This window comes from Ruditapes philippinarum, unplaced genomic scaffold (genome assembly GCF_026571515.1).
Source record: "Ruditapes philippinarum isolate M1 unplaced genomic scaffold, ASM2657151v2 ctg270_1_1_1_1, whole genome shotgun sequence".
Lineage (NCBI taxonomy): Eukaryota > Metazoa > Mollusca > Bivalvia > Venerida > Veneridae > Ruditapes > Ruditapes philippinarum.
In genome coordinates this window covers 60,665-131,895 of record NW_026858176.1, presented here as the reverse complement: position 1 = coordinate 131,895, position 71,231 = coordinate 60,665, and the positions used below count along the sequence as shown (strand labels likewise).

Here is a 71,231-nt window from a genome sequence, read left to right as displayed (position 1 = left end):
AATTAGTCACAATTTTCTGAAATCGATCAAAAATTGATAGAATAATTGTTGCTTGCTTATTATTTGGACCACAATACCCTTAACATGTGTTATCAATTTTGATAAGATTTTTTTTTCATTTTAGAAATGAAAATTATAACAACAATGGAAGGAAGTGTATTTTACGTGCATATTTTATGGACATGCTCAAAAAAACAAAATATCTTGTCTTTCGTTTTTTGACCCTGGAATGTCGCAATCTAAGATTCAAAGAAAATGTATTCACAACAAAAGTGGAACATTATTATGAGGTTTTATTTGATGTACTAGAACGGTCATGCTCTCTGCCTTCTATCGGTAACTGAACCTGTCAATGCTAACAGTGCAGACCAAGACCAGTCGCCACCTCCGTTAAATATATATAGCGGTGGCCTAGTGGTTAAGGTGTCTGCCTCTCAGCCCAGAGATCATGGGATCGAGCCCTACTCGGGTCACGACCATGTTTCCCCATAAGACACCAGTACTGGTTGGTTCCAGGAAGTGGACTCGAAAGTGATTAAATTAAATTAAGTTGCAAGAACTTGTTTCGCAATCGAGCTTAAATAAACATTTTTAAACCAATATATATGGCGATGTTTTGTAATATTTTGGCCTAACATTTTATTAGTTGTCCGCGACATTATATTTTATAAGGATACAATTTCTCGCGGTTTTTAATGGCCCCAATCGGCCATTATCGCTAGAGGCATGTAACTTTCTAAAAATAGTTGTCATTGAGTGAGCTTAAACACGTGTATTTTTATCTAATTATTTTGAAAATCACCAGAGTACGTTATGCCCCCTTGACAGACAAAAATGAGCATTTTAGATTTGTGTTGTGTGTACTTGCTATAATAATTTGCACTAGTAATTGTAAAGAAATTTGCGTGACAAAACAGTGAAACGTGGGGTCATCTTCTGTTCATATTTCCACTTCTTAGAATGTTTATATTATCATATTCTTAGATAAATACTCTACATCCAGTTTTCATTCTTCCTTTATAACTGTATGAAAACAAACGTCTTGACACTTTTATTAAATAAATATATTGCAATAATATGAAGTGATGATGATTATATATATACTAAACTCATGGAAGCATTGTTCAAACGGGACTTTGAGGGGACAGGGGAAAAACTTTACCTTATGAAAAGGGATGCAGGAGAAGGGGCAACACAACAGATTGGACAAACCGAAGCACTGGTAGATCTTGAACAAAGAGTCCCTTGGAGAAACGATATTGGAGGTGCAACAAATATATTATTGTTATACGATTGTTCAAAGACTAAATATGCATTAGCTTTTATTGACGACCCTTTGCATAATGATTGTGTGAATGAAGGTGTTGAGGTATTGTGCATTGTATTGAGTAACCAAAATTTAAATTACTATTGAAACTTTTCATCTTAGTGTGCCTTTTTAGTGTTTCGTGTAGAGCTGCGTGCTGTTAACGTAGCATTGCCCTGTCCATATAAACGTTCATGAAGAACTATAGAACTAATAAAAAATAGCCTAATACCCCTGGTCAAACGATATAGTTATTTTAGCTTTTTGTTTTTGTTTTTGTTGTTTTAAATTTTTTTTGTCTTTGGTTTTTATGTTAGTTTATGGCAACATATACAGCTATGTTCAACACGTTTTCGAATTCACCTCCATAACGAACAACAAAAAAGATCGAAAGAAAATTTTAAAAAAAAAAATTTGGGGGGGGGGGGTCACACAAAAATGTGTTTTTGTTTTTTTTTTTCATGATCATTATGAGTGTTCGACAAACAAAGTATAGGACATAAGGCGAATGACCAGCATTACTGGTAAAACTTCTTAAACCTTGTAGAACCACCAACGTTCGTAAGCTACCTTGATAACTTTCTCACTTGAAAGAATGCAAAGCTCGAATCTTTCGCGGTAAGAGGTAAGTGGTTTAAACTTTACCACTCGGCCACTTACACCCCGAGATTTGCAATAATATTTATATAAAATAGAAATAGTGTGCAATATATGCATGCTGTACAAATTGACTGAATGGCAAAACTCAAATTCTTATATCATTTTTTTCAGGTTTTATTCACGACATAAAGGTTTTCATTGGGGGCGAATGCGGTGAATTATTTGCGAAAATAATTTATAATCATGTAGGTATGTAAATTCTGTGTTCCTTCCATTCGTTTTCGATTATCTTATTATTTGTTTTACTAAATGAAAAAAAAACATATCATAAAACATAAACAATGCATATAGAGATGGACATTTTTGTCTTTGCGTAAGGTCACGTAACTCAATTTTTTGCTTTTGTATTCGTGCACGTTCACCTTCAGACAAGTAAAACGTGCCAAAAACGTTAGGTTCACTGTCACATATAGTACTTCATTTATGAAGATACTAATCCAGATTTAGCTCTAGAGGACTGCCGCAAACGTGGTAAGTTTTAGGATATACAGTGTACAGAATTTATTTTATTTCGATTGTGTAGGAAGCTATAAGCTTAAAGACATAATTTTGAATCCGTTCCTGGAACCAACCAGTATCGAGCAATGAGTGTAAAAGTTCTTGCTCAAGGAAACAACGACTGACCCCTTACGGGTTTGAACCCATGAGACTAGGTTTTTTATTGTTGAGTAAAATGAATCTTATAGAGTTCATAAATTAATAGCCCCAATTTACTTAAAAACATTCATAATATAATACAATTAAAAACCAGTTTAAAAGAAGATTTACCGAGGTATTATATTATAATTAAAATTCTAGTGTTTGAATGCCGATATACAATAATCTGAAGCTGTTACAGTTAACCTCATTTTACTTATTCATTAATTCTAGAGGGAAAACATTTTTGTTATCCTTGTATTTTATAGAAGCAGGCTCAAGCAGCAGACACGAAAATAATATTGTGTGCCTTTGAGGTAGCGGCAGCAGATGCACGTAAGTAAAGTAATCTGTTATGCAAATAATTATATTAATACTTAAATAACAAAGGGAACAATACCAAACAAGAGATAGTTAAATTTGAGTAAGAACGAGAGGTTTGTGAAAAAGACTGATAGGATCCGATGAACAATTAAACATGGAAATTGGCAACATAATAAAATTATATACTCTAAATAAACGAGAGCTCATTTAAGTCGTTGCTTTGACTGTGATGGTTTTGTTAAAATCTAAATTGACTCAATTGTTGACTTTCAAGCTTTACTGGTGAAGGAAACAGCCCGCCTGTGTCTAAAATGATCCACGAAGGTGTGCCTAGCCAACATAACTGGCTGTCTGAAATAGCTGAATAGCTAGCGGAAATAATCCAAAGTCCCTGACGTTATTCGAACCCACAACGTTTGGTAGCAAGTAATTTTGAAATTGTGGGCTACCCGATATATATTATTTATTATTAAAACGTTTCTTTATTCAAGATGAATGCTTGCTTGGTCATCAAGAAGCTTTTGTTGGTGACGGAAAGGAAACAGTTAATGATATCGCAACCACTGACACTCCTGACACTGACACTCAGACAGACGCAGTGGCACCTGATGCTGGTGATACAAAACTCCTAGTGGAAGCGTTAGGGAAATAGCAGGACATTTGGAGAGAGAGAGAATTGCTGACAGATCTGCTCATTTCTATGTTGTCAAAGACATCCAAGGATGGCTACATCAGAAGAAAATATGAATAAAAGGTTGACTACTTACATATTCTTTATACCTTAGCAATATGAATTAAAGCTGTCTAATATACATGTACAACCATATACTATTCACATGGTTACTTTGAAAAAGAAATGAAAGGTTTTAACACATATTGTCTGGTCTTCATTTCAAAGTCCATAATTATGTCCATGTTAGAAAAAATGAAAGTAAACACTTTTTTTCATATTTCACAGTGCTTGGAAACATCTTAAACTTTCAAAGGTGTTCGTGGATATTTATTTATTTATTTATTCATCACCTTTATATAATTGGTAATAACTTGTAAAAAATGTATTAATACGTTCACAATTCATCAAAACTAACTGAATAAAGCCAATTGCATAGCGAATCAAGCGAATCAATATGCACTATGTTTGATGAAACAAACCCGGAAATGTATCTTAATCTCTTAATTTGCAGAAGAATCAAAGACGAAGTCAGCGTAGCAGAAAAATGATTTTCGACTTCAGATAGCAAAAATATCATGCTACAAATATTGAATCAATAAACGTATTAACTTTTGAGACTTCGTTAAATATTGTGTTTTTTTCTGCTCGATAACTTGTGTTCATTTTCATCATTTATATATCTTAAAGCGATATCACATCTCTACACTTTGCTAAGTTTCCAGTTTATTGGTTTAGCTATTTGTCCTTATAATATACAAAACATATGTATATGTGCCTGTTTCCACTAATGTTGTCTAAATAAAACTTTTAGGTTAGAATATCTTTTACTTCGATTCTTTGTCAACTAGAAATAAACACATTCTGAAAACATGATACGGCATGTTACGCGAAGGATTCAATGAGAAGGGAAAACAGAATATTTCCTTACTGGTTCTACAGCATTTGATTGTGTTTTTTAGTATTTTCCTTCTTATTTAAAACTGGAATGTAGCAATCTAAGATAAAAAGATAATGCAAACATAACAAAAAGGATCATTGTTGGTGAAAATATATTTGTTTGAAAGAGACGGTCATGCTCTTAGCATGAATCTCAGTTACTGAATCTGTCATTGCGAACAGTGCCGACCAAGATTAACCGCCACCCCCTTTAGATATATATAACATGGGATATAATTAATAGCGTATATTTGAGAAATTATAAATTGCACTGTTAAACCATATATGTTCTATACATGTTTAATTCAAAGTAAGTCACAGGAAACCAGGTTTGACTAGATTTTAGTGTGTTTGTATTGTTATTTTATCAAATTTAGGAGCTTTTGGCATTGCTGTAAGGTAATTGATATTCAACTCAACAGGAAGTTATTTTTAATGCTTTTTTCACCTTTTGTTCGAGTAAACGCGTAGCTAAATAATTCTTTTATGAAGAAAGGAAGACACTTTCTATTTATTGGACTGTCCCTTTGTCAGATAAATAAACTGTTTAATGAATTTAGACAAAAAAATACCCAAGAAGTGATTTAAATTTGTATTTTCTTATTTGCCGCATTTGCAGTGTCAAAACTGTAATATAAACTTATCAAAATAATTAACATTTATTCAAATTATTTGTAAGAAAAACAAACCACATCAAATATGAACCGGAAAAATATAACAAATTATTACAATATAACTCACTCTAGCCTTTGTTTCAAATGGCTCTTTTAATGAGATGTAAACAAACCACATGTGATGTCTTTTTTAATCAATTCATGTATGTTCTCAAATGTAAAATGAAATGGTTCTGTAATCGTTAATTTATTGAGTTAGAATAATCGTAACATGTCCAGTATCAATAAATACTCATTTGCCTGCGTGAAATAACGAAATAAATACAGTTCTATTCATGTAATTGCAAGTAACAGTATGGTTGATTTAATTGATGCATCGCGTCAAAATCTACTACATGTATTCTATGACTCGACTTTGATCGTTCATGCCTGAAATATTGTACGTTGTTAAGCTGAAATGTTTACAGTATTTGATGCGAACTCCGTTTACAAAATATTCTGTTGTCATATTTGGTAACTGTATTGATTCATTAATTAAAGACAGTAAAATAGCTAATTATAAGCATGCTTTAGTAAAAACGGGTGTGTTTTCCAATGCTTTCGATTTTAGCTTTTGTGAGATGTTTTTGTAAAATGACCCTATCATGAACATAAAAATTAATACAAAAATTCATTTAAGTGTCCTACTTTTTACAGTTTTAAACACAATGGATAATAAAGTTTACGAGAGTTTTTTTTTTTTTTTTTTTTTTTTTTTTTAGTGTGAGAATATTTTTATATGATAGAGTATATTTATATATTTGCCAAAACTTCTGGCCTATCAATGGACATTTGTTGCTAATATTAAAAATGTTCTTTCTTTTCTCACCGACCGATATCAGTCATTATGATAAGTTAATGTGGTAGCAAAAGCTGTCAACAGTGTTTAGTCACTTAATAAATTGATAATGAAGAGCAATTCATATCTAAATACCCGTTTGTTTAATTCTGCAGCATTGAATTCCTCAATAAGTACATTAATTGCCTTTAGGTAAAAGGTTAGGTTGAAAGGTATCAAATAAAAATAGAATGTTAATTATACTCTAGAAATGGTCAGCACTATATACATAATATAAAAGGTAAAAAACATAAATACTCGTATCAACAAGGGGTTGTATGATATATTAATATATCAGGATTGTTAGGTACATGTGTTTTATCATTAATTTACTTATCAAAAAGATCTTTGTAATCATGACTAGCTATAGATTCGTACTGGACTATCTCGACCTGATATATATTGCGATAACAAATATCAATTGACTCACAGAGAGCACCTTGAGTATTCTACTAGTAAAATGATATTTACTTAAACATCATAATGTAAAACTTTTTTTACTATGGTCTTCATGTAAATGTTATGACAATATTGAACGTTGCTATAATGCAGTATTACTTCTTGACTTAATAATATCTAATAAGATTTGAATGAAAAGAGGTACATAGAATCTCTTATTAACAATGCAGAGAGTTAGAAATTTAGAAAAATTATTTATTATGTAATGTAAAGGTAACTTTAAATTGATTCCATGTGATGTAATTTGTTCTATTATTTGAATTTTTATCGTATTCGTAAATTAACGATGCACGCCTTCACAATTCACTTATTTTATTTATTTGTGTGTATAATTAATACTTATACCCTTGTCTAGTATATACTAACTATTAACTGTTACTTATTTATGACAAACCATACGACTTGCCTATCATTCTCATCCTTTTCCATTGTGTAAAAATATTTTGTTTGTTATATATACTTTCGGTATAACCAACATATGGTTATTTTGTTTAAGTGTCATCCATACGATGCTATGCCGGTGTATTTATGGGTCGTTTTGCACCAATTGTACGTGTTTTAAACCAAAATTAGGCAAAAATGGCGTCCCCTCGACAAACTGTACAGAAGTGTTTGCATAAATGGCAATGAATTACATCGTGTGAGTGTAATAAATCGGAAGAATACATATGTTGGCTACAGGCTCACTAGGTGTTTTCCGTAAAACTTGAAAACATAAATTTACCGACAACAGAAAACGGCCATATATATCCACCGCTTCTGCGACGAATACTCCATCGCCGCTGCGATGGATCCACCGCGTTTGCGAAAGCTGTGGCCAGTCTGCTGATTATTTACTATTAAACTATATAGTGTGATAAAGCTTTACAACCGTGGATCTTACATGTAACGTGTGTATGTTTATTTGTATAATCAACAATTTCTATATTTGTATTTTAAGTTTCCGTTTCCTTTTTAATCAAGAATGGACATGCTCTTGAACTCAACATACGCATGCGCAAAAAAGAAAATCATGTTTCTTACTTTTGCGACTTATTTATCAAAAAAATGTTCAGGTTGTAGTAAAGGGACACCATGACGCTAGGTTTGCTATTATTACTGTTTTCTTATTATTGTTTGCTGAATACATTTCTGAATATGTCAAGAATAATTTTAATCATTTATCCCTACAGTCAATAAATTATGATATAACATTTTCTTTTCTTATGAATCGTATCTATACTTCACATACTATTTAGTATTATAGATATAGATTTACACTGCAATGTCGAGTGATTGCGCTAAACATTTAAGAAGTTATTTGATAATTACAGTTTTTTGTCACTTATATTTAGATAACTTAAGTCTTTTGTGGAAAGGAATTCACGTAAGTCACATTTGTCTTGTTTTCCAGTCCACGAAATATATCAGTGTGATTGTTTATGCTTACTATATATATTTATGTTGTATAAATTGAATTAAAGTATTGTTTAAACTAACTGAAGTCTAACTTTTCTAATAATGGACAATTTTTTAATTAAAGTGAACTGTATATCCATCATTCACCACATAGTAGTTTCTAGAGTTCCGTTTCGACTTGTACTCTTACTATTAAAACACATAATGCCCCAAAAAACATTATTGTTATTTTTTTTTATTATTTAGAAATGTCAAACTGTGTTTAATGATGTTTAAATAATGAATTAAGAGCATCCTAGATGTTTAAACTGAAAAAGCAGCCTTGGACATGTAGTTATGTATCATAAAGGTAGCAAAATGTAAACAAAGCAGTATTTTGACTTCCATAATTATTCACTATTATAGTTATACCAGTTGCCAGCAGAACTGAAGATGTAAACGATAGTTCATATTTATATAAATAGCATTAAGTATAATGAGTATATATTTTTGTGCATATAGGAGTATAATGAGCAAATGAGTATATGTTATTTGGAATTCTTGTAACAATATACCAAATAAGCAGTTGTTAAGAAATAAAATGATAACATTTCTGAGTAATAATTGGCCATTACAGTGACTCACAAGTATGCTATGTAAAAACTTTACTTATTTGTAGATGGCACGGACTTCTATATATACTTGCTGTTATTGTTTGTTCTTGGAAGAGATTAAAGTAGCTATCTTCTTACCGTAAGACTGGGAGGGTTACTCTGTCATTAATCTCAATATTTCGACTGCTTGACCAACCGAGTTTACACACTGATATTTCATATACATACAATATTTGAAGTTTAAAGAAAATTCCTAAAGAAATAACATACAATGTAACAGTAAAAAAAATAAACATTAACCAAAATCAGAATTCGGACGTCGATGAACAGCTTTTTATTTACTTTGTAAAGTCGAGACACAGTGGCACACTGAAAACCTATTTAAATTTGACAGACTTTTTATACCTCATATCTATATTTATATCACGCCGCAAATCATTAAGTGAATACGTGATTGTGTATAGTGATACAATAGTTCGATAATATTGAGGTCATATTTTTTTTTAAAATACAACAACCTTTTAAAGAATGATAATTGTGAAGCTAAGGAGGAAAACTCCTCAGTGCATAAAACAGTAACTGCTGTGATATGGACTGTGGAGTTGTCTCCCTTAGATGTAAAAAATAAATAGTCTCTTGTAATTCTTTTAGAATGGCTTTCATGTATTTAATGTTTGTGTTTAACGTTTTATGTGTAATTTAATGTATACATGTAAAGATGAGCCTGAAATAAAGAAATATATACATCCTGTTTGAAAAAATAATGTTATCATGTGAAGTACACGATCAGGTCGTTTAAAGCTAAACATGTATTTCGTGGAAGGACTTGTAGTAATGAGCAATAACCGAGACTGAAATTTAAGCTTTATATACACACTGAAATGTTCAGATGGAAAATTATTTTACTTCCTGCAAAATACTTTAAAGGCCCGCCGTACCCTAGGAACGGACCTGTTTTATTTTCATTTGTCTCAAAATCTTTTTATTCTTTGTTGCCAAAATTCAAATAATCTAACCGATATTTGAACTTTGCTGATTTTTGGTAAGCATTCACACTTAACTTATTTTGAAGCACTTAATGGGGTATTGCATGGCATGAACATGCCAATTATAAAAAAATGATTAAACTTGTATGAATAACTTTGCAGTATTTGTACCGACCATGTCAATACACGTAGACCTATTTATCAAATATTTTAAAAAAAAAACTGCACAGTTTTTTTTTAATTTCAGGCTGAATAATATGCTTGTAGAATCTATACGGCAGGCAGCAATACAAACCACATGCTGTGAAAAAGACGGGAAACCCAGAAAAAAAACCTGAAAAAGCAAATCATCGACTCGGAAAACGGTGATGATTTTACAGACTACAAGTAAATAAAGTAATGGACGTAGTTATGGTAAAACATTTTTTTTGCTTGCCGATTTACAAATGTTTCTCAAAAGACAAAAATGTAACTTATAAAATAAATTTCAATCAGATCAGGAAAAGCTTCGATCGACTTTAACGTTTCCGTAAGACAGTGTCCGACACAACAAATACGATGGCAAAAACTGGTCAAATATTAGGAAATATTATTCGATAAGACAGGACACTCCTTGAATTTTGACATTTACTTTTCAATTAATAAAATAATAAATTAAAGTTTGCCTCCATAACATGAATCATATTTTAAAACGCAAACAAAAACAAATATCCGGATATCCAAATATACGGATTTCGGGCCTATATAAGCAATAAAACGGCCGCCGCCCGATTTAACGACTTTTACAACATCTGCGGATTTGACGATTTCGCAAACGCCGGACGATTTTAAATCTAATACTTTGCGTTGTCATGAATCAAATTGTCACCGGGCGATAGTTTGCCGAATTGATGTTATTGATATCCGGACGGTGTCTGTAAGATTTAAAATGGATCGGAAGGTCGCCGCGTGGGCGCAGGGCGGCAAAGGCTTGGCAAGTTATTATGATATCCTTTTAAGAAATGCCAGCAAAGAAGGCAGTTGATAGAGACAAGAGGATGGCCAATGCTCACAATTGTAAATTGCCTTTTCCTTAATAATAATCCGTGTAGATATTCTTGCTCGGGCATAAACTCATGCTAAATCCAAAGGAATCCATATATACATTTGTAGGCAATTACAAAAAAAAACTCAAGCCGCAATTACAAGAATCTTTAGCTAAGCGATCGCCGTACGACAAAACGAGGACGACCTGGTGCCCGTGCATGAAAAGTCCGGGTACTGGGCAATTATCGTTCGTCTACTGGTGCCTATTCAACATCGGGCGCCGGCCGGGGACCGGGCGATGTTTGGTCGGGTGCCCTTAAAATCGGACGGTATTTTGTATCAAAAGCAATCGTCGGGTCCAACAAACATCGCGTGATCAAACGTATAGTGCTCCAATTCGGTCACCTTTAAAACGAATTTGAGAGAACATTGACATAAACGACACAATCAACATTCCTGCGATATCTTAAATTGCTTTTTATGTGAAAAATAGAGCTATACTAACTTTTTGTGTAACACTTAAATGTAAGTCACTTTCTGCTGTAAAAGGATATAATAACAATATAATGAGAAATATATTAGGAAGGTATCGGTTATGATATAAAAATCAGATAACTCTTTACATGTTTAGTTGTACGGTTAATGGGATTACTTCCCTCTACTTGATATTCATTAATGCTATGTTATTTTTATATTGTAGAAAAAAATTAGAAGTAAAACAAGGAACAATATTGTGATAAAGGAAATTAAATTGGATTTGGATTTTACAAGTATTCTTGAAATAATTAAATTGTGCGCATCACAAAAATTTAACTTTCTTCAGAGAAATAAATTATTTCTACAGCTTTATAATGGATTTAAATGGTGTAGCCATACCAACAAAAAACTGCGACAGTCGGAACCCTATGGATGAGTTCAAAAAGTTCAGGCAGCATGCAAAACTTATATTTAGTGGCGTGTTAAAAGAAGAGGAAGAAGATATACAAGTTACCTACCTACTTGTTTGGATTAGTGACAGAGTTTGTCAGATATATAATACTCTGACATTTACTGAGCTTCAAAGAAAATCAATAAAGGCAATTTCTGATGCAATTCAAAAACATCTACAACCGAAATAAAATTCTATATTCAGCAGATAAAAATTTTACAATGTTCGGAAATCGGAAACAGTTCGTGAAAAACACAAAAGGTGAATCGTTGATCGGGATATCACAGTCGCATTAATATGCACAAACACAATTACGTGATATGATGACTAATTCCAATATCATTGATTACATTAATCATAAACGACAATCGGTGTCAAAACATCATGATGAGACAGGAAAGAATCACAATCGCCAACCAAGAACAAAGCAGCAGATAACAAAAAGTGGAAATTGTGGACAGTCACATCAAAGAAAAGATTGATGTCAAGCTGGAAGAAAACAAAGCAAGAACTGCCATAAATTGACAGTGACACTGAATTTTGTATTGGTATAGTCGATTCATCCCCAAAGGGGCAGGTATTTGTTGATTTACAGGTTGGCTCTTAATGTCGTTTTAAACAGTTTAACCTTGACACAGGGGCATGCTGCAATGAAGACAATTTTTTGTGTGTCTCGGAGGTTAAGTATTCTGGTCACATCCTCTCAGTTGATGGATTGAAACCAAACCCCGAAAAATGTAGGGCTGTCCAAGAGATGAAAGCGCCTAAAGACAATTCTGAGCGCTAGACAATATTTGACATGATAACTTATCTATCTAGATATGCCCCAAACTTGTCCGAGATCATTAATCTACTCTCAGAAATATTAAAGAAAGATATCATTTTTCAATGGGATACTCATCAATCTCGAGCATTTCAGAAACTCAAAGACATACTTACTGAGTCCAGGCCCAGTGTTATCTTCGTTTGATCAAAATGAGGCACTAGTGCTTCAGTGCGACAGTTCGCAGAATGACCGTACAGCTACTTATGCAGCTCTTTTAATGCAAGATGGAAAACCTATAGCCTTTGCAAACAAATCCTGACAAACTCAGAAAGGTTATGTGCCATGATTGAGAAAGAACTTCTTGCCATAGTATTTGGCATGACAAAGCTCAGACAATATATTTACGGTTGGCACATAACTGTAGAAACAGAGCACCTACCCTTGATCAGTGTTGTCAAGAAATACCTATGGAGTGCCCCAGCAAGATGACAAAGGCTCTTATCAGCGTTTCATGGTCATCAAATTAGAGCTTAAAATAGAAAAACCTTTAAACATCTACTACAGAACTAAATGATGGATGATCATCAAACTTTTTCTGTTCCGGTTTTTTTTTCAGTCGGTCGACGTGCCTTTAAACTGATAGTCCATGCTAAAAAGATCTACTCGAGTATTCCAATGTGTGACGTCACACTACACAGATAACCTTATTTTGCGTATTATTGATTAATCGCTTGCTTATCTACTGTTACTATCTAAGAAATAGTAATATTATGTAAAGATATGTCTCAAAATGTGATTTGTAAAATAAAGATATCGACTGTAGAGAATGATATCTTTTTTATGACATTACACTTCATCCCATTTGAAACCAAAACAATCACATAATGTTATGAAGAGTATACTTTTTCAATGAAGAAAAATGATATAGTGATGTATTGCGATTGTATTGCGAAACTGTTTTTTTTCTCTAAGAATAAGTGAATATAGAAGTGTTGTGTATGAATGCAAGGTTAAGATTCATAGCCCTAGACAAGACAAAAGTAAAAACAGGCGTAGAAGAGTCATATCCATTTTTAAAGGGACTCCACTGAGGTTTAAAGGTCTAAAAACATAACATTTGAATTTCTTTCATAAATGAGCTGGTGCACTTAATCAGTAATATATGCAAAGAGAGTAAAGAAATATATACTTTGAAATTAATTGAAAATCGTATTTTTATGCTTTTCTTAGCCTAATTTGAGTGAAAAGCGTTAAAACGCTTTTCAGTTTGGGTCAGTTTTTCACAATTTGAATAACTATTCTGGAAAAACGGTTTGCGCGAATGATTTGAAATTGTGCACAAAGATCAGGTCTAAACCTACATCAATTATCTGAAAAAATAGTTTCAGTCCCATCATGTCAAGAAACCTCAGTGGAGTCCCTTTAACGTTCAAATTTAATTTGAGGGATAGAAATATTGCCTGATATTTCAAGAAGATAGCATGTGGTAAAGAAAAGAAATATCATAAGTCTGCTTCGATTACATTTTTAATCTTGAAACTGAAATAATACGAAGGTTGATTGATAAATTGTTTTGACGACTTGGAGGAGTTATAAGTGATGCCCCTTTATTTTATACAGTGAAAAGATGCGTTGCGAACTTAAAACATGGCTGGCTAACGAAATTACGCAGGCATCCAAGTTTGGCCAATGACATTGTTAAGTTACAGAGATATATAAACTTATGTTATAGGACAGACTACAGTCATCTGTGCCTTGCCATTTTTCAGAAGATTGTGGTGTAACTATGGTTGAAACGTCGATCATTTATTTCTCCAAAGAGGCTAAGTAGATGTTGAAAGCACCTTGCCTCAATATCGCAAAGAGGGCAATTTTTTAAAATGGTCCATTTAACTTGTCATTGAGAAAAAATGCAAACTTGTTAGATTTAGAGATATAATTATTTCATTTAATGTAATTAGTTCCGAGCCTTTTTAGGACGCAAGTTAGTGTATTTAAACATACAAGGTAACAATTTACATACATATCCGAAGTATTGGCTCATGAAATTAGTATCATGACTTTATTTTCTGACCAAATGCCGTCTAAAATCTGCTTTACTTCATGTACAGAGACGAACTGAATATGAAAAGATTTTTCATTGAAAATATCGAGAACAAAAGAAAACAAAATAAATAAGAAGTTATCAGGTAGCCTCAGTTCACGATGTTCAATACGTGTCCAATATATTATATGATCCTTGATGTGTTCAATTGCTACATGTATTATGTTTTTTAATGTTCATAATAATTATACATGTTTGCATATTAATCAGGTATTTAAAAATATATTTGCCTACCGTATACACTAGCTCATCTACTTTCAATGAAACCGACTGTGCAACATTTTCTTTCTTCTTTTTTTTTTTCTTTCTTTCTTTTTTGCATTTTCGTTTATTATTGGATGTCATATATTTTACCATTCTACATTGCAATATTCCGTTTTTTAGTCGCAGACATGATTTCTTCTAAATTAATGTTTTAATCGAGAATTTTGTGCTGTAACTTGCAATTTTAAAGTCCATTTACAACTAATAAACACACGTTTAAGCACATTCTATAGCAGACGATTTGATGATATCATGTGACTTTCATTTACCACAATAGCATTTAATTTAAACGGTGGTTGAATTCATTGAATAGGATACCCGCTATATAAGTGCATATGCATTGAATAAAAATGTGTTGTTCATTTGAAATGAATAAATAGATATTCGACCCGAAAAAATGTTTCTTTTAAATATTTCTTTGGTTTATTCATTATTCAAATTATAACTAATTCATTAATTAAAATAATAAAGCCTGCAAAAACGTTTCTATTTTCAGCCTCGTGTATAATATAAATTGTAAGAAAGCAATTTAAAGGAACTTTTTGTGGTTAATAGATTTCAACAAATGAAGTATTAAATCATGTTAAATAAATATAAATGTCGGATAACAAGCGTAACACGTTAAATCAAGTTAATTTTCTGAAGGAAGATCGATAACATACCAGTATATTATTAACAAAAATGATTTAATGATAAAACTTTGCAAATACACTCTTTGAATGATTTTAACAAGACAAACAGAAACATGTTATTCGTCCTCACATTTTTTTCTGATTCATTCGTTAATATTATCTATTCTAACACGACCCGAATTTTTCCCTATTGAACATAGAAGAACCGAAAGTGTGTGTTATTATGCTATAAAATCACTGTTTGACGTTCTATATTTAGACATGTGACGTAATCATTATACACGTGACGTAACCACCAAAAATGTGACGCGCTGACAATAAGTACGGAAACAAATCAGGCGCAATTTAGCTAATTATAATGTACGGCAGCATTAATTTGTTGATGTCGTGTTAGAATCGAAATAATATATCCAAATCGGTGATTTTATTGCTTGATAACATCACTGTTTGTCGTTCGGATGCGCACCATTATATCACTCGGGCTACGCCCTCGTGATATAATTCCCCGCATCCGAACTCCAAACAGTGATGTTATTGAGCAATAAAATCACAGTTTGGGATATATTATTTCTTAAATAATCCATAAATAGACCAGCCGATATTGTTATGAGTTGTTGAATTCTCATTGGCAAATAGGCAAGCGGCTTATTGAACCGAATCGCGAATATAGCAACGTTGAAACTGTCGATACAAACTATTTAAATTCAATCAGGAGAGGCAATATACTGAACTAATTCTTTAGGAGAATAGTGTTACAAGTTTTCCTGGACCAAATGTACCACTTAAAATTCCTTTTAACATTTGAATTGAAAACATTTTAAAGATGAACCTTGTGCATAATTTCATACCACTTGATTTAAAACAATGTAAATGGATTAAAGAAGATACTTAACCGTAAGTAATATTACATTTTAAAACGTATGATAGTAACATAAATCTTTCTCTATCAGTTCAATGATATAGTACATGTACATTTGTAGTGTATTTTCACATTTTTAACCAGGCATAATCTTTTTCATGGAATAACGGATGTCATGTTTTTAATTGGGTTTGTGAATTGGGATATTCAAATACATTTTTACGTTCACTTTCGGTTTCCAATGATATACATATAGAAGTACACACTATTAGGCTAAGTGTAAATGGACTAAAGAAAAGTTATTTCTGTTACTATTTTATGAAGGACCGCGATGTGTTCTGACGGATGCCAAAGTCAAACAGTAGATCAAATTATAAGATTTTTGGTTCAAACCTAGCGATGAAATTTAATAAATGTACTGGAAATATACTTTTTGACTTACGAATATTAAAAAAAAAACACAACCACAGAATTTGTTACCAAAACATGGTACCAGTTTATCTGTAAAACTGAAGAGATAGGGTCCTTTCTTTATCGATATAAAGAAGTCACTTTGCTTTATTAGTATTCAATTTTAATCTATACACGTTACCAGACAATATATAACAAAAAGTCGAACAAAACTTACAAAACAATTACAGATCAGTTTTTTTTCCCAAAAAAAAACATCATTATAGGCCTTGTAAAGCTGAAATGTAAATCGGTCAAATTAAAGGGTGTGTAACACCTTCAATTTTAATGTGTTTCCTGTGGGCGCGGAGCTATTTGTGTTTACTATTTTTTTATTTGTCCTTGAACCCGATTTTTATCAATTAATCCTTTCGATTTATAGCTAAAAATAAATTCGGAAGCACAATATCCTTTCGATTTATATTATGTAAAGTCATTTATTGGTCTCCCCTTCGGTGATTCGCTGCATGTCATATTAATGAATGAGAACGGGAACAAAGTTATAAAAAGATATGACCTTAACATTGAGAAAGTCCGAAAATCTATTTATATAAGTGAGGGGTGTCCGTGGCCGAGTGGTTAAGGTCGTTGACTTCAAACCACTTGCCCCTCACCGCTGTGGGTTCGAATCCCGACAGGGACTTTGGATTCTTTCATGTGAGGAAGCTATCCAGCTAGCTTACGGAACGTCGGTGGTTCTACTCAGGTGCCCGTTCGTGCCTGAAACAATGCATGGAAGGGCACCTGAGGTCTTCCTCCACCAGTAAAGCTGGAACATCGCGATATGACCTATACTGTGTCGATGTGACTTAAAACCCAAAACAAACAAACAAACAAACAAACAAACAAATTTATATAAGTAGTTTAATTAACCGCTATGGTAATTGAACGAACTGGAGAGTTTTGCAGAATGAAATGCAAACATATTCAACCATAAATTGCACCCTTTATAACTTATCGAAAGTAAATTAATAGCTCCCCTGATTATTTTAATCGACCCTGTTGTTCCGAATTTTTGCTATTAGAAGTTGATTCCATTTTGTTTGAAGGCAATCGGTTTTATGGTGGTTTGAGTGGAACGTTGATTTGCCGAATACTGTATTTTAACAACGGAAACTTTCGTCGAATTGTTATGGGTTTATAGGAATGTAAACACACTGGTGGGACAGACGAGGATTTTGAAGCAATTCAACAAAATAGTGGATTCATCTCACAATAAATCAATTAACAATAGCTCTTTATTTATAACCTATGTCAAGTAGTTTTTTATCTTTGACTGGCATGAACACGATGTTAGTGAATTTCCTCATACCCTATGATATCTGTCTGAAATACAGGTAACAGTCTTCCATTGATAAATAATGTTTCAATATATCAACATGCCATGCATGAAAGGTGAGTAGCATTATAGGTGAAAAAGAAAATGCACATGTTTTGATATTTTTATTATCTTACTGACTAAAGTAATGAGAAACAGAACAATGTTGCACTACTGTCATGTCACATAACATTTAAAAGTCTTGCAAGTCTTGTTTGTATTGAAATTAGTTTCCTTACCAAGTAGGCATCAGTGGAAGCATTTTTTTAATTTAATATCTGGCCCCTCTGTCATGGAGAGTGCATACGATAGTATAATTATGCAAATTTAAATGATTTAAAAAACATCGTCAATAATGACTAGTCCTCAATCTAAATAGAAAATGACTTGTGTGCAGAAATGATTTGGTATGGTATCTGTAATGAGCGATTTTTTTGCGCGGAGCTTCTCAATTGCTGCATTGCAACAACATTTGTGCTTGTTTATTTATAGAATAACCTTATAACGAATTCGACCAGACTTCACCTATCCCAGATTCCAAACATTGCGGATTTGCTGCGTCCTATGAAGGTTACACAAAGAATAATCGCGATATTCAAACATGCGTCAGAACAAATAAACATTTTTTTAGAGTAAACTCAGCAATTTTCCTTTTAAAAACTCATCGATTTTAAAGATCTTTTTACGACGCGATATATATTGGCAAATAAAGAATTCAATTTAATTATTGTTGAAATCGTCCATATAAAAGCAATTTTATTATAACATATTATATATAAAATTCTATATAAATTTTATAACATATAAAATCGAGGTTAATTATCAATCTGAAAAAAGTCGGAACACGTACTTAATAATGCACATTTAGATTTCAGTTAATCTAATTTTACCCTTTATTCGACATGACTGTGATGCCAAACATATTTTTTTAAGTCACATAGATATATTTAAATAATTTTTCAAACTGTTGAGAAGTATAGATGATGGTTGAATAACACACATTTTGTCCGGTTCCTTGTAACACATGGAAATGCACGTCACGTACACTATTTGTCACTTCACAAAATCAATAAACATTGATCAGATTGGTATAAATAAAAGTTACTTAAATTACGATTAATCATGTTCATAGTTTTAAGTAATTAACCATGTCATGATACTAAAACGACCCGGTTGAATGATAAACTAGCTGGCAAATAACAACCGGTCATGTGTCAACCTGTTTGACACTTACCGCCTTGTCAATCCATTTTCAAAGGAATACCAATTGTGTAATAATATGTAATACATGGGTAAAAAATGCGATCTTTAACACGCTGTTGTTTTAATTTAAATTACTGAAGAAAACGTCACCTAATGATACCTTGAACAGAGGACTTTTGGTCGTTGAATTATAAGTCCCGCTAATTTTGTATATCTATTATAAATATCAATTCACGTTTTAAGTACTTACCACTTCAATTCATCCCAAAATTTCTTTTTTCTTGGTGGCATAACTTGAAATCACCCCTTTGAAAAGCCTTAAAGTACACTTAAATGTATTCTATCTTTATTGAGCTTTTTGCCCTACGCAGAATGCGCATGCGCGAAATACAACATACGTTGCTATGGAAAATATTATTCTAAAAGGGTCTATAATAAGTTCAATGAAATCTTACACGTAACCTTCAAAGATTATTTTAGGTATATACATTACGACCAGTCACATAGATATAACCACTTATTAAAGGACACTTAAATACGTAACCTTCAAAGATGATTTTAAGTATATACATTACGACCAGTCACATAGATATAACCACTTATTAAAGAACACTTAAATGGCATGGGTCCAAACAATTTCTATGATTCTAAAAAACAATTATTTCAAACTATTCCGCGCGAATTCCATTGTTTTAGTTTAGTTTAGTTTAAACAAGTTTATTCTACTTCGGTTGTGTTGGAAGCTATAAGCTTATTGAAATACTCTCGAATCCATTTCTGGAGCCAGCTTGTACTAAGTAATCAAGGAAACAACGGCTTGTGCCTGACAGGGTTTGAACCCACGCGGTCAGCAATCCTTTGATTACTAGTCCGGCGCGTTAACCACCAGACCAAAAGATATGAAAAACAAGATCAACAAGGAAAGGCGGCGTTCAATGACAGCTATCCCCACACGATTCAGCAACAAGAGCCAGTGGCAAGGAGCCCAGGAGGATCCCAAACCAAACCAGGATACTGCTTGGGAGTTTAAACCGGTTAATGGTGCACCAAACGTCACTCTTAGCCCCACCATGTTCCTATAAACGAGACAGTGTAAATAAAATGAATCCACGCCAAGTGAAACTTTAACATTTGTCATGGTTACAAAAGGTGAAATAAGTAAAACATCGAAATGCTCATGTAGAAACATACAAAAGAAAACACAATGACCATAATAAAAGTACTCAAGGCCTTAAAGAAAGACAGTGCAACAAGAAGATCACCTATAAGGGACCGACGAAGCAAGACAGAAGACGAACATTAAGGCAATTCAGTTCCAAAGGGCTTTAAGAACTGAACGGTCTGCCAATTAAACCACATTTTACAGCTTTGGCAACAATTATTGAAGAAATAAAGTATCATTGTCATACCTTATTATTTCAAAGCTTAAAAACATCAAGTAGTCAATATATACATGTTACATGTCATACATGATGAAGGACTTTGAATCCGTTTTTTTAAAATTTTATGCATAGGTGATTAAGAGTCACCTGTTATGAAAATATATTGCCTCTAACATGCAATTTAAGTTTCATTAACTGTTAAGTTACCATAAATTTTGAAAAGATGTTGTCAGATTCATATTTATTATTTGGTTTAATACAATAACATTAATATTATTTCCAAAATTGAAAAATAATGTCACAAAAGAAGCAATTTGTCACTACATGATTGTAAAATACGTATATTACTCACGTTTTATTAAGTTTTGACCATTTTTCTCATTTAAGGGCACGAGAATTTGTTTACTTTGGAACCATACGAACTTTTCATGGAAGGATACGCGCGTGTAATATCGAGGGTTCTATAACAATTAACGTATGGACACATCTTCGGGTGTTTCTAAATTCAAAATTCCACCATTTTATATCTAAATGTTGGATTCTGATTAAGCCGGTACAAAGTGGAAGAAATCGATAGGTTGAACTTACCAGTAGCGTTTATGGACAAACTTATCAAACAGAGACTGAAACATTTTGAATTTTTCCTCTTCAAAAATCGCCCATTCAATCAAAGATGTTATATTTTCGATTCTTGAGGATAGTTCAGCAAAGCATTACGTTCGTTTGTGTTCGTGGTATTTCATTTAGTTCTTTTTGAAGTTTGGTGATTCTAGTGTACGTCTTTATATATTGTATGGTAATCCTTAGAATATGTTGTCTGTCTTTAAAATTTGTCTTTTCACGGCTTACCAGTGATATGGAAGCTAGAAAATCTACGATCTTTTAAAATTCCATTTAATTTAGTTTTTTCGTTTATCGCTCACATATGTTTACTTGGGGACGACACGCCTTTTTCGTGGAATGGTGAGAATGGGTTACATTGCACGTTACATAATAACCGCAACATATCTGCGGTTGTTTCCTGGCCCAAAAAGTATCACTTTTATATCAAATGGTGTGTTCTGCTTAAGCCAATGCAAGGGGAATTGGGCGGTAGCTTGCACTTAACAGTACTGGTCATGAACAGGCTCAATCCAACTGAGCCTACAAAATTTCAATTCTGCGGTCTTGGGCATTCTATATGAATTTCGTTCTTCTCTATTTAATAAAATATACTTTTTATTACATCCAAGTTGAAAAAGACAAAGTGCGATGGCTATCTTTAATTTTAATTCCACAACTCAATATGGACAATACAATGGGTATATTCAATACTAGTATTCAATTGTATAGCCTTTTATGTACGACTTCTATATCATTCAATCAAAATCGAAGTTAACTCTCCACAAAGGTTAATGTGCGTGAGACTTTGGCGTAACAAATTATTATACAATATTTAAAGGGAAAACCTAATAAAATGTTTCGTTTTCTAGGAGAGTAATATCAAATCTTAGATAATTACTTACAAGTTTCTGCTACGTTAATCAAGGACTAAGAACTATATTAACACAATGTTTTAATTCTTTTACCTGTATACTATCAAAATTGTTGCTACTTAAGACACCGTAGACATGCTTCTTAATAATTGAATACTCTAAAATCCAATAAACATATTTTGAAAAAATGACCATTGTTTGCATGCATTATATAATAGTAAACAACAACATACACTTTCAGTGTTGTTAAGTGTTATTTTCATGACAACGTAACTAAGACCCAGCTGCAACATCACATTTATTTCCAATATAATTTACGATAAATTCTTGTTTATAATTATTAATCATAATTGTCTTAACATAATGTTTTTATAGTGCAAATCTTTGCTTTGAATATAAAATTGAATTTAGTAAAAATTCTTTGTGTATGTAGCGTAATTTTACCAATTTATCGATACGTCTGTTCATATGTCACCTTTTCAAAGACAGCTCTTTTCGACAAGCGTGTTTTTGTACGAAATAGGAGTGAAATCAAAGAATAAAAAAAGTCATATTACAGTATAGTTGAAATATACAGGCCGAATATAACATATGAATAAACATAAAAGACAAAATTGTTGGTATAGTCTGTGGACTTATCTGATGTGTCGATTATGATCTTAGTTAAGCCAAACTAATTATAGATTTTTTTAAACGGAACATTATATGTTTTGAAAACTTACTGTCAGATTACATTAAACGTTTTTTACAAAAATAGATATTATTGACTGTAACGATTTGGGTTCAATTAAAGTGTGGTTAAATATGAAGGGGTACACAGACATTGTGGATATTAAGTTTGGCGCAACGCCTGCTTATTATGAAACACATATTATAATATTTATTTACTCAAGTCTTATTATTTTACTAGTGTATAATGACACATTTTAACCTTCAAACTTCAAATTTTAACCTTCAAAGTCCTTTTAAAACCTATTTGATATTATTAACAGATACCTCAATGTCATTCCTTTGTTATAGTTTTGCTTTTGAATATTCTAAATCGTTTCAATTTGCTGCGTTTAAGAGTTTAAAGGCAGCGACTGAAATAGCAACGGTTTACATACTTACGTGATCTATCATTCACGGTCACCCGAAGACAAAGTGTTATGTACTTATACCAGACAAAATTCAATATTTGTAAATAATTATATAATAGAATCGCATGAGGTATTATTTATTAATGACACGCGTGCGTTTTCTTTTCAAAATCGTTGTCATTGTTTGTTGGCGTTTGTGGTTACCAACAATTTGTTTACCTTATACCATAACTACCAATGAAACATTGACATTGAGAACATAAAATATTATATAAATTGATCACCAACGTTTAAATATCCTTTGATAACGTCTCAACAAATAGATATTGGTTATTTTGGTTTAAACCATTTATTAGCAACAAAGATTTTATTTGATTACAACACTTTAATATTTAAATGTCAAACGTGCAAGACTTATTTTAAGTTTGTACGGAAAACTTTTTTGTGTTTGACGGGGTCCCGTTTTAATAATACATGGCGCTTCCATCTGTTTGTGAGCTTGTCAACAGATATTTGATTTAGTACAACTTGAAATCATAGATTAACGAGGTAATGCGACATTCAGCGAACGCATCCCCAAACAAAACACATATGTTTGAAACAAATGTCGTTCATTTTATTTTTTTTATTTTTTAAGACAAACATTTTAATTTTAAACACTACACTCTCTTATTTTGAAATCAGTAATGCATAATTATGGCATTGTAACACATCTTGATTAAATGATCAATACACTAGGGTCGTCACGATCCATAACTGCATCAATGTCAATGCCATTCTTGTGCATATGATATTGTCCTAGTGGAGTTACACATCCTTAGTAACGTTTCCGCGGTGTTTGAGTTCAATTATTTCACCGTCTTCGAAAATATATGTTTTAGGTGTATAAGTATAAACCATACATTATGCGTACCTTTCGAAGATGATCTTCCATTATAATATCAAAAACTTCCAAGAAAACCAAGACCATCATTTATCAAGCTGCCAGAACATTCTATGCCTTCACGATACGGATGGCCCGAATGGGCAAGATTGCGATCACAAACTAAAATGCTTCCGTTGTAAAGACATTTTTTTAGTTTAGCCCCTTTGGTAAAATGATCGACTGTCTATTGACATATTGTTAAACCCAGAAAAATGGTCGGATCTTTCGTAAAAAAATCAGATAGAAAAACCACACATTCCGCCTGATATGCTTCTTATCAACTATCGAAGTCTTGTAATTGAAACATGTTCTAAAATAATAGTGTGTAGTCAATCCAGTTAAGGTATAAGGGTTTCTGTTCTGGCTGTATATCTTTATGCATCAATCATGGAAGCCATAATAAAATTATGGACAATACACGGGTGGTAAAAGTGACAGTCTTTCAAATTAACCATTCCTAATACTTAGCTTTCCATGCTGTAAGTACACAGCTTTTTTCCCTGTAGAATGTGATGGGGCATAAATCAAATGTGTTGCTATCATACCACAGTAAGAATATCCTTCCGCCCTTTACCTTTTCATGCAGACAATAAATCGCAGCTATTTTATCAACATCGTCAATTTTACAATTTGAAATATATATGCTTTGTCTACTGAATAGTGCCCCCCTATAATAGTTGTCCAAATATAAGCATTCTTTGGGAATTAAATTATTTATAGTCATTGAATTCAAGTCGAAGGACTGCAAAATGTGTAGCTATCTTACTTGTTCAAAACAAGGCTCTTATCTTATCAAATAGCCAATGAATTATTGCGATTTCAACAATAAAAAATGAAGGCTGACTCATGATTATTCGTTTCAAAAGCATATTCCTTGCAAAAAAATGTGATATTTCATGTTATATTTGTGTCGCTTGAATTAAACACGAACATTTAACGAATATCAAAATGACTAGTCTTAGTCTCTTGTCTTTTGCTAAGTCTTTAGACAATACATCCTTATTCATTTTTTCGATTTGCATAAAATTAGACAATAGAGACATATTTTCAAAACTGTTCTTTACAACATTATATCATTTTTCAACATTTGTTAAATTTAAAAAATACTACATTTGAAAATAGCATCCTGCACTTCAATTATGTGTATGTGATATAATAATATCTTATATCTAACATTACAAAAAAATGTAATTCTCAGTTAAGTTTTTGTATTGTAAATTGATAATAAAGACATTTAACATAAAGTGTCCGGGATATGATTGTACGGCGTGTATAGATATAAATACCTTTCAACTTATTTGGTGCAGAGTACATTGATTAACTTTTATACTACATGTACTACAAGCATACACACGTGATAAATGTCTCATATTTACGAGTACTTGCACTTATTTTCAATTTAAATGTAGACTTTTGGAGGGTTTGTTCATCCATCTTTAATTTTAATTTTAAATTATTACTAGTTTGTTATTAGAAAGTGTGTCTTTGTATAGCTAAGCAAAACAGAAATTAAATTTTAGCTTAAATCTTTTTCCTTCATTTGTTAATTCTTTGTATGAATACAAGATACATACCGAGGAAATTTACATGTTTTCTGTAATTTGGTTCGTTATAACCAAAATTCGTTATAAGCGAGTATGTATCAAGCGATGTGATTTAATATAAAATTAAAAAGGAATCGGCCAGGGATGTCATATTTAGTTCGCTATTAACGATAATTCGTTATAAGCAACTTCGTTATAAGTTGAGTCGACTGTATACCCTTTACCCGGTTTGCTTACAGCTAATAATGTAATATATGTACTAAAACATAATTTATAGAAATTACGTTAGTAAATACCTCATTATAGATATCGCATTTCTGTTTTGCTTCACTAAAAATGTATTTTATGAACATAACGGCTGTTAGTTCAGTCATTTCTTTTGAGTTACTGTAAAGATAAACACGGTATAAAAAGTAGTTGTATTCTAATTTGCAATGTTTTTTTTTTTCTCAAAAAATATGTCTATTGAAAAGACGTCGTGCAGAATCTTTCATTGTTTAATTATTTCTTACTGGCAGTTTGAAGGACATCTAATGTCTTCCTCACTAAGTTTAATTGAAATGAATTATATCTATAAAAATGCTTTTATTCAATTTGGATTCCTGTAAGCAACCTGTAGAGGAGATCACGAGAACTGATAAATAGGTAAAAAAAACGCTTAACCTTCACCTATATACAATTTGAGTTTTCTACTTATTCATTTTGACATTCAAAAAAACTATGCTAACATAATAATGCTAAATTATTGTAAACAAGAATTTGACTTAAAATATATAAGAAATACAATACTTTATAAGCCTTTTTAGTTACCACTGGGAAGAAAGCATAGCAAAACTAAAAATAAGAAAGGTTGTATACTTGCTTTTAATATTTTATGATAATTTTTTACAATTATCTCTGATTAAAGATATTAAGTCAATGCTTTCAGCGGTTTTCCGTCATTATTTTGACAAGCACGCCGACGTTTTCGTCAAAAGCAACAAGTAGATTGTAAACAGAAAAAGCGATTCAAAAGCATGAATAAAAAATGTGCCTTCAAAAGTATTTTGTCTGTAATTGACATGGCAGACATGAAAATTGTAAGCAAATAATTTAAAGTTTTATATTTCTATCCTTGAATACGAACCAAATTAGCCCCTCCTCAAAATAAAGATAGCGATCACACTATTTATGTTTCATGTTGGTTGTAATGAAAGAAAGTATGAAATGGAGAAAGGCGTAATTCGCCATGAACACAGAAACAGCAAAATTGAAATCAAATGTTCTGGTTCAGTTTAATTGGACCTGTTCATGAATAGTACTGGTAATTGTATAATTAATAAACGACCACAGATGTGTTCATGTGGCGATTACCATGGAACATACAATCTTGCCCATTCGGGCCATCCCATGTAAAATGGCGTAACGTTTCCATGTCAAATATGCTTATGTCTGAAGAAAAACACAATAAGCACAACGATATACAAAAGCTGTCAAAGGAGACAGCGAAGCCCGAATGAAAGTAAAGAAATAAGGAAGTAAGAGTAAACATAATATTTTAAGGAAAATTCTTAGTTTAGTTCAAGGAGACATAATAATTATTCCATAAATATATGAACCTTGTCACATAAGAGATGATTGATGATAAGGAACATATATTTGTATTTTATTGTATTCAATTCAATTCAATTTGTTTATTGTATAATAAGGCCTCCGGCCCATACACAAGTATAATAATACACATGACATTTTCATAAAGTGCATTAATGTATAGGTAAGTAAATACAACAATGTGAACAATTAACAGAGGTTCATATATCGCCATTTTGTCTATAGTACAACATAGTATACATGAAATTATTGAAAAACTGATAAGTACTGATCCCTTTCTTGTAATGCATAATATATATACATAGCAACATTGCGTATAATATGTTCATTTTCAGAAGACATTAGATTATTGAACATGTAAAATGATGTATGTTCTATATATGTATTAGGAATATATTTACATCGAATATTACTATATAACGGACACAAAAGCATAAAGTGGTATTCATCTTCAACACAACCTTCACAATATGGACAGTCTCTAAATTCCCTTTGAATACCAAAATGTCTACCCTTTTCTATCATAAGGGTATGACTAGAACTTCTAAATGCTGCAATGCACGTTCTAAATTTGTTTATATCAACAACATTTACAAACTTTTCAACTTTATATACTGTTTTATACTTAGCATAATAAAAAAGTTTTGCGTTTTGGTAACACCTATCCCTCTATTCCTGGATATACTGGTCCTTTAATCGTTGTACATATTGTAATAGAAACAAGTCAGGGTTGTCAACATTCTGGGCTTCCCACACATAACCATAGCCGTTTACATACAAGTGAGTTCGTAAATCAGTTACCCAGTTTTTATAACCAAAATGGTCATAATACATTAGCATATTATAGCACATTCGTACATATCTGTCTTCAGGTAACTTTAACAAACGAAGCCAATATTTAACTACACGCTTTGCAGCATAAATGTACAATGGAAATCTACCTAAATCACCTAAAAAATTGCATAATTACGTGCACCTTTGTTTACTTTCATAAACATTTTACAAGCAAAAATGTGTACATTTTCAATACAATTTGGTTTCTTAAGACCCCAAATTTCAGACCCGTACAATGCAATAGATGCAACCTTTGAATCAAATATTTTAAAAAACGTTGTATATGGAAGACATGGATAATTGTATAATGAACTGAGTAAATGCAACAATACTTTTTTTGCCTTGAGTGACATGGCCTCTGCCATTTTATACATAGAAAGCTTACTTGAAAAATATATTCCAACATAAGTAAAACCATTGACTACTTCTATGTCTACATCATTGTATTTCCATCGTTCTCTTACACTTGATCTACCTCCTCTTTTAAAAATGAAAACTTTTGTTTTAGCTATATTAACAACAAGTTTACTAACTAAACAAAAATGTTTCAATATATTCAATTGCTTTTGTAGTCCGATCACTGTGTCAGAAATAAGAGCTATGTCGTCTGCAAACATGAGCAAAAATATTTCTACAAGATGAGGAAACAATTGTATACCCCTTGTTCTGTTCTTACATAACAGTGAATAGAGTTCATCAATAAACAATGCAAACATAATAGGACTCAAATTACAGCCCTGACGCAAACCGATTGGGCATTCAAAGCTATTTGTTACACCATTGTTAGTTTTAACACACGCTTTTACAGAAATATATATAGACTGTATTGCATTATACAAGTTACCTTTTATGCCACCTTTTCTTAAAATATCATACAATATGTTGTGATCTACAGAATCGAACGCTTTTTGAAAATCAATAAAAGCTACGTACAATGTTTTCCTTTTCATACATAAATACTTACTTACAATGGCTTGAAGAATAAATGCATTAGCTACAGTACAATATCCTGATCGGAAGCCCGCTTGGGCTTCACAAATTTTACAATAAGCATTCAGATAAAATGTTAAACGCTTTGTGATGATTGCAATATAAACTTTGCTCAAAACATCTAGTTAAGCTATACCTCGGTAATTAGTTGGGTTATTTACACTACCCTTTTTGTAAAGGGGTATCACAACTGTTTTTGTCCACTGCTTTGGAAATTCGCCTTTGAGAAACAATCTATTAAATATCTTTCGAATGAAAGGTAAAAGTACATTTACGCCATAAACTAAATGCTGCGGTATAATCACACCACCAACAGCTTTATTCAATTTCAAAGACTTTATACTATCATTTATCTCCTCGTCTGTGATACCGGAATTGAAAATTAATTGTTCAATATCATCAAAATCGTCATTTTCATTTTCAGCATTAATTCGTTCTTCATTCCCTGAATCAACATTGTTTACAACTGAAAAAAGATTGCTAAAATGATTACACCAGTCGTCCAATGAAATGTTTGGCTCCGTTCTTGGTTTATTAGTTAGTTTTTTAACTTCGCCCCAAAACCTTTTCGTGTTAACAGTTGTACTTTCTAGTTTCGATAATGCATTTTTATCAAATACAAATTTTTTGCGTTAACATATATTCTTATAAGCATGTTTACTATTTACATATAGCAATAAATTTTGTTCACTTCGGCTTAACCGAAAACGATTCAAATGTTTTCTTGCATCAGTCTTTGCTCGTTTACAGTCAGTGTCAAACCATGGCTTATAGTTCCTAGGTTTACCACCATAACGTTTCAATTTCTTAAATGCATTACTGCTGTTTAGAATGGCATCTTCAAATGAACTTAAAACCAAATTTATGTCGCTGGTGTTATCATTTAATAGTGTTTCTACACTATGAAAACTTCCATTTATTACATTTTCTGCTAAGTATCTTTTATATTCCCTGCAATTGTCATCTGTCAGATTATATCTAATACATGTATTGCTACCGGTGCCGTTTCTTTTAACACTATGAACAACATCTGGCACTTTCAGAGATAGCGCTAACGGAAAATGACAACTTTCGCTATTCTCTAAAATTTCAAAATTGCTGATAATATCAAACAAATTTCTTGACACTATGAAATAGTCAATAGTACTACTACCGTTTGATTTAAGAATGTACATCCACTACTATGGGGACCGAACCGCCCATAAACTATGAAACACGAAAATGTTTGACAAAATGATATAAGTTGGCGCCCATTATCATTTACTATATTATCTGTTGCAAATATATCTTTATGTACGTTGCAATCTAAGATATCGTGAAATTCATACAATTCTGGTATAAATACACTGGATGTAGTAAAATCAGGGATACTGCCAGTACGTGCATTAAAGTCGCCATTTAACAGAAGCTCCGTATCTATATATTCTCTGCTAATAATTTCTTCTAATTGCTCAAAGCCTGACCGTAAGACGTCATCATAAAACGGGGACTTGGGAGGTGGAATATAAATAGCAACGTATAAAACATTTCGAGGTGTATCAAATAACAGCTTGTCAAAAAGAAGTATTACACCATACTTAAAATTCTCACATACGCGTTTTACATACTTTGACAGTTTACTTTTAATTACTACAGTGACACCTCCCATTGGTCTTCCGCCAGTTTTAGATCGTTGAGCTTTACAAGAATATGAAACATGATCTGTAAAATATTCATCAAAAACGTCAGCGTTCATATCCCATGTTTCTTGAAAACTTATTAAGTCATAAGATAAAAGCATTTCGGATAATTCAAAACCAGTTAATTTGGACTTTAATCCTTCATTATTCCAACTCAGTAACTTTATGTTCGCACATATACTACAAAATGATTGTGCTGGACCTTGACCGTTGTCCTATTTTCGAAAAGGGCTACCCCCATTTTCAGTTATAGAAGGTGTTGCCTCCATGCTCTCTTCGATTAGCGAATCAGCTGTGTGATTATCTGATTGACGAGTACCGCGCCGAAATACACGAGGTCTAGGTTCAGATCCAGGGTTAACTTTTGCATATGTCACCAACTTGTTGCCTTTAAAGTAGCCATTTAAGCCCTTTAATTTTGCTTGTTTAAGTTCTTGGCGCTGTAGAAATGAAAGATCGTTTGAAATTCGTAAACCCTTAATGCGCAACTTGTCTCTAAATTTGAATAGTCTTAATTTGTCGTCGCTATTTGCAAACTGAACAATAAACATTCTATCATTACCCTGATTAGTATCAACTACACCAACACGCTTTGCTTTTATTAAAGTATTACTATCAAATTTGGCTTCGATCGTATCAGCTTCTTTTAATACTTCATCTTCACATAGTTTTTTTAAACTGTAATCATCAGATTCTTTCTCTTTCAAACCAAAAATTCTCATCGAACTCTTTAGTCTCTCGGATTCTGAAATAAGCAACTGTTATTCAATATTCCGTAACCAAGAATCTCTTTTATCTTCACCATATGACACAGCTTCCATATCGCCAGCTAGTATTTCTTGGTCATACCGCAAAACATCAACTTTCTCTTCGATAAATCGCATTCTGCCATCAATTTCCTTCTGATTAACTTCAACCTCGTCGACCTTTTTGCGCATTAAATTCAACTCTGACTTCATTAGAATAATCTCCACTACCTTCATGTTTTACTTCACTTATTTCATTCCGAGTCTCTCTAATAGCATCCAAGATAGCTTGTGTATTTTTATCTGTTATATCACTTCCGGGTCCAAGATTCAACTCTATGTCTGCTGCTAAAATTAATAGTCTTTTACCATATGCATAGTACGCACCATAGATCAATTGCATACAGTCGCTAGATGTACTGCGAGAAGTAGAAGGCATATTAACACTATCACATAAACTGATGTCCGGTCTTACAAAGTTGTCGATACAGAGCTTATTGCCCCACGCAACCCCGTACAATGTAAGAAAACAAAGAAGGAAGAATACATTGACCACAAAACTTCTCAGATGTATGTCAGTATTAGAATGTGTCCGCTTATATTTCCTATACTTCCTTTGCCTCGTACATGTTCTGTAACACAACACAACATATATGTACCGATTCTAACCCTATATGCCATTAAGTCAACCCCCATCGTTATTTTCGAGGTTACTGCAATACTCGAATTTGTGGTCCTTTTACGCTTCCGTAGAAAAATAAACCAATACTATACTGTCACAGGTATGATAGTTTATAATAATCTATCTACTGGACAATAGGATTTTGTTACGGGCGACTGCTCCACACTGTTAGTCAATATATATATATGATATTTACCAATATTTACCAATTCACTTCAATAATTATCCTTCCATTATTTTATTATATCCAATCAAAACTCTAAAACAAAATAACCACAATAATGTCAATCGAATAAATAACACACAGATGTCAGATTTATACTATTCAACGCTGTATAACCATCAAAAATTAAGGAAATTCCTTGACCTCAAAAATAAACGTCCGACCTATACTTGCACTACATAACAAAAAAAAAAACAAAAACAAAAAAAACAAAAAAAAAACTGAACTTTAATCTGAACGCGGACGCCGACGCCGGGGCGAGTAGGACAGCTCTCCATATACTTCGTATAGTCGAGCTAAAAAGGAATTCTGACAGGTGATCATAGGTTAAAAAACCTTTATAATATGGATAAGACGTCAGTAGACAACGTTAGATTAGGCAACATATCCTAACATTTATCATAAAGTATCCAATGAAAATAGTAGAAAATGAGCACCAAAGCGACGGACTACGTGTTTGCAACTGTTTTTATAGATCTCCAAAATCATAGATGAGCAAGTAGATAAAACCAATGAAAACATCAAAATTACAAGGAAATGATAGACTCTGTTGGATTAGGTATTGTTCTGACGGATAGGTTCTCCGCATGACCATCGACTTAAGTAGTATTCAAACCTTAACCCAAAATGTGATCCCGATTAATAGAATCGATACTTTTTACATATATGAATGAACATGATTTTTTGCACTTTCAGGATTTAATTTGACCCTTAGTTTGCGATAACATTTAATATTTGGTTAGACTAAAACAAATTATTGTACGTTCACGTAACATCATGTATCATCACAAATAATTGTGTTGCAGACACTGTTTGGCAACGTTGTCAGAGAATGGTTTAAATAATTACAAATAAAAAACTTAGTTTTAACTTCATAATGATGTTTATTTTAGGAGATCTACTTAATTTTAGTTTGAATAATCCAATTCTCAGTTCACACTTATAAACAAGCGTATTTTATTTGTATCTATTACACACGTTTGGCTTAACCTTTTACCATCAAATTACAAGAAAAGCATTGATGCCAATCATCAAAGGGTGTCCAAGCAAGAAATGCAGCAAGTGAAGATGAACTAGTAGATATCTGATTACCATATATTTTATAAACTTTACAATGGTTAATTGGTTTTAACTAGTATTGTATATTATCTATGAATAAGCGGACGAAAGACATTATTCATCATGAACTTTGGTAAGCATGCTAGATATTTGAATATTAAATGTTTTTTTTCCACATGAACTTTAATTCTATCATGTTAACGATAATATCCAAATTATATAGGTCTTTAATATCCAAAATATACCCCTATATGGTATAAGTTTATTTATACTATATAGGGAGGGGTATTTTTGGATATTATTAATATTGGTTATTTGATAGAATTTCAAGTTCATGTGGTATTTTCTTTGGAACATACACATAATAGTCAAAATGAACAAAGTCTGTGAATTGATTTATTTGAGAGGTCAATCTACTATTTTAATGATCTAGTTTCACCCATCAGTGTGTTTACATGCCTATCAATAAACCCATAACAACTCATGTTAAAATTGCAGACGAAGAATGATTATACTATGATAAAACAATTTGTAAAAATTGCCTACTTAATGATTGAAATTAATTGTTTTAATATGTTTGCATTTCATTTCCTGCAATATTATCCAGTTCGTTGCGACACGAATGACCGTTTCGGTACACTAAATCTACTTCTATAAATAGATGTTCGGACTTTCACATATTCCGTCATGATTCTATTTATAGGTACAGCAATAACACACATAATAACTTACTGTGTAATACAAAATGATTAATAAAAAATACCGAAGAGTGCGATTAATTGACGGACAAGATAATTTCATTTGAATATGTTTACATTGCGAAATTATCCAGTTCGCTATTTATTTTACATATGGCGACATTTCATTTTTGATAATCAAACACTCATACCAATCGGAATGTTCTGCTATTATGGCCGACGAAAAGGCTCGAAAAGTTGCAATTCCCTTTCAGAAAAAATCTGATTTAATTCAATAAGGGCATCGCGCTTCGGCGCGAACGCCAATCAAAACTACCACTCGTCAATATAAGAAAACATTACATATTCTGGTTTCTCGCAGTTCACCATAATCAATGTTATTTCGTTTTGTCTAGCATTACCATTATCCTATTGATTGAAGTCCAAATCAGTTTTCCTATTTATGACAGGTATCGATCGATACTGGCGTCTTTCTCGTGAACTTTTAAAAACTTTTGAGTAATATCAAAGATAAAGATATTCTAGGAACAATGTAATATGGCTAGCAAGAAATAAACCGCTCTCGCTGACATATTGAACCTTTTCAACATCCAACAAGCCTAGTATCTTATAGTATCGGTTTATATAAAATAATGCATGACATTTGTACTATCATGAAAAATTAAAACAAAGATAGACAAAAAGTAAAAATTAGTTAGAACGAGCCTTTTTATGAGATGAAATAGAATGTGTTACAACTATCTCGCTCCTAAGACCAACTGCGTGACTGAGTCATTGCCAAGCTTTTATCAGACAAAAAAAATTAATGGGGTTCCAAAAAAATAATAATAATAATACACGTACATTCGAATAATAAATGAATGTATGTTATGGTAGAATTATCAATCGTTGTTCTATTTAAATTCTAAGTACAACTAAAATATTTATTCAATGAATTAAAGTTTTATTTTGTCAAAATGTTAATACCGTTTAAAGCGACATTATGCAATTATGATATTAATTATACTAACTAACAAAAATGCAAAGTCTTATGTAGGTCTCTCCAATTAGTTAGCCTAAATGTTTAAAGAACACTAACAACTGTCGAAAATTCTAAAGCCGAAGTTACAAAATAAGGATTTAATGAAATTTTTATCACGGTTCAATTGTTACAAATATTTTGAAAGACCGGCTATTCAAAGATATACGATTATAATCATATATGCTCGCGTCATTTCGGATAATTAAGTAATTTCAATTTTTCGTTTACCTTGTATAAAAGTCATATATCTTCTTGACATTGAACACGGTACACATTAAGACGATATTTACATTAAATACCTTTCAATTTGATCAGATAATCTATATTTACCTTTTGTATTTGGTCGCTTTTGGCAAATCGTTAAACTTGTAATTTTCTTTTCATTATAACTTAATATTTAGTTTTAACATTTATAATTGTGCGTGTCGAATGATATTTGTTTTTTTTTTTTAATTTCTGCTGTTAAATTATAAAAAAAAGTAAGATGTATTGTCTTTATCTAAAAAATTTTATCATTATGTTATCGTTCATTCTCTTCATATTTTTAACATTTGTTGGACAAAAGCCGTGACTTCTATTTTACAGTGTTTGCAATTTCTTTTTCATTTAAACAAAATCGAAAGAATGATTGCTATGTCCATAAAAGGGAAATGCAAACAATAATCTTAGACATATAATTACGAATAAATATTGTTTCTGAATCTTTGTTGTGAATTTACTATGTTGCATAACGAGTCATTTTACCATAAAATAACGACAGTCACTGCAGAATTATATATATATACTAGTACATGTTTGCAACTGCAAGACCCTATTAGTATGTTAAATGCATTTACATATAATTCAATCAAAACTATTACTTTGTAAAAGAGATATCTGTACACATATTTGGTTTTATCATATTATTGTATTCACTTGTTGTTATTAAGATTATGTGTTACGTTTATATTGTAATGCATATGTATTTTTAGCATTTTGTAAATACTATTATGCTCGTCATTCTTGGAGGAACAAAATATCTATTTTTCTGATTTACTAAATTAGATGGACGATGATTCCTTAATTCGAAAATTATATTATCTTACAGTAATAACCAAAACATAAAAAATGAAAAACATTTTATTTCACTTGATAAATCTCATCTGAAAATGAAATATATTTTGAATATTACTACATTATAGGCTATGTAGCAAAATAGCAAATGACGTAACAAAAAATCAACAAAACATGTTTTAACATCATAATGCAAAACAGTATAGAAGAAACTAAATAGAAATAATTGAATGCTTATTATTAACGAGAGTATGCTTTTGTGTGTTCTTAAATGTCTTTATTGTAGAAACGTTGAAGTTTTCAGAAAATTTATAACCCTTTGCAGACAATATTTTCCCGCTTGAAAATGATATGATCCTGAAACTGACATCAAACAGATGCAAAATTTATACGGATCCATTTAAATACAATAAGTGTTAATAACAATTATATTAGTTAAGAGGCTTATGTAGTTTATACATAAACTTAATTTACCATTTATTTCTAAAATAAAACGGCGAATCGTCCTCAGGTAAATCAAATTTGTTTCGTAAGCAAAACACAATAAGCAAAATAAAATAATATGAGATTTGGAAAGTTACAAATCCGTCAATTCATAATTAAGTCGTTAACAGACAACAGGCATCATATCCTAACATATATCAAACAGTACCCAAGGAGAAATACTGGAACAACCTGACTACAAAAAGAACAAACAAATAACACTAACGTGTTGATACTAGCGATACTGTCTTGCTGAACGATCTTCAGAAATAAAAGTATGATGTCTTTGATTGAATATAACCAGCGACTTTTTATTGCCTCCACACGCCGAGGTCTATGCTTGTTTGACAATAAAGTAGACACAAAAACAGGATCCGTAAAAAAAAACCAAACAGGGCAAAGGTGAAAATGCTGCAGTCTCGGTTTGATTATTTTGTATGTAAACAGTACTGGTACACATCATGCCTATTAGGCACCAAATTAAGCAGAATTCAAAATTCAAATACAAAATAGTGAAATTTGAATTTCAAAAACACCCACATACGAGTTTGTATTCATACATGGTTATTATTGTATCTTAAATGTGACATTGTTCATGCCATTCCATGAAAAGCGGCGTATTGTTCCCGATAATGGAAAAAACGATTATCATAACTGAATAAACACTTCAATAATATATGGTGTTTTTCATAACTATGTACTTAAAGAGATTGCATTTAAGATTTCTTCAAGTTCTACATTAAGGTTTCATTGTTAAATTGATATTTGTAATTATGTATTCTAGCAAATTGCTTATCTAAAGAAATATTAAAGTATGAATCTGATAATTTTTGTTGAAGTATTTACAATCAATTGTAATTAGTTGTGATATTGATACTTAAGCCCTCAGATGTTGTCATAGCTGTGAAATTGTGGTTTGACGGTAAGATCGTTCAGAAACATATCCAAGATGTCCTCTAAATGGTGGTTAAATCTCGTACATGTTTAAAAAAAAACGAAGAACGAGACAACTGTTATTCTACTGATACAGAAACATATATTCGATAAATAACAATATATTACTTACGGTAAGGTGTCTTTTTTAATCCATTCACGGTGTTTTGAATCAAGTTTTATCGAAATTGTACATAAAGTTCATCTTTAAAATGTTTTCATTCTAAAAGTTTATATGAACTCACAGTAGCGCATATTATCACCGAAAACTGATACCATTATTTTTCTTAAGAAGCCAGTACTATATATATTAATGCTGTCTTTGCTTGATTTTAATATTTTAAATCTGAATTGTCAACGCAATTATATTTGCGTTTCGGTGGAAAAAGCCGCTTGCCTGTAAGCCAATGAAAATTTAACAACTTATACCTTAAAGCAATACAATATCAACTGTTCTATATATAGATTATAAACTTAAATAAAGGAAGGAAAGTAGCTACTTAATGACGAATATCATGTTTCTGTTAGGCTTATTAAAACGTCCAAAGGGTGTATGCACACGGTTGTTTAAATAAATCGATTTAGTTAATATACTGGAATGTGATCAATCTTCCTTAAGAAGAAAAGAAAATATAGCGAGTTATGCTTCCTGTTCGACATATGCATTTTCTAAACATAATTTAAAAATATATCGAATTTAGTCATTGTTCAAAGATATCAATCATGATAATTTTTATTTTCTTCTGTTTGTTCTGTAAAAATCTTATCTTAAAAACACACGATGAAGAAAATAAACCCTTGAATCGTAGTGCATAATCGTTTAAATTAAAAGTTTGGTTATAAACTAGACTGTGATTCTGCAATTACAGTGAACTTAAGAAATATTTACAAAGGAACTTTTGTGGATAGCATACGTATTTACTTAATCATCGATTTCTGCCAATTTATTCACATCTATAGCACACATATAGCTCGTCATCAAATGGTTCACGCAGGGACAATAATGTATGGATTTATAAGAGGCATTATTATACATTGTATAAATAACACATGGGTTCGTGGGTAACAGTAAAAATATCATCCCGAGGAAAATATTTTTACGAGGGATGATATTTTTACTTTTACACACAAACCCATGTGTTATTTATTTTATTAACCCGAACAAACATACTGTGATGATCTGAAATCTAACTGTAACAAAAATAAACCAAGATTATCAATAACTAAACTGTCCATACCTTTTAAGTTTAAAGTGAACTTAGGCCTACTTGAGAAGTTTTCTTTTTCTTTTATTCTTTAAGCAAGTGATGATATCTATAAATTATAAACATACAATAAGCTAGGTTTTATTTAGAAAACAAAACACTAACCCATTTACACGGTAATGATCTGTGAAATCTGATCCTTCTGTTTCCAGAATATTCTTAGCATGGTTTTTGACAAAATAACGATGATATCCTTTATCTGTCTACCATATCAATAACGTTTCACTGAAAACGGATGTTCACTTTTTGACTAATCAACAAAAAGATATTTTATACGCGAAAGGCACACCAGGGTGCGAACAACTAAATTTTATGAGTGTCATAGTTACTCCAGAGAAGAAATTGATGTCCTATCGGGGTCTAACGTCGAAAATAAGAATGAATCGAGAAAAAATGGCGGCCATTTTATTTCATTTTATTTAGAAAATAGACCACGTGACCAGATTTTATACTGTTAAAAAATACTGTTACCTATGTAACAGTACAAAATTCTTAGTCACGTGGTACACTTGCATTAACAGTAAAAAATAACTCCCAGAGGCCTATGGGAAATTAGCAAGGGGTAATAATATAAAATATTCAAAGAAAATTCGAATAAATGTTCTACCTTCTTAAATCTGCAATATTAAGTTATTTCTATTAGGCTGAAACATATGTAGCTCTCGACATATATAGGTCTGGAGCTTTATCCTTTGAGTTGGAACGAATATATCCTTATTCGAAAATAAAATGTATCGACTTCAAAAGTAATGCCTCGACAAATTAAGCTTCCGGTCAGGAAATAGGTAAAATAAAAACCAACATCGTCAAAGTGTCAAAATGTTAGCTTGAATCATCATCACTATCGTAATAACCATAAATTTTTAACTTTTGTCGACATCAACATCATCATTATTAAACTCAACGTGATCATCATCTGAGCCAACATCGTTGTCACCATTTATTTTCTTCACCTTTATCATTAAATGTATATTAGACACATCTAATTTATAATGATGTCTTAATCGATATCATCAGTACCATCATTAATAATCATAATCTCTTTGGAGAGCTATATTTTGAGAGGTGTATGCGGCGTGCATGTAACACTGCTATATTAAACAATTTTTAGTTCGCGCTGCAGTTTATAATTTTTTTGCCTGACTTAAATCCTGTCCTACCACAAACTAAATCGATGCTAGTGAATATATATTTGAAATAAAATATAAAATGGCAATGAACAGAATTAGGCAACCGCATATTTCTGTATCAAAAAGTATGCAGCTGTCGAGCTGTCAAAAATAAACCGAAAAACAACAAAAAACAGGCAATTATTCATGAATATAATTATATTGTAACATTTTGATATAGCAAGGGGTTTAGAACTAGATTATAACATTTTCATACAAATAGATAACGTTAAAGTTTGTTTCCTTTCGGCCAAAAGGAAAAGATAAAATCGAAATAAGGGCACATATAATAGTATAACTTCAAACGATTAGTAGAGAAATCAGTGAAACAACGTATAAAAACTATTATCATAATTTCGTCGAACTTGTATGCATTTTTTACGTTTTTTGTATTATAAATATTAAATTATTATCGGATGAATAATAGAATATGTTTCGGCAAAATATAACCTACACAGTACACTTTACTGTAATTGATCACGTTATGCTCGTGTTGAAGCTCGCACCGTAGTTCTTTTCACGAACATGCGAATTTTAATCTGGTACATTTGCATGTTTTTAAGTCCTTTAAGTTATTATGCTATTGCTTATATATCTTCATTATTATTTAACTTAAACCGACCCCACAATTTGCATTTAAAGCAGCGGGCCTCCAGAATATAACAGAAAAACTAACGTCTCATTTATATATCAAAACCCTTCCACAGAAATTGAAATATCACTCCTAAATGTACTGTATAATTCTTGCTCTGAAAACTTTTTTTCGCTAACGGGTTATTCGTTCTTTTAATTATACTACGGAATTCCTTGGTCCGGGTTTTTACAAGTACAACGTGATTGTACAGGACAACAAGTGATCCAGATCGCTCGTATTGAACCTATGGGGAAACGAATAAACTGCTTTGGTTTTGATATTAAGACTTATTTGTGGCACTATAAATTACAATTGATTATTTTGTATCATATATATGATGGTAAATATATCGATTTAAACTTTATCTTGAAATATGATTAGGGCCTACGCATTGACGAAAATTTAAAAACGACCCCGGACTTAACAGATAATGGGATTTTTCCGTTGTGACACGTGACCATGGTGAATAAAATATCTTAACCTACTTATATTGGCTACAGCGTTAGTAACAGAGTAGATTACGCAAAGAAGATACACAATATATTGACAACTTGTGAACATTCTTTCTTGTATTAACCCCTTCCCCCATGAGCATATTGTGAAAAATGGCCGTTTTCACTGAAAAGCCTCCTGTTACAAGTTCAAACTGCTATGAAACTATGAAAAATGCTTCAATACTTATCAAACTTGGCACAAGTGTTGACTGGACCATTGCCTTTGTAACGACATGCTCAGTCTTAGATTTCTTGTTACCATGGCAACGAGGGGACATCTCAAAATTGCCAAAAATCACTATTTTGCCTCGATTTTTTCCATCAAAATTCATTTCAAAGTGCTGTAACTGCTCAAGGGATTGAGATAGAGTCAAAGGCTTTTCAGAGTTGGTTAAACGTTACATTATGATTGACCTGGGGTCATTTTTAGCCTCTCACAAGTCCAAAATTTTCTTGGCGATGAGGGGGACTCCGCCCCCCTTCAAACCCCCCCTAACAAAAGGGGGCACATCCCCCTTCTGGCAACCCCCTGATGTATCTTTTGGATGGGGGGCGGCGCCGAAAAAGTGCTCAACTTTTTTAGCAACATTACTCAAACGAAAACTTATGTTGGGGCCCAAATAGGACATTTTTTCACTATTTGAGGCCTAAAAAAGGGGGGGGGGGTCGAAAGTGCGTTGTTTCGCGTATATATGTGGTAAAGGGTTAACAAAAAACGATGAAAAACTTTGGAATCACCTAAAAACTAGTTTTTCCATGTTCACATGTGGTCTTTCACCTAATTTTGTTGAAAAATTGTTGTTTTGTAACATTTATAATTTTTTTAGTTAACCCTTTCCCCCATGAGCATATTGTGAAAAATGGCCGTTTTCACTGAAAAGCCTCCTGTTACAAGTTCAAACTGCTATGAAACTATGAAAAATGCTTCAATACTTATCAAACTTGGCACAAATGTTGACTGGACAATTGCCTTTGTAACGACATGCTCAGTCTTAAATTTCTTGTTACCATGGCAACGAGGGGACATCTCAAAATTGCCAAAAATCACTATTTTGCCTCAATTTTTTCCATCAAAATTTATTTCAAAGTGCTGTAACTGCTCAAGGGATTGAGATAGAGTCAAAGGCTTTTCAGCGTTGGTTAAACGTTACATTATGATCGACCTGGGGTCATTTTTAGCCTCTCACAAGTCCAAAATTTTCTTGGCGATGAGGGGGACTCCGCCCCCCCTTCAAACCCCCCCCCCCTAACAGAAGGGGGCACATCCCCCTTCTGGCAACCCCCTGATGTATCTTTTGGATGGGGGGCGGCGCCAAAAAGTGCTCAATTTTTTTAGCAACATTTCTCAAACGAAAACTTATGTTGGGGCCCAAATAGGACATTTTTTCACTATTTGAGGCCTAAAAAAGTGGGGGTCAAAAGTGCGTTGTTTCGCGTATATATGTGGTAAAGTGTTAATAAGTCAGTTATAATGAATTTACACATTAAGCCTAACTAGATCAGTATGTACCGTTTACTTGAAATTTTATGTCATTTTTTATTATTTTACCATCTCGGAGGCTAATGACTTTAATATCTTTACCAATTATGTATGCGCTCAAATTCTTAGTTAATGGTTGTTCGATGTTAGTTTTATCAAACAAATGTTTCAGTAACGTTTATTGCTTTTATTTACATCAAAATGGCACAGTAACCTGAACAAGTATAAGCTAAATGTAAATGTGTTAACGGAATAAGAATTTTTACATTGATCCTTTTATATAAAGCTGCTTATACTTAAAATTGTTAACGCTTTAAATCTCACGATTCCTTCTATATATTCTTTCAGGAATGAAAATTGAATAAAGATTGATTTTTACAGATATCATTCATGTCAATAGAATGTAGTGTATTGAATGGAACTTAGGTAATCTAAGTGTGGTATAAATGTACAGGACAAATCTGTACATGTCCTGTAAAATATCATTGAGACATGAAAACAAAATGATTCAAGGACATTTTTTGTGTAAATTGAAATATCCATATGGGAGAAGACGCATTGCCATAATACTACAATTATTTTTTATGTTATTTCATAACATGTTAATATAAAAATTAAATTGTTTTATTATCTCAATTTGAATGACCAACTTTGAAATCATTTTAATTATTTTAAAGTACTTGTAGCGAATCCAAACAGAAATAAGGTATCTGTACTGGCGTGTCTACTCGTGTAATTTCTATAAATAAAGTTTGAATAACAGCAGTATTACTTGTAGTTAAAAAAAACAGACATATGATACGTTTTGGTTTGTATGCTTTATCTTACAAGTCCTGACATGCATAAATTTCAGTATTGTATACTTAAACAACTTTTGACGACTGTATAAACAGAAGCAATTGAATTAAACCACAATTGTAGGTCGCATTGCAAGGTCAATAACTAATAGCCCAAAGACCCAAGTTGTAACCAAAATAATATCTACGTGAACGAAATCATTCCAAAAGTCCACATTTAAATTGAAAATAAGTACATGTATTTGGTATTGTAATATAATTATCTTATCATATTTGTATACATTAGTAAATCTGTAACTCGTTAAGTTGAATGATTATATCTATATTTATAAACGACGAATAATCATAACCCAGAGATATTTCTTTCTGCTCACCTTGTAACATGATAATGTAATGAATGTTATGTACAAGCATCTTTTTTAATGAGATTACACTTCATCCCACCTTAAACCAAACCAAAAACATAAAGTTATGCAGAGTATACAATGAACAAAAATGATCTAATTGTGTATTTCCATTGTATTGCCAAATTGTTTTTTTTTACCTCTATTACTATGTTTATTAAAGTAAGTGAATATAGATAGGTTGTGTATGAATGCAAAGTTAGGATTCATAGCCCCAGACAAGACAAAAGTTAAAAACAGGCGTAAAAAAGTCATATTAATTTTTAACGTTCACGTTTAATTAGAGGGGTAGAATTATCGCCTGATATTTCACGTAAATGTCACGTTTGAAGAAAAAAAGTATCTTAAGCCAGCTTCGATTACTAGAATTTTGAAACTGAAATACTGCGAGGGCTGATTGATAAATTGTTTTGACGACTTGATGCAGTTTTTAGTTATACCCCTTTATATTCTACAATGAAATAAAATGCCTTGAAGACTTAAAACATAGCTGGCTAATGAAATAACGTAGACCCGTTACTGCTGCAACCCAGTTTGGCCCATGACATTGTTATGGTTGAGTTATTGGAGTTACAGAGATATATAAACTAATGTCACAGGATAGACTTCGGTCCATTCTTTTGGATGATCTTGCACTAAGTAAGTTAATCCTGTTTGTATCCAAGACATCAACAGTTGATAAGAAGCAGATGAGGCGTTATTATCTGTGCCTTGCCTTTTTTCAGAAGATCATGCTAGGTTTAACAATGGTTGAAACGTCGATCATTTCTTTCTCCAAAGAGGCTAGGTAGATGTAGAAAGCACCTTGTCTCAATATCGCAAAGAGGGCAATTTTCAAAATGGGCCATTTAACATGAGAAAAAATACAAACTGGTTAGATTTAGAGATATATCTACATGTATATCATTTTATAGAGTTCCGAGGCTTTTGAGTACGTATGTTAGTGTATTTAATGATACAAGGTAACAGTTTGCATACATATCCAAAGTATTAGCTCATGAAAATGGTATTGTGACTTTATTGCCCTGTCCTGTTTTTTGTTTGGGGCCTTCCTGGACTCCTTGCCGCTGGTTCTTGTTGCTGGGTCGGGTGGGGGTTGCGTTCATTGAACGCCGCTTTTCCTGATGATCTTGTTTATCATATTTTATATTCTGGCCGAACGCCGTCTTGAGTTAGTTTGACTTCCTGTAAAATTTACCGAGAAGAACTGAGTATCAAAATAGTTTTCATTTAAAATATCGAAAAAAGACAAAATTCCAAAGTTATTAGGTAGCCACAGTTAACGATTTTCAATAAATGACCAATACATTATACATGTATGATCATTGATGTGTTCAATTTCTATAATGTTCATAATAACAATATCTTTATATATGCTTGCATACTAAAAAAGTATTTATAAATATATTTGCCTACCGAATGCGTAGATGTTGGTGTAAGAAATTGAGTTCACGGCATGTTCATTTAGGTGACAGTAAATTATCACATTGGTTATTCTTCCAATTTAAACATAAGTATTTTTATATAAGCAATGTTACTTTTTTTTCGGATGTTCAGTGTTTCTCAGTATTTCTATACGTGTTGCAATTCCGTAGAATTATAACACTAATTATTTCATTAATACTTCCTTCTCAAATTTCATTTCGATAAAACTAATTAATTGTAAAATGAAATTCAGTAAATACAAAATTAACAATTATTATTGGCAGTAAAAATCAGCTGTAAACAAAATAAACTGTTCCATTTGTATGTGGAGTTAAAATTTGGCTTTAGACCTCCAAACTTTAACACAATAAATGTGGTTGGTGGTGTTATGAACCACATTTAGGCCTATCTCAAAGTATCACAATTGCTTTTGTTTTGTGAAACCAAAGCGGTTTGAAAAAAGGTTTTACAGCGGCTAATAGGTCTCTTTACTCTACGATATTCCCATAGTAACGGAAATAGCATCTCACGCATGCGTATTCTGCGTAGGGCAAAAGGAATATAACGAAATAATACATTTTATCAGTATTTAATAACTTCATTTACAATTTGATATAATCGAAATATTTAACAATAAATTCAGAATAGTATATTTTAATAAATTACCAATGCAATGATTGATCTAAGTAATTACCTAGAACATTTCTGTATGAGGGTATTTCATGTTTGAAAGACCCATAATAATGCATTTGATTCCGGCAAAAGAACCTTCGTATAAAAGCATAAGAATTTAATCATCTCTTGCATTTAAGTGTGCTGAGATGCGTCACTTGGAAATATCGTCCTATAAAATACTCGGTGTCATTAATATATCCAAGACTAATTCAATGATCCAAAAGGGCATACAAAACTCCTCTATTTAAGTATCATTGGACGACCTTTTCACCACTTATTTAAATTGAAAGAAGATAAAGTATTATTACCACAATTGTTACGGTGTAGTTCCCGTGATTGAGTGGACTGGTAAGGTTTTAAGTGTCAAAAAGATGAACTTCAATATCATAATTATGTTACATTTGTACGTAAATATCTTTAGTTTTTACATGTTTAACTTTCTCAAGAAGAATCAAGCAGATCTTTTTTCTTGACAAAACAATCTATTTTCACATTTTTACAACAATTATCTAAATGATTTTCAAGTCGGACGTGCTCGCAAAGAGCTGAAAAAATCATCATTTCCACATCCTTGTATAGCAATATTTATTATATTTTAACCGAGAACTGATGAACTTCTACTGCGTTTCTATGTAGGGTGATGGTCTTCTGCCCTACGCAGGTTGCGCATGCGCGATAAAAAAACTACATCCGGTCGAGTTTTTTATATTTTTCTATTTTTATTTTCATCATGGTTGTTTACATTGAATTATAAAAATAAAATACAACGTCTATAAGTAGTTTGCTGATTTAATAATATCCATTATCCATTCTATTTTGATATTTCATAATGCGATTCTGTAATACTGTCAATATTGATTCTGATTATAAAATTTCTAAAATCAAAATTGGAAAAATAACATTTTAACATTATCATAAAAACATACAGAAAAGAAACTTTGACAATTTTACGTTTTGAGCAAATGTAGCAGGCAAACAACCCGCATTATGTATTGATGTTTGTTCTTGGGCCTCTACCATTAAAGTTGATACAGAACATATAAATTATTTAACTTAACTTATTCTATTGTTCGTATTTGTAAAAGTTATTTTAATATCTCAATTATAAATTTAATATTATAAACACTTAACTCTGTTCATTGATGTTATGAACAGATATGCACTTACTTAAATTGATCTTGAAATAGAAAGAAAAATTCCCTGTAAAAATGTGGACATTTCAAAATGGAAATGACATTCACCTCTCAAAATATTGATAACATAATACTTAATGAGGGTAAATAAACAAAACTAATGCATGCGCCGTTTTTTAAATGAAGAACATGAATGATTGATAAATTACCAGTTAGAATTAGACGAAGTGTAGCACGAAAGACTCTGGTCCCACGGGGACCTGAGTAAAACCACCGACGTTCCATAAGCCAGCTTTTTAAATTTTGTTCAGACTACTCCTCTTATACCACTAATGCAATTTCAATAAATCTTTACAGGATTGATTGGTAGGTCAAGTACTTGCGCATAGTACTCGGTTTTCTGCTTGTATGATTTTTGGCCCAGTTATGCCCTTGGATGAAAAGGATATTAATAAAGATTGTCCGGACTACTCCTCTTACACCTATGATGCAATTTCAATGAAACTTTATAGGATTGATCTGTAACTCAAGTCCTTGCGCATGTTGCGTGTGTTTTTCGGTTGAATGATATTTTGGCCGAGTTATGGCCCTTGAATAAAAAAAGGTTTGTTTTTTGTGTTGCCAGATAAACATAAGCTTGTCCGGACTACTCAAAAACTATTGGTGCAATTTCATCCAAACTTAAAACGAATTTTCAGCACCAAGTCTTGTTGTGCATATCATCGGATTTTTATGGTTTAATGCTTTTTAGTCAGCGTTTTGGCTCTTTCGTAATTTTATATATGAAATTTGTCGGACTACTCCTGTTATATCACTAATGCAATTTTAATGATATTATCGATAGCTCAAACTCTTGTGCATACGCAGTTGAATCATTTTTTGCCAAGGTATGGACACATGTCATCACTGATGGCCCTTGTAGAAGTGTTTGGAAATAGCGTTCATATTTATTAGATTCACCTGTCTGATAAGGTTTTTTCCTTTTCATTGCTATCTGTGTATCTCTTCCATATTTCCGTTTGTCTGCCGCTATTTTTTGTGCCATGGTGTGCAATGTTGTTAACCCTTGATGATCTTTATTTTCATAATACATGCTATATAATCGCTAAAAAATTATAAAAGAATCCACGAAAAAATACTAAAGATAAGCTAGTATCAATGCTCACCACGTTTTCCGATATTTTATAATGACACCATGTATAGGTTACGGATAACAAAGGATTCTACCTTGAAAACACACAAATTAAAATATGCATATGGCTATTTCTCTATCAATACCAATATCATTTAAATATCAATATCTAAATATTTGTTTTATTATTTTCATCAAACGATCCAACAAATAAATATCACTATAAACAAGAATAATTTTGAAAACATGTTGACTTCTTGTTTTATTTTTAAAATATCAATAAATAAATTGTACACTATTCCAAAATAATTATCATGTTTGTTTGTTAACAGATGATGCGATAACAAAAACTGGTAAGAAAATGGCACAGAAGCCAGACAACCGTGTTCATCTATTCCGTTTACAAATTATCATCATAGATGGAGGCCTACTTGTTCTAAGAAATTTAATTGACCAGATCCTGACTGCTAAAGGCATAACTTTAAGTGCATGTTTAAATAACGAGAAGGCGATAATTACACGTTTGAAAAGTAGCGGCGTTATAACACAGGTACAATATGACACATTGTTTCCAACGGGTCGCCAAGCCCCAACTACGTCAGAGATGGACTTTACGCTTATTATATGTCTTCTAAGATGCTTAAAGTGTTTTGGATTAAATAAGAAATTTGACTGGAAAACAAAACCCATTTCAACCGATTTAACAGTTGAAGCAGATATATGTCGATTAAAAGCTTATCGAAATGAAGTAAGTATGTTGTAGAAAAGTCATTACAACTTGAAAACTTTCAATGTGACTGAAGAATGACATATAATTTCTGAAATAAAAGTCTTATGTTTTAAGTGAACTTTTCATGATTTTCCTGTGTTGTGCACATTGAATTATTTTCTATGACTGTCTGGCGTACCTTCCGGTCTCACGTTAAGGAACTCCGTCATTTTATTAATAGGTCTCGTTTCCATGACATGCAATGCGCTAAAAATGTCAAACATGTTTCTGATTAAACGTTTACTTTAATATTTTCATTACACAGACGAATGCAGGGATATATCTGCTATTACATTTGTTACGCGAATAATCATTTCAGATATGCCATTTACCTACAACAACTGGAATACAACCTAATGATTTTGTAACTTGGTGGAATGACATTGAGCAGGTGAGCACAATGGTTTGAAAACATTGTGTACTAATCCGTAAGTGCCTCGAATTCATATCTCCAAGAGAGTTATGTAATAGCAATTGAAATGAAAGTTATCTAAGTCGATATTTCAAATAAAGTATATATTTACATTTTAACTAGTTTGCTTTTAAATGACTTTAAAAATGCTTATGCGCTTTTTTTAAATTAAATTTAAAATCATGGATAAAATTCATTTCTGGAGAATAATGGGCCTTTGTAATGATATGAAATTTGCCAATGAATTAAGAATTGAATCTACATTTTCCCGTTGAAATTTTTCTAAATCACCGCCATCTTGGTGAATAAAATTAACGGTTTTCTGATAGGTCAATTAAATTCCCGAAAATATACCTGTAAATTTCCAAAAAAAGAAAACGACCAATCAGAGGAAGGTTGTTTATATTTGCCAAGATAGCAGTGTTTTTCTAGAAATTTTAACGGGGAAGTACTCTTTACTTTTATGTAGTTTTGATTGTCCTGCATAATAAATGCTGTGATATTATCTCTAACGATTGTAACAGAAGTGTAACTTTGTGTTTCCTGCGTAGCCAAGATCGATGTCGACCTCGCGTAAATTAATACTTTTTGTTATTTCGGCGGCCAGTCCTTTATAAGTATAAGAGAGATAAAAAAAATTACATGAGTTCGAAAGATAAATTATTTGACTACATATTGCATAATTTCTTTTTTATTTATGCTGTATCGTTCGAAAAATGCGATGCGAAAACTCCGTTTGGGCATAGACATAAGCTTATTGAGTTGTTACCCTTGACTTAGTATTAGTATATTTTGTAATGGGAATTGACATGGAATTCATTTATGACTTAGCTAAGATAAATGTTTTTTCTGCTATCAAACACATATTTAGTAAACATTCAATGGGCCGTACCCCTTTGGTCACTACCATGTTTCTTCATATGACACCAGCCAGTACTGGTTGGTTCAAAGAAGCAGATTCGAAAGTGATTAATATATGTTGCAAGAACTTGTTTCACAAACGAGTTTATTACTAAATAAACATGTTTAAACGTTGCTCTTCGTCGGTTACATCTGCTTTTATATTGACCTTATTTATTTCATTAGTTATTTGTTTCTACAAACTAACTAGCATTCCAAAGGACAAATGGGTTTCCATAATATATATACTTGCTGTTTCTTCAATATTATTAATAGCCTTTTTTAACGTCGTGTTAAAGATGATGCACCTGTTAAATTGATTTTCAAGAAAATCAGCCATACTTGAACAATGCGTTTATTTGTTTTATTTTATCCTAATATATTTTATTCAATGATCTTCTAGCATTCGTATAGTAAATTTTTAAAATTATTGAATAAACGAACGCAGAAACCTATTTCTGGAAAATAAATTAATTATCTCATGCTAAGCTTCTTAGTCCAATCGGATTCCTTTCAGATACTTGTTCGACGAAGTCCTGCAGCTCTGAACATCCAGCAAGAAATTGCCGATTTCAAAGCCTGCCCTTTGGATCCGGAGGAAGAAAAAAGATTACAAGAAGAAGTAAAAAGGTGGAAGGACTATGAAGCCGTTGTTGACCGATTGGACGAGGAGATGAAACAAGTGCAAACAGATGTTATTGGAGTGAAGAAAGAAGTAGAAGCAAAGTTTACTGGAGTGGAGGGAAAAATCGGTGCGATTGAAAAACGACAAGATGCAGGTATGTTTTATTTTTTCTTATTTAGTTTTGTATTATTTGTGTTTGTTTATCGTTATAAATATTAATTGCACAACATTAGAATTTATTAAATAAGAATGCTGAATAACAATAAATATATGTTTGAATACAAGATCAAACAAATGTTATTGGAGTGAAGAAAGAAGTAGAAGAAAAGTTTATTGGAGTGAAAAAACAACTCGAGGCGATAGAAAAACGACAAGAGTCAGTTATGTTTTATTTTGTATTATTCTGTTTAAATTATTTGTGATTGTTTATCATTATGAATATTGATTGCACAACAATAACATCTACGAATTGATAATGCTTAATAACAATAAATACATGTTTGAATACAAGATCAAACAGATGTTATTGGAATGAAGAAAGAAGTACAAGAAAAGTTTATTGGAGTGGAAAAACAACTCGGGGAAATAGAAAAACGACAAGAGTCAGGTATGTTTTATTTTGTATTATTAAGTTTTAATTATTTGTGATTGTTTATCATTATAAATATTGATTACACAACATAAACATCTATTAAATGATAATGCTTAATAACAATAAATATATGTTTGAATACAAGTGCAAACAGATGTTATTGGAGTGAAGAAGGAAGTACAAGAAAAGTTTATTGGAGTGGAAAAACAAATCAAGGCGATAGAAAAACGACAAGAGTCAGTTATGATTTATTTTGTATTATTAAGTTTTAATTATTTGTGATTGTTTATCATTATAAATATTGATTGCACAACATAAACATCTATAAAATGATAATGCTTGATAACAATAAATATATGTTTGAATATCTGACAGATTAGTGTTGTAAAAAAGACCTTACTTATCAAACCGTGATAAGTGTTGATTTTATGAAAAATACTGACAAGAATAAGTGTAAATTACAAAGAACTTATATTGATTATGTCTCTATACATAATTGCTACTGAAAACGTAAGGTCAAACATGATTTTATTTATTCATAATGTATTTAGAAAACTGTTCGTAAAATCGTCAACAGCTTTTAATACCTTGAGGAGAAATATATATACATGTATGTGAATGGAATAAACTGCAATGTTTGAAAGTTTACTTGTTAATTGACAATATTACGTTTTATAGGACTTGGAAAAGGAGCGTATTTAGAAAATTTATCAAGAAATATAACGATTAAATGTGTATCTATTTGGTAACAGAGAAAAGTAGCGAAGGTGTCTCACCAATACAGACAGAGGAGGAAAAATATCAAATTCGCAAGAAGGGTAAGTAAAAATTACTATATTTCTTTAACAATCAAACAAAGGGTAAGTAAAAAAGATATACTTTTATAGAAAAAAAACAGAATGGCAAGTGAATATTGATGTACAAATAATAATCAAGCAAAGCGGTAAAACCCCTGTCACACTAGGGTGGCGTTCTCACGGCATCCACAGAAAATTCAGAACGCCGAAGAAAGCGCAGTAAGATCGCAAACATCACCGCAGCATCGCCGCATCGTGGTATCGCATAGAACGCCGACAGACGGCGTGCATTTTTAGCATGCTCAAAACAAACACCGTCACTCGGCGTTCTGATAAGAGCGCCGCGGGATCGCAATAAGGACGCCGCAGAACTCAGTAACATCTCCAACAACGCAACAGGAACGCCGTGAAAGCGCAAAAGGATCGCCGAAAAACGCGCGTGGCTTACCACGGCGCTTGTACGGAGATTGTGCGGCGTCTCGATCGCGCTTATACTGCGTGTGTACGGCGCTTTAACGGAGCTTTAATTTTCTAAAACGCTCTAAATGCAACTTCACGGCACTGCCACGGCGTCCATTGCGCTCTCAAAATAGATAAATACAGAATCCCTAAAGAAAGCCCAACACGGCAAAATTGAAAATGTTGCAGGCTCGGTTTGATTGAGCATGTTCATGGACGGTACTGGAAAGTGCAAGTTACCGTCCACGCCCCCTAGCACCGGCTTAAGCAGAATTCAACATTTAAACATGAAATAGTAAAATTTTGAATTTAGAAACATCCGCAGATGTGCTCATACGGCGGTTATCATGGAACCTTCAATGTGACACTTTCGTGCCATTCCATGAAAAGCGGCGTATGGTCCCCAAGTAATAAAAAGCGTTTGCCCTAAACGAGAAAACAATGGGCGGAACTAAACAAAATGGAATTTTGAAAGTGGATCAGAGGTTATGAAGCCTGCGTATCACAGATAAGACGTCAAAAGACAAATTTAAAAAGCAGGCAACATATCCTAAGGGTGATTCAACATTATTCAAGTAGGAATATTGGAACCACCCAACTAGAAAATGCCGAAAAGTTGAAACTAAAAATACTACAAGCACAACAATAATGTCGTGCTGAACGATCTTCAAGGATCGAAAATATAACATCATTGATTAAATGTACGGGGAGACTTTTTACAGCCGCCACACGGCGATTTCACTGGGTTCACCTGAAATTGAAAATACAGTACAATAGAATCCCTACTTAAGACCACCCCCGAATTAAGACCAACTCTCTATTAAGACTAATTTCTAAAATACTGGAATTTTCTGTTCGGTATGTTAATGGTTACATGATCAATAATACAGACCACCCCATTTATCCACTTTTAAAACCACCAGTTTCAGTTCCAATTCATTGTTTTATTTATGTAACCCAATTATTTGGACCATTGATATGCCAGTCAATACCTATTCATATCACAAGTTTGTTGTTATTCATTTGCTTGTTGAAACAATGTCTTAAAACTGTTATGATTGGAAAATTGTGTAAAGGTGAGAAAATAAAATAAATGTTACTTTCTGCACATTTATTTGTGAGAATTGATTTCTTAATTAATAGGTGAATTGTGTATATGAAACAAGACCTACTTTGATATCAAATATCGTCAGACTTATGCTAATTATGATTAAATATTATAAAATAATTTTATAATAATATTTGAGGGTTATAATATAATTGTTTAAACATGTTTATACATAATAATTCAATTAGCGTGATCATGAAATATATATGCCTTAATTATTATATCCACATTTAAGAACATCCGCAATTTAGACCACTTTAGTCCAGTCCATTTGATGGTCTTAATAGAGGGCTTTCATATAAAACGTGTTTGCAAGTAAATGTCCTTTGCACCATGGATGATGAACGGCAGCAAGCTGGAATATTGCTTGCTTGCATGCAGATGCAACAGGTATAGCACTATTCGAAATCGGTGGTATATGAAGCACGATTCAGTGTGAGCGCCGTGTATACGCCGTGAGAAGTAGAAGGACAGTCCGAACGCAGCCAATCGTCAATTAAAATGCCGTAAGAACCCATACTAATGCCCTGGAAGCTCCGTAGCAACGTCATGATTGCCATGCGGACGCCGTGAAGTCTCCATGCCATCAAAAATATCAGATTTGTCTTGCGATCTCTCGGCGCTTTGTTCAATTTAACAACGCCGTGCACACGCAGTAAAAGCGCTGACTAGTGTGACAGGGCCTTGAGTAAATATTGATGTACTTTTAAATCCAGCAAAAAAGGTCAAGTCAAAAACATGCTTTTGCTGATTTCATACGAAAACTATTGTGGTAATGTTTCAGTTCCTGACTATATGTTTTCATTTCGTAGTTTGCAGTATATATAGGATATTCATTTTTCACTATTATTGCAGAATAATCATCGGGTGATATGAAAATGAATTGTTCATGACTGGGGGTAGCCAGAAGTGTAATATGATAATTTTCATAACTCAAGATGGAACCAATTCTGTATTTAAAGAAAAAAACTTGAATTTTCTGTATATTACATGTTAATGCATTTTTCTCTTGACATTACAATTTGAAAGACTTTTCCTTAAATGAATTGAGAAGTAAGGAGTCCGCCAAGGCACCAGTAAACATTCAGAAAATATGTTTCACAACAGGGAAAAATAATGTTTTACATATTGAATTGTTTACGTTATAATTTTAAGACAATGTAAATTGTGCTGTTTAGTATTGTACATTTTAACCTATCTATATAAAAAAGAAAATTTGAATTTGTATATAAAATTATCGCCGCGGAATTGCACCTGCGAAACAGATCTTTTTTCTTGTGTTCCTGTTCCATTGCAATGTTCTTGTCGGTGATTTTGGTACAGATAAATTCTTATTGGTTTCAAGTGGGATATAACATCTGTATAGCTTGTGTCGGCAAGTTTTTAAACAACAGTTTGAATATTTTCTGCCCGAAATTTTGATGTATCGATATGCATAACCTCTGTCAGCAAGTAGGATATAACATTATTAATAGCCTCTATCTACAAGTTGAATATAACGGTATTTATAGCCTCTGTCTGTAAGCTTGATAAAGCAGTATGTATAGCTTCTGTTGACAAGTTGGATGCAACAATATGTAACGCCTCTGTCAGCAAGCTGGATATAACTTTATACATTATATGTATATAGCTTTCGTCGACAAGTTGAATATTACCGTATTTATAGCTTCTGTCAGCAAGATGTATTTATAAGTATTTATAGCTTCTGTCAGCAAGTTGTTTATAAGAATATATAAAGCTCTTGTCTGCAAGTGAGATATAACAGTACGTATAGCCACTTTAGATAAGTGGTATAATTATAATGGTATATATAGCTTATGTCGTCAATTTGGTTATTGTAGTACGTATAGCCTCTGTCGACAAGTTGAATATATCAGTACGTATAGCTTCTGTTGGCAAGTTGTATATAACAGTATGTATAGTTTCTGTCGACAAGTTGAATAAAACAGTACGTATAGCCTCTGTTTGCAAGTCGGATATAACAGTACGAATTATCACGGTCGTCAAGTTGGATATAACACAACATATAGCCACTGTCGATTAATTGGATATAACAGTATGTATAGCCTCTTTCGGCAAGTTGGATGTAACATTACGTATAGCATCCGTCGGCAAGTTTGTCATTACAATACATATAGCATCTGTCTCCAAGTTGGATATGACGATATTTATTGCTTCTGTAGTCGGATATAACATAATATGTATAGCTTTCTGACGGGAAGCTGGATAAAACAGTACATATAACTTGTAGGCAAGTTGGATATAACGGTATATATTACTTGTGTGGTTGAGTTGGATATTACAGTACGTTTAGTTTGATATAACAATGTTTTCATTTTGGGTTCATTACAAAATACCACAAGAAAAGCATTGATGCAAAGCATCAAAATGCGTCCAAGCAAGAAATGCAGCAAGTAAGTATGAACTAGTGCACATCTGATGACCAGATATTCTTATAAACCTTTCAATGGTTAATTGGTTTCAAGTGTCCAGTATTGTATATCATTTATAAATGGGCGGATGAAAGTCATTGTTCATCATGAACTTTGGTAGGCATGCTAGAGATTTGAATATTAAATGTTTTTTTCCACAGGAACTTTAATTCTATCAATATTAATGATAATTTCCAAAATATACAGTTCTATAATATCCAAAATATACCCCCCCCCCCTATATAGTGTAAGTTTATTTATACTAATAGTATATAGAGTGTATTTTTTGATATTATCATTAATATTGGTTATTTGATAGAATTTCAGGTTCATGTGGTATTTTCTTTGGAACATACAAAATGATAGTGGAAATTAACAAAGTCTGTTGATTGATTTATTTAGGTCAATCTACTGTTTTAATAAATTACTTCAAAACCCTCATCTGACCATCAGTGTGTTTACATTCCTATCAATAAACCCATAACAAATCATGTTTAAAATTGCAGACGAAAAATGATAATCCTATGATATAACAATTCGTTAAAATTGCCTACTTAAAGAGTGCAATTAATTGTTTTAATATGTTCGCAAAATTCTCCAATTCGTTATTTATTACCATAGCGTGACACGAATGACCGTTTCGTTAAACTAAAACTACTTCTATATATAAATAGAGTTTTGGACTTTCACAATGTTAAGGTCATCATACTATTTATAGGTAAAGCAATAACACACATAATAACCCTCTGTGTACTACAAAATGATTAATAAAATACCGAAGAGCGCGATTAATTGACGGATAATATAATATTATTTAAATATGTTTACATTGCGAAATTACCCAGTTCGCTATTCAATGTACATATGGCGACATTTCATTTTTGATAATCAAACACCCTCATACCAATCAAAATGTTCGGCTATTATGCCCGACGAAAAGGCCCGAGAAGTTGCAATTGCCCTTTCACAAAATCTGATTTCATTCCATAAGGGGCGTCGCGCTTCGGCGCGGCGCAAAAAATGTATTCGATTTTGTTTATTAAATCTGTAATTTAGTTCTGGTCTTGTGGCCTCAAGATATTATCTTCTGGTCAAAATTTATTCTCTTGTGGCCTCAATAAATTATCTGTTGGCCACAACATATTACCTTGTGGCCTCAAGATATTATCTCATGGCCACAACTTATTATTTTGTGGCCTCAATATATTGTGGCCTCAAGATATTATCTTCTGGTCACAACTTTTTATCTTGTGTCCTCAATATATTATATTCTTGCCACAACTGATTATCTTGTGGCCTCAAGACATTATCTTCTGGCCACAACTTTTAATCTTGTGGCCAGAAGATATTATATTCTGGTCACAACTTATTCTCTTGTGGGCTCAAGATATTATCTTCTTGCCACAACTTATTATCTTGTGGCCTCAAGATATGATATTTTTGTTGCCTTAAGATATTATATTCTGGCCACAACTTATTATCTTGTGGCCTCAAGATATTATATTCTGGCCATAAGTTATTATCCTGTGGCCTCAATTTATTCTGGTCACAATTTATTATCTTCTGATCACAACATATTCTCTTGTGGCCTCAAGATATTATCTTCTGGCTACATTATCTTATGACCTCAAGATATTATCTTCTTGCCACAAATTATTATCTTGTGGCCTTAATATATTATCTTCTTGCCAAAACTTAATCTCTTGTGGCCTCAATATATTATCCTCTGGCCAGAACGTATTATCTTGTGGCCTCAAGATATTATATTATGGCCACAACTTATTATTTGTGGCCTCAATATATTATATTCTGGCCATATCTTGTGGCCTCAAGGTATCATATTTTTGTGGCCTTAAGATTTTATATACTGGCTACAACTTATAATCTTGTGGCCTCAAGATATTATATTCTTGCCACAACTTATAATCGTGTGGCCTCAATATATTATCTTCTGGACAAAACTTAATCTCTTGTGGTCTCAATATATTATTATCTGGCCAGAACTTATTATCTTGTTGCATCAATATATTATATTCTGGCCATAACTTATTATCCTTTTGCCTCAAGATATTATATTTTTACCACAACTGATTATCTTGTGGCCTCAAGATATCATTATCTTGTGGCATCAAGATATTATCTTTTGGCCACAACTTATTATCTTGTGGCCTCAAAATATTATATTCTGGCCACAAATTTTTATCTTGTGGCCTCAAGATGTTATTTTCTGATCACAACTTATTATCTTACGGCCAGAAGATATTTATCATCTTGCGGTATAGGTATATAAGTTATTATCTTATACCTAAAAATTCAGAAACATTTAGATGTCCTTGTTCTAAAAATGTCTCTAAACATACTAAACCACGAGTATAGAGCTAATGTTGTTGTTTTTTCTTTTATTTGACACAAGTACTGGGTAATAAGCTCCAGCCTTTCATCATAGTCAAGTCGACGGTCTAGTGCATAAAAAGTACCTGGAAGCTATGATCTATTTCATGATAGAATTTTTAACACACTTCGAAAAAGTATATCCGACTTATAAATGTGGAGCTATGGTCACATTACAACTATTCATTATTTCTATAAAATTCATTATATGCTTTTGTAATATTTTCATTACATATACATTATGATTTTAAAGGGTAAGTACCAGTTACGACCTTATAAAGCGCATAGCTCGGACTTTAATAAAAAGAGCGCAAATCTGTCGTAATCTTCACTTTTCAATAAGAAGCATAGCATCTTAAAATATAAAATTATATAAATCATAATAAATGACGATTTTTTTTAAAAAAAATAACTTCCTTTTTTCGCTGGATTATTCGATAAGAATAAGTAGAGCTGTTGTAGTCACCCGGGCGTCGGCGTCGGCGTAACCAGTTATGATAAAGTTTTTGTTATACCTCGAATATTTTCAAAATCCATTGACATATGGCTTTGAAACTTTGCACACTTGTTTACCATCATGACCCAAACCTGTAGACAGGGGGAGGTAACTGTATCAAGCATTTTGACAGAATTATGCCCCTTTTACAACTTTGAATTTATGTTAAAGTGTTTGTTATACCGCAAATATGTTCAAAGTCCATTGACATATGGCTTTAAAACTTTGCACACTTGTTCACCACCATAACCTCAGTTTGTTGACAGTGAGAGGTAATTGTATCAAGCATTTTGACAGAATTTAGCCCCTTTTTCGACTTAGAATTTATGTTAAAGTTTTTGTAAAACCTCAAATACTTTCAAAGTCCATTGACATATGGCTTTGAAACTTTGCACACTTGTTCACCACCATAACCCCAGTCTGTAGAAAGGAAGAGGTAACTCAATGAAGCATTTTGACAGAATTATGCCCCTTTTGCAACTTAGAATTTACATTTAAGTTTGCATACCACCTCAGATATTTTAATATTCTATTGACATCTAGATTCGAACAAGTTGAAATTTTATATTCTTCTTTGAGAGCATAATAGAACTCCCTCCAAGGGTCTAAAACTGTAACATGGATATAAAGAAAACATTTGCTCTTTTGTTAACTCAGAAAATATTACATTATCAAAGCTCTTTTATTTATTATCAAGCACTAAGAAAAGTTGAGCGTTGCTGTGATACCGACAGCTCTTGTTCTATAATATGCAGAGGTAAATGGCGGATATATGAAAAACTCGATCTTCTCTCTTTCATACATGTACGACAGGCTTGATAATTAATGAATTGCTTATGGTATGTGAGTTTTTATCTTTCTTAAATGAAAGACAGTATCGAGTTTTCAATGTGCTGTCTCTTGTGGTATTTCCTGGTTGTTCCTGTTTAAGTATTTTTCATGTACAGCGTGTGGTTCAAGTCTTTAAAAAAGGCTGTGCTTACAAATGTCTTAGCGGAAAACTGAACTAATACGATTTCAAATAAATCTAATATTGTTGTCAAAGCCATTGCGTCGGTTATAACAGCAGCGCTGTTATGTACTGGTAAAGGAAATAAGAAATATTTTACAAAAATATTACAAAAGATATTTTTAACCAGGGACAGGTAATTAGATTTAGGTATGTCAGCGGCGGGTCGGCGGGCGTAAACAGTTTCCTCTATGCGCAACTCCTCCTTCATTTCTCAAGAGATTTTGATGAAACTTTCACAGAAGCTTTGTCATCAAGTCTCCTGGCACATATTGTCAGGGTTTTGAGATTCGATAGTTTTTATCTAATAATGGCCGTTTTTTCCTTATAAAGACTATATGGTGAACAATTTCTTCTGTGCGCAACTCCTCCTACATTCCTTAAGGGATTTTGACAGCTTTATTATCAAGCGCCCTGGTTAATATAGTAGGGGTTTTATGATTCAAAAATTGTTTACCTTATTATGGCAATTTGATTTTTTCGTTACCTGGAATATATAGTCAACAATTCATTCTGTGCGCAACTTCTCTTTAAATTCTCAATGGAATAAGATATTTCAATTAAACGTTGTGTAAAGCAAGCATATGAAAAGACCTTACTTTGGATGGCTTTTGGGCACCTAAGGGTCAAGGTCATTGTAACTAAAAATAGGAAATCAGTTTCTGTTCAATAACTAGAGTTTGAAATGAAATGTTTCATTGAAACTTGGTGTATAGCAAGGTTATGTAAAGACCTCACTTACGATTGCGTTTGGGCCTCCTAGGTCAATGTCACTGTTACTAAAAATAGAAAATAAGTTTCTGGCCTATAACTTGAGTTTGGAATAAGATATTTCAGTTCAGGTATATAACTTAATTTAGGAATGAGATTTTAATTAAACTTGTATATTATTTCTACCGTGTTTAAAGCTTCATTTGGGATTGGTTTTGAGCCCCATAGAATCATTGTCATTGTTTTAATGCAGAAAGGTTTACGGTGCATTGCTTGTATTTATATTCCAATGACAACAAAACTTTCAAAAGTCGTGATAATTGAAAAACTGGTTTCGTGGCATTGCCATGTTTCTTGTTAACATAATGTAACAATTTCTAAACATTTAGAGTCTATCTTAGCTTATAACTTATTTTTATTTTAGAACAATTATAAAATGTTGCATAAACTATAATAAAAAAAAACACAAAACGAAGAAATACATGAGTCAATAGAGAAAAAGTGATGAATTGATAATTTTTTAAATAAAATATTTGATGCAGAATAAAATAATTGTTTAATGTACAAACGATGCGCAGTAAACAAATATTACCAAAATTGTAGGAAAGTATGAAACATTATTGACTAAATTTAAAGTATCTAGGAAAAATATATTTCGGGAATATTTCTTGGCATTAATTTATACATGGATGTGTTATTATTTCGTGGTGCATGTCGTCGACTGGTTTACGGTCGTTTCATCCGCTTGGTCCTCACAACTGATGTTACTTACGTACATGTTACCTAAAGTTATTCTTGTAACATATTAGAAGGGTTTCATTAAGTTGCGCCCATTTTGTAACTTCTCACATCTTCAAGTGATGAAAATCCTGTAGCATGTGGAAGCTTCACCCCAAGCTCGGGCCCTACCATGGCTCTGTTTTCTGGATCTGTTTGGGTTCCTAACGTGTCAGTCTAAACAACCACAATGTATTGGAGTTTATTGTGTGTGTTTGAAGGGGCGTGCGTGTGTGTGTGTGTGTGTGTGTGTGTGTGTGTGTGTGTGTGTGTGTGTGTGTGTGTGTGTGTGTGTGTGTGTGCGTGTGTAAAGTTAAATTTTCTGCCTCAACTGAAACCAGTTTTATAAGTGGTAAAAAACGGACCATTTCCACGAGAATGCACCATATTCAATATAAGATTGCTCTGACCACTGTGTGCCTGCGCACCCTCTTACCTTAAATCATGGATCCTTTCCTAATTTGAACTGTCAAGAAAAAATCAACCACTATTTATAGATATGTTATGTTTGTTTTAGTAGTCCACGCAAATTCACCAGTGATGGCACATTTAAAATTGTTTTTCGTTCTTCTTTTTCTGCTTTACATTAGAATTATTTAATACAAGTGGTAACAATGGTAAGATTTTTATTTATTGAAATTTGAATTATTCCACTTTAATGTCTTATGTTATAATGTTTTAAAGATATGTTAAGGCTGCAGGTAAATTTTTATGTATAATTAAGTTTGATGTTCCGCGTTTGAAATCATTATTTATCATACATTTTATTTTGAACAACTACATTATAGTTCTTTTGTTATTTATAAAGCACATGTTTATCATATGAGGTAAATTTGTTAAGTTTGTGTATGTATTACTTTGATTCATCGGCTGTTCATTCAGAAAAGTCTTACTCTGAACCAGAATGGGTGGGATAATGCCACCCGTGAACTTACTATTAATGTTTTGTTATCGTAAATAATTTATATTTTCACCTGAAATTGTTGGTAATATACAACTTAAACTCCTTATTTAACAATTTCACTTGAAATGTGGAAGGTGGAAATAAACTATGATAATAGATAAGAGACTGATAGTTTATATACTATAATTTCAGGACTAATTTAAATATTCGATCCAATTTCGGTTACATCCATGTAGTTTACGATCGATAATTAATATTGAATATATGAATAATGTTTTAAAGCCAGGAGTATATAAGGCCGCACCTACACCTAGTCAAGTTTCTTACATGTCACATTTAGATAAGGCAAATAAATGGCTCTTTCAACATATAATCAGGCACAAGTTTTACTGAAATGTCTTATTAAGATTACCCAGGATTTATACCTTTGCCTTTGCAATACTATCATGTTTCTGTAAAATGAGTGAATAGAAAAGCGGGAAAATGATTCAATTATGTAAAAACAATAGAGTAAATGAAATGTGTACATTCTTTTACAATGAATGAAAAAAATATTTTGAGCTTATAAATTGATGCAAATTCTTTATTTGATGAAAGTTATTAACTAAATGAACTAGATCATTTAAAATACCTATTGATTATACTTTTGAAAAACATATCATGTTTTTGTTGTTTTTGTTGGGGGGTTGCTGTTCTGTGTATCAGTGTGTCGATTTGTTCCTTTGACCAAGACATTGTAAACATTTACTGAAATTCATAGAATCAGTAACAAGAAAGTCAGAAAATAATAGTAAAATACAACACTATTACACATTCGGTGCACATGTTTTGTGTCGAACCGGTGTTATCAGTGTCTTGATAGCTAAACACTTTAATTTTAATTTTCAAGCATGCAATGTACTTAAAATACGGTGGAAATACTTCATTTTGGTATATGAATTTATGCAATTGTTAAAACAGGGTTTAGCTATAATTATGCATTGTTAAAAGTTAAACATGTCATGTAAATATAGTGTTATATATCCACATTTTATTTCACATATGTATTTTCTGATCCTAACCATGCAAAATTGAAGTTAAAACAAGGTAAACACCTCAGCATTTCATATTTTATATAGAAAGACTGTCACTGATTAAAACTTTTTTTCTCTCTTTTCAGAACTTCAAGGCGACCTGATTAAATTCTACAGAAAAAGGTGTAGTTCAATACCTCTCTCACCGTTTGTTGAAGAAACAGAGACACCACTAGCTGGGTTCTACGTGATGCCAGATATAGTTGCTGTTGAACAAAAGCCCCTAACTTGTCATGAAGTGGTGAGAACACCGATCAAATTGAGAGACTTGTTTTCAACCGAAAGTGAAGATCAGCAAGAAATTTATCTATCAGCTGATGCAGGCTTTGGAAAAACTTCTTTCTCAAAATATCTTGCAGTCACGTGGTGTCAAGCTCATTGTCACGATAAAAACTACGCCTGTTTTAAAGACGATGATATAAAATTGTTAGTTGACTTTCAGTTCTTGTTTTTGGTTTTATTAAGAGATTGTACCTCTGTTTGTAGCATTGACGATATGATTGAACAGCAACTTACTAAAAGACTTCCGTCCTCTGCACCACTACATGAAGTTTTACGTAGAGAAAAATGCTTGATTATATTGGACGGTCTTGATGAATGGACTCACCCTGATAATAGCTGTAACGAAGTAACAGAAAAAATCCCACATCGGTACGTTCGTGATAATTGTGTTGTCCTAACGACAACTCGACAATGGAAGCTTGGAGTGGCACATCTCAAAACAAGTCAAATAAACAAAAAAGTAGAATTGGTTCAGTTAAGTGCAGATTCTACGAGGCAACTAGAAGAAAATGCTATAAGAAAAATGACCGGTGTCCGTGACGATAGAGTACTGAAGAGTAAAATAGAGGAATTTAATAACGTGATACGTAAATGTGGCCTAGAGCACATGCAAGTGATTCCACTCCTCCTCATGTATATAGTTTGCCTATGGTGCAACAACATTCCAATAGGAAATTCAAAACATGAAATTTACACCAATATCATTGAATTTCTATTATTGAGAACGTCACAGAAAAACCCAGAAGTTCAACCTTCTCGGGAATCCTCTACCAGTGAAATTCCAGAATACTTCAAAAGTCGTAAATTTTGTAAAAAGTTTTACAGTCTTATAACATCATTAGCAGAACTAGCATTCCAAACATTATTTAACGAAAACAAAGAAAATACGCTGGTATTTGATAGAACGGTTGCTGAAAAATATCTCAAGGACGACATGAAATTAAGTCTTCTCTCAGGAATATTATCAGAAAGTAGAAACAATACTTTAATCAAAGAAATTATCAAAGTATCGTTTTCTCACAAATCAGTGCAAGAATTTTTTGCTGCAATATTTATAAGTTCTCAAAGTGACGCTCAGAAAACAGTTCTAGAAAACTGTAGAAATGTTCAAGACATTCTGGACTTGTCAATTTTTTTTGAATTTATAAGTAAAATGAATGCTGACCTGATGTGTGCAATATCATATGATTTGATGTCTGTGATAAATGAAAACGAGAACACACGCGTTTACAGAACTTGGATAGGTGGCGGGCTCTACGTGTACAATAATCCATTGCTTGACATTCAGAAAATGTTTTTGTCGTGTTTACAAGAAATGACTGAAAGTGAAAATATTCAATTATGTTTACAAGATTTCTTTATTGACTCGGAAACCGAGAAAAGTGAGCAGTTACAACGTTTGTTTAAACAAAATAAAACTAACATAAAATCACTTTATATAGACATCAGCGATACTTCCAGCGGTTTACGTGGAATTATAGATATATTCTCTCTCACAGATCTCAGGCATATACAGAAACTTTACTGCTATGGTGGCAGCGAGCACGAGGCTGAGATAAATCTGATTTTGTTTCCCAGTTTACAGACTTTAACTTTATTTTCAGGTAAATGGACAAATTATGAAGAAAATATGTATGAAAGCTTGGAGCGATACCACAACTTACAATATTTATTTATTGAACTCTTCACGTTATCACACAAAATACTGGAAACAATTTTCAATTTTATCTCCGGTCAAAAATCAATGAAAAAGTTAACATTGAGTTTGTTAGACTGTAAAGATAATGGCGGGCATGATTGTAAGAGATTGAACTTGGACTTGTCTAAGCATTCAACTCTATCAGAGTTATACCTTAAGAAGTTACCTTGCAGGCTACAATTAAATAAATTAACACCGTCATTAGTTAAATTTTCGTTGCTGGGAATCAATCTAGATGAAAGTTTATTGTTACTGTCACGTAACATGTTGAATATTGAACGTGTGGATTTGGAGGAGATAGAAATGCCTGCAGGAAGTTTTCAGAACTTTATTACCGTGCTGAAAAATCTGCCGCAGTCAGTTACAGTAAAGATGCATGCCATTACACCGTACACAGAATATCAACGTGTTAGAGAAAATATTCGGAGATCAAAAGCGTTTCATATGATAGATGACGGCGACAACTTGTGGGGAATTAAGTTCAAAACAATAAAACTAAGCAAAGAATAGACAAGACAAAACTTGTAAAATAAAATAAAGACATTAATTCAATGATTTTAAATAAATGGACATTTAGAAACAAAATGACGATTACTAACTACACTATATAGTCTATTATAGATCTAGTCTTTTAATTAGGGCATTCATGTTCTTACATTTTCAGTTAAGAGATTAAGTGACAATTGATAATAAATACAAACATTTAAATGAAACAAATAATTCAAGTTAAATGTATATAAAAGTTGGATTGGGATATGGAAATATTTCACAGGTAAGTGATTTTATTTTGAATGTTTTATCTTTATTTTATATTATACATGCATATGTAAGAACTGAAATATATAATTAATAGTGAACAATCATTTTTCTTATACTTACTTTTTATTGAATAAAATATTTATATATTAAATAAGGCAACTTTCGATTGATATTTTCCATGAAATTTTGATTCCTGAAATATATTTTTTAAATCAAAGTAAAGTATTTTTTAAACATAGGTTGTTTATACGTGAACAACGGTTATTAGATCTAATTACCTTTTCATTCTCTCTCTCTTATACATTTAAGTTTTGTTAACTAAGATTGTTTTTCTTTTATTATTTCTGTAAGATTTTTATTTTTTGTTACATTAATTGCCAGACTTTTTAAATAATACGTTGTCTCCTTTAATAACAAGAATGTCATATAATTAGATTTTTTCTTACCTGTCAACTAGTCTCACTGAAACCATACAGGCTTAATCACTTCAATTCACTTTTGCAAGAAACCGTGTCTTGTGTACCCCTTACAAGTAAAGTTTCTTAGGTTCAAAATTCCCCTGGTTTCGGGGGGAAGGGGTCATAGATTTCCCTATATGAATATAGTAAAATAAAAAAAAATCCAATTCTTTTCAATCATAAAGGCTAAATCTTAGATATTTTGCTTGAAATATTGACTTGTCTTGTGGACCTTTTTAAAGTTTGATTTAATTATACCTCTGGGGTCTCAATTGAACCAGCCCCAGGGGTCTTAGATTTTTCAAAATGTTTATTAACTTTTCCAATTGACTATTAATATTTACTTAGCATCCTTTAAATTCTATAGCAACCATTACTTCAATATTAACCATTTACTTCACATAGCAACCACTGGCGTCCAAAGCAACCAATAACTTTCCATTATCAACAAGAGAACATCAATGTCGCCATTGACATTCCAAAACAACCATTGACTTTTCATAGAAATCATTGATTTCTATAGCAAATTCTGACTTTACATGCTTTACTAGGCAACCAGTGATTTCCTGTGACTTCCATGGCACATATTGACTTTCCATTGCAACCATTGGAACTATTTACTTAACATAGTCACTGTTATAGTGCATAGCATTTTTTTCTATAACAGCCCATGAATTACTTAAGCAAATAGGGACATTCAAAGCAACCATGACTTTTTAAAGGCAACCATAGAATTACAAAGCATTCATTTGGATTAACTTTTCAACCTGTGATTTTACAAGTCTTGGCTATCCGTAGGAACCAGTTGAATCTATGGCAACAAGTGACTTCTCTTAGAATCCAATGACTTCCATAGCAACCACTAAATTCCATTAAAGCACTGACTTCAATAGCAACCATTTATTCTCCTCAGCAACCTGTAATTTCCATGGCAATCATAGATATTCAATAGCAGCTTTTGTCTTTCAATAGCGACCGTTGACTTTCCATAGCAACCTACGACTTCCAAAGTATGCGTTGACTTTTTGCCTAGCAACTATAAATTCCAAAGGAAAGTTTGACTTTCAATTGCAACCTGTGAATCTACCATTGACTTTCATAGCAATTTCTGACTTCCATAGCAACTATTGATATTGTATTGCACCCAGTGATTTCCAAACCAACCAACCTTAAATTTCCATAGCAATTAATTACTTTTCATAGCAACCAGTGATTTTCACAGTTACCCTTCACTTTCTGTAGCTAGAATTGTATAACATAGCAACAGTTATTTTTTCATAACAACCATTGACTTTCCATAGCAGCAACCAGTGATTTCTGTAGCAAGCATTGACTTATTACCTAGTCATAGAAAACATTTACTTTCCATAGCAAGCAAATAATCTACTAATGACTTTCATAGTAAACAATGACTGCCATAGCAACTGTTTATTTTGGTGAGCAACCGATGACTTCTGTAATCTATTTATGGTTCTGATTTATACTAGGGTAAAAGAACACTAAGGTAACAGAACTGGCATGAAAGGTAATTTAAATATGACAGTGACTTTCTCGGTCAAATATTGAGTTTAGCTTAATAGCTAACTCTGTTTATTTACGGATTTGATTTATATTAAGACAAAAGTATATGACCTTGACTTTTAATTGACCTTCAAGATCAAATTATTGAAATTTACTTTAATGACATAAGTTTTATTTATTCATGGATTTTGTTCTTTTTTCATAAAAGAAAACTTATTACAAAACTGGCAAACTGGCAATGAATTTGTAAAATATAATTGACACTGTAATAAATTACTTTCTCACTAACTTACTTAGTTATTTTCTATGATTAAAATTACCTTGCTTACAGAAGTTTATGATTTGGATTTATTCTGGCAATCAGCTCATGTCTGAAATATTATGGGTACGCAAAACATCTTAGGGTTTCTACCATATAGGTAAAACTAAACTGTTGACGAATCACCTTAAATGTGTGTGTTTCATAGAACACATATAATATATTATTAGAACTGGATAAATGTTGTTATCTATACTGTTACATAATTTTATATTTTCATTTTCTCATTTATTTATTTTTCTTTTCTTTCAGAAAATGAACTCCAGTATATTTACAGTGCATCACCAATTTCTTGTACAAGCTTCTGGTTCCTGGCTGAAACAAAAACAGGGTAGCAAACTTTTGCATTGTTTGTACCTTAAACTGTTATCTTCGAGAAGGATTTACATCTAAACAGAAAGTTCTTACCAATTCTGCTGTCAAATATTTTTAATATCCTTCAGAAAATTTTGTTTGTAAATTAGATACATACATTGAGAAAACACAAATAAAACTTGTAAAAAAACGCTTGTAATTAAAGTGGATAGGTCTACAATGTGCACATTTTCTATAAGTATTGATAACAACGTAAGAGATGTTTCTTTTGGATATTCTTATAATATATTACTGAACAAAAATATGTTGATAAGAGTTTAAAAGAGATTTACTATGAGCATAATATATGATAAATATAATATTTTGTTTTAAACACTGTATTATAATTATGCTTTTTATTAATATGTCACATCGGATCGTGTCGTGTATTTAACACTCAACAGCATCCATAAACAGTGCTTTTGTGGTTTGTTTTAACATATTTATGGCATTACATATCTTCCATTACAGACCAATTCACTTTAAAGGCCCATTATGCCTAAGAAATGCTATGATTTTTATTTCACCAAAAAATATTTGTTTGGGTATCTTGTTGCAGTTCCAAAACATTTCTCATTTGCCTTGTAGATGAACTACAATGTATCGTTTTGCTTTGTTGGCAATTTGTGTAATAATACGGAATTAGTTTCTTGTATGAAAGTAAAAATACATCTTTGTTTACATTTTGCTACCTTTATGACACATTACTGCATATTAAGAGCTACTTACCTCAGCTGTTAAAAAAAATTTAACATGATCTAAATCCTTTATTAAAACATTATCAAACACCTTTGACATTTTTAAAGATTTACAAAAAAATAATAAAGATTTCTGGAGCATAATGTGCAGCATGATTTAAAAAAATCATTCAACTATTTATAATGTTCCGCTATTTTAGATTGAAATAGTTAAACATATAACTACACAATGACTAGCTTTAAAGAAAGCATATCATATTTGAATTCTATACAATAGAGTATACGTTTGTTGCTGTTTTTTTTATTTTTGACGCTTACAATTATATGGTAAAAATGAAATTTCAAGGTTGCAATAACTATAGCCAAAAGAACAAATGTGTATATGTTGCATTTTGCCATTGGTTATATCTTAATTAAGATGAAAATATATCATCAGTTATAATGATTTAACAAGTTATATGACCTAGATAAATGACTGTAAGTAAATATAACCGAAGCTTTCAGGTTTTATAGCAAAGTGTTTTTATGCATGACCGTATAAACTTCCAAAAGTCTTTTTATAAGGATTTTATTAAACGACACAATTTCCTTCTTTGTTTAACAAAAATAGAGAAAATGTCTTAAACTTACATCAGATGTATACTTAACTATTATAAACGTTAATATAAATAATCAACGATGCACTAGTGTGAGAGCTTTTTACAATTACAACTGAATTTACTGTTTATCTTAAATGTGTTCATAGTAAACTTATGTCAAACAAGAAAATACAAACCATTACAAATTCTGTTCAAATGTGTTTATCAATTATAGGTTCATCTGTATATTTGTACATAATATATTAATGTAACTATTGATTATTAATGTTCTATTCAGATTGTATGGGTTTTTTTATTCCAGATGTTTATAGTTATCTATAAGTTCTTACCACTTTTTGTTTAAGTTACTGTGTATCTCATTGTCAAACTTGTTTGTGTATATACCTGTACATAATTTATATTAAGTGATCAGAAAATGAAATGTATATAACTTACCAATGAATATGTAAGTAAGAAAGTTACATACATTCAGGTAATACAATAGCGATGGGACATTGTTTTGTTACTATGACTTCAAAACGCTTAATTTTATAATCAACGTTACAGTGTAAGAATACCTTTTTATTATGTATTTAATTGTTTCAATTAATGCACAGTTTGATATTTGGAGTGCTATTGTTTAGTATTGTATAATTAGTTTTAGTCTTCTTATTTCTATTTAATATAGAACAAAACTGAGTGCTTTTTAATGAAATATTTATATTTTGTTACAAGAATAAATTGAATGCCAAGTAAAATGTACGTTACATCCATACAAAACATATATCAGTTGTATCATTATATCATTATTACTTACTTTTGGTTTATATTTTGATATTTAAACATATAAACTGAGTTATATACAAAAAAGAAAATGTTTTAAAGAAACAAAAATACTGCAACATCTTTTGCAACAACAATGTTAAATCTGTGTAGCCCTGCTTATTCCGATTTTGACCATTTCTAAGCACAAGTTACAAGTATACGCTTTTCAAAGATGTTACTTTTATAATGGATTCCAAGTGTATATCAATAAATTGCAACCGTTTGTGCCCTGTGTGTTTTTATTTACATTTTCCTTAAGGTAATAAT

The 71,231-nt window shown here is 32.0% G+C and overlaps 2 protein-coding genes across 2 annotated transcripts; both read left to right on the top strand.

The window, feature by feature from the left end:
• Positions 1 to 15,912: 15,912 nt before the first annotated feature.
• LOC132752419 (uncharacterized) lies at positions 15,913 to 51,694 on the top strand. The gene is made up of 6 exons (XM_060742741.1): positions 15,913 to 16,076; positions 48,349 to 48,764; positions 49,105 to 49,176; positions 50,615 to 50,876; positions 51,234 to 51,329; positions 51,690 to 51,694. Exons 2-6 carry the CDS (start codon positions 48,378 to 48,380, stop codon positions 51,692 to 51,694), a joined length of 822 nt encoding a protein of 273 aa, XP_060598724.1. The 5' UTR covers positions 15,913 to 16,076; positions 48,349 to 48,377.
• A 312-nt stretch (positions 51,695 to 52,006) lies between these two features.
• LOC132752421 (uncharacterized) lies at positions 52,007 to 66,212 on the top strand. The gene is made up of 2 exons (XM_060742743.1): positions 52,007 to 52,132; positions 63,558 to 66,212. Exons 1-2 carry the CDS (start codon positions 52,045 to 52,047, stop codon positions 65,960 to 65,962), a joined length of 2,493 nt encoding a protein of 830 aa, XP_060598726.1. The 5' UTR covers positions 52,007 to 52,044; the 3' UTR covers positions 65,963 to 66,212.
• The last annotated feature ends 5,019 nt before the right edge of the window (positions 66,213 to 71,231 follow it).

Excerpts from the sequence above, each read along its gene's own strand:
- LOC132752419 (XM_060742741.1), top strand. The coding sequence starts at position 48,378 with ATGGCACAGAAGCCAGACAACCGTGTTCATCTATTCCGTTTACAAATT. Across the intron at positions 48,765-49,104 it reads TAAAAGCTTATCGAAATGAA|ATATGCCATTTACCTACAAC; the intron begins GTAAGTATGTTG and ends TAATCATTTCAG. Across the intron at positions 50,877-51,233 it reads TGAAAAACGACAAGATGCAG|ATCAAACAGATGTTATTGGA; the intron begins GTATGTTTTATT and ends TTTGAATACAAG.
- LOC132752421 (XM_060742743.1), top strand. The coding sequence starts at position 52,045 with ATGTGTATCTATTTGGTAACAGAGAAAAGTAGCGAAGGTGTCTCACCA. Across the intron at positions 52,133-63,557 it reads ATATCAAATTCGCAAGAAGG|AACTTCAAGGCGACCTGATT; the intron begins GTAAGTAAAAAT and ends CTCTCTTTTCAG.